Source organism: Ruditapes philippinarum, unplaced genomic scaffold (genome assembly GCF_026571515.1).
Source record: "Ruditapes philippinarum isolate M1 unplaced genomic scaffold, ASM2657151v2 ctg4445_1_1_1_1, whole genome shotgun sequence".
Lineage (NCBI taxonomy): Eukaryota > Metazoa > Mollusca > Bivalvia > Venerida > Veneridae > Ruditapes > Ruditapes philippinarum.
The window spans coordinates 1-68,926 of record NW_026853818.1 but is presented as its reverse complement, the minus strand read 5'-3'; the positions used below and the strand labels follow the sequence as shown (position 1 = coordinate 68,926).

The following is a 68,926-nucleotide window of genomic DNA, read 5'->3' as shown; positions in this document are numbered from 1 at the left end:
TTGTACGACGTTTGATAAAATTGTTCAAGCGCTGTCACTATGTTACAATTTTCTTTGTTTATTTTCAAATTCTCAGAATTATTTTTGCTATAACTTAGCTTTGCCTATATCTTTATAGTTTTATTGTTTTCATTTTTGTTGTTACTCATTTATATTGTTGTTTTTTTTTTGCAGAAAAAAAATCTTCTTTTCCGTTTATAGCCAATACTCGGTACGAGTGCTTTATGGTACCGAGTAAAGCCAATTTAATTTAGATTTAACGAATGGACTAATTAAGAGTTGGTCTCAGTAATACAAATTATGTTTTTGGTTTTTAATTAGACAAATCGAAACTAGTTTTTAAGTCACTAAATCAACAAGCAACAAAGTTGTTTAACTTAATATTGAATTAATGGACATCCACTTATAAATCTATATTATCATTATATTGCATTCATACATATAATTATTTCTATTAAGTGAATTTTAGTTGTTATTAATCAGATTTAGCAGTAGCAAACCTTGTTGTTTGACAGCATCGTAATGGTTGGTGATTCATTAACATCAACAACATTAACAACTATGTCAAAATATGATGTTTGTCTAGGTTCTCCGTCGTCAGTCACTGATATGACAAGATTATAGCTCTCCTGCCGTTCAAAATCAATTTTGTCTGTTTTCGAAGTCTAGAATTGGAAAATAGATACTGCTAAATAAAGGAATGATAAAAATAAAAGATTAAAGCTCTTTCTGATTTTCAATTAAAATGTGTTTTTATTTTATATTGAAAATAAATGGACTGTTTAATAATTCCAACTTATAAAATGATCATACATGTGTAAAATCAGATTTACAAAAAAAAATAGTAATACCTTAAGAATATTTCCTTCAAGCAAAAACATGTCATTTGCTGACTGCACAAGATTAAAAACGTGTTTATCTTGTTCGTCATCATCTACAGCCGAGAGATTACCAACTCGGTATTTCATTTCATTCTCTGGAACATCTATATCCAATTTCTTTAAACCATTGACCAATACATCCTGATTAAAACAATTCATCATTATTATTTTCAGTTATTTGTAATTAATTTGACTTAATCAAAGTAAATGGAATTGACGTTTAGTTGGTGCTATAAAGTGCTTCTTAAACTGACATATGAGTCGAGTTGAAGTTAAACTAATTTTAACTTGACTTCATCTGATAATCAATCTAATATTTGAATTTATTATCATAAAAAAAGTGAATTTAGCTATTCAAACATACATTAATGATATATTTTAATAATTTACTTACTTACAAAGTATAAGGCAACAAAATCAGTCTATTTAAAACATTTCAAGTTTTTGTCATATAGTTCTATTTTTTATTTTGGTTCATTTTTTATCACTTACCGTCGGAGGATCATTCGTGTCTATAACTTCAAGACTGATATTAAGGAACGCTTTCACACCAGCCATGTCAGTGGCAACTAGTGTAACATTTTGATATTTGCTTGTCTCATAATCGAAAGCGGGAAGCATTGAAAGAGTCGCCTTGCAAAACATCTGGTCGTTCTTTAAAGATTTCATAAAAAAGTGTGTTCAAAAAGTATTACTGAAGTATAATTACAGCATGTGACAACTTATGACAATTTAGTGATATTATTATTATTATAATTATCATAAAGAGTAAGGATTGAATTTACTAAATACAATATAAAAATTCATTTTCTTCTTCTTGAAATAAATATATGTTTTCACTTTGGCGTTTCTTTCATTTATCCAATAAGATCTTTTATGAAGCCAAATTGTACAAAATGATATTTCCACTTGCAATTTTGCATTATCTTGTTAAAATACAAAAAGAAATGTTGCGCTCGAGCTTATGACAAATTTCACTGTAATTGTATGCAATATTTACGCTTGTGCAATTCACAATAACAATGCATTGAATGTTCATGAAGTAGAATAGAGATACAATCATGTACATTGTTAATTACCCACTGTCTCTGAAAATTATTTTTCATTAAACAAGTTTGTGATTTGAATCATTCATTGTATCATTTCAATTCCAAAACAGATAGTCGTGTGCACTATAATACACAAAACTGCGTCAACAAACAAAAAATAAGTAGTACTTTTTGAGATTTATTTGAGTAAGTTATAAAAGAATTTCTCACAATATTTATGCAACTTGTGTTTGACAGGATGAGACTACCACTGTCTTTGTTCCCAGTGCTAAATGCTATTTCGATAAAATCGTTAAAATCTTGATCCTTTACAGTAACAGTTCCCAGTACACCTGTAAAAAATTAATACATAATATGAAAAAGCCGTAGTAAAAACTAATTCGGGCCCGTATTTATAATTGTCTTCTTTTTTGCTGCCCTGGATTACATTAAATGGTTCCGTTTTCATCAATTTTGTAAAAACTTATAAATAGGTACACGAGTAATAGTGTCTACTTTACTGAGAGAAAACGTAATGGCAAAAGCATGTGTTTCAAAAGTATGTATTACATCCCAAACAAATCCTTTATTCTATACTTACATCAAATTATTCTTTTAATCATAATATTGGAATATGTGTTTATCACAAAATTAAATTATATAGATTATAATAAGGAAATGATCTCTCAATAAATTCTTTAGCAAATTCATTAAAATCTGACGGAAGTATGTACACTATATGTCATCCGAATATAGAAAGCAATTGATCTTACAACAGGGAGTGCCTGAAAATCATAAGTTGAAATGCAGTTCTCTCTTCATGAAAATAAGAGCAAAATAACGTTTTAAGAGATATGTAAAACAAAGTGAACAAAGATTTCTTTTTGCTAACCTTCAATATTTTCAGGTACACGAGGTGTATTGGTATTAAATGGATAAAAGCCACCAACTGAGGAAACTTGCAGATGGAATGGTGGTTCGTTCACATCTTGAACTTTTAATTTAATGAATGAAATTATCTGAAGAAAAAAAGAAATAAAGGAATATTTGCATGTTAAATTATATCTATAATGCAAGTAAATAAAGCAAGTTCAAATACTTTAAATGACTGATAACTATTAATCAAAAACAGAAACCGAACTTGCAAGTAAGATAATTCATTTAATAGAAACCACAGAATTGAATAATGATGCTATTCTGATGTGGTGTAATATATGTGTTTTGTATATCTATATTGATGCTTCGTCAATGACTCTTCTTAGGGCTTTAGTGCAAATAAAAGGTATTCTATAATGTGTTGGGGCATTTGGAAAAAAAATTCAAAAGGTTCTGTGAAAAACGAATTATTGGATGCCTTGCAAATATTGTTATAACTGGCGGCTTTGTAAGTTACTATGATATTTTATATAGAGTAGTGTGCAATAACCTCGGATTGCCCATGAAAGCCCGAAGGCTTATTTCCAATGGGGTCCTTAACATTTGAAAAAAAGAACGAAAATGAAAAACGCTTTCATTCCTGCACTATAACATAACAAAGAATGGATTTTATTCTTACAGTCAAGGGTGGTGTGGCATCATCTGTTGATTCTACTTCAATTTCAAGCAGTAGATCTGGTTCTTTTTCATAATCGAACATTCTACTGGCTACTAGATAGTCTCCATCGACACTGAACAAGCTACTAGTATCAATCACAATACGGTACGTATAAACCTGACCTACATCCTCGTCCACACTTACAAATTTAACTAACTTCTGTCCTGTCAAAGTGAATGAAATGTTAAAGCAATACTAATAGTATATGTTGAAATGCCAGCAAGATCTATTTAAATCAGGAATGCAGGAATAAAGTGATTGGAAACAAATTGCATTGGCCGACAAAAATCAATGAGAGACTGTAATATAAATGCCATGTCTTAGCACAATAGGCATGCTGTCCAAAGACTGTCATTTAAGGAATAATTAAGCCAACAACATATACCTTAGCGTATATAGATGATATGTTTTATCAAATACCGTTTGCATAAAAAAACATTTTGAACATACATTGTATTTGGAAATTAAACGGTATGCCAGGACAAATGTTAACTTTTTGGGTACATATAAACTTACCTGGTGGAACGTTTTCTGGAAGTTTATCTGGAACAACAACAACTGCTGTCTGTCTATCATTAACATCAGTGAGATAGACAGGTACTTCAAACAAAGCCGACATCGGTGGCGTACCATTATCAGTGGCTCTCACAGTGACCAGGTGCTTGAACTGTTCTTCCATGTTCAGCACGCAATAAGTTCCTCCATCAGTTGCGCAGCGAACGTCTGACTCTTGTATTACCTTAAATAATTATACATGTATTCAGTATTTTAAAGATGCTGTAAAACGTAAGCGTGAAATAACATTGTCTGAAACAAATAAACATATTATATATGCAATATATAAAATATGATGCTGCTGTGTCAAAATCAAACTTGGAGAGGTGTTTTAGTGAGCATTCTACCCTTTACTTCATATAGACGTCTTTTCACGCCTTTTCAACCCCCTCCCCTTTTTGAGGCCTCAGATAGTGAAAAATATTACATTTAGACCCAAAACACTTTTTTTCGTTTGAGAAATGGTGTTAAAAAGTGATCACCTTTTCGGTGGCTTCCCCTATCAATTAGATACATCAAGAGGGTGCCAGAGGGAGAATGTGCCCCCTGCCCCTTTCTGCTTTGGGGTTCGAAGAGGGACAGCATAGCCCCTCATCTCCAAAAACATTTCGGACCTGTGAGAGTCTGAAATGGCCTCAGGTCGACTTTTAGGTAACTTGTAACCAACGCTGAAAGCTTTTGACTCCATCTCAATTCATTGAGAAGTTGAAGCACTTTGAAATCAGTTTTGGAAAAATCAACGTAAAATTGTGATGTTTATCAATTTTGAGATGTCCCCTCGTTGCCATGGTAACAGGAAATTTAAGTATGATATTACAAAGGCTATGGTCCAATCAACATTTTTATAGTTTCATATCAATTCGAACTTGTAACAGGAGGCTTTTCAATGAAAACAGCCATTTTTCACAAAATGCTCATGGGTTTATAGGGCATTAAATATTAATGGAACATTTGCATATCATTATTTTTCATTTTTAACTTATTACTATGTGTTATTAATATACGTTTGTATTGCATCCTGTGATTTTTCAACAATAGTATGACCTATACAGTAATGGTGCGACATAAAACCAAACAAACAAACAGTATTGCGAATTAATTTCAGAAGACTGTCGGAAGTGGCATGTGTGGTCGTGAAATAGTTCTCAAGTACGTAACTGTATGAAATTACCTTTAAGCAGGTTTTTCCATTTTCTTGAAATGATGTGAATTGTGTCCTCAGAGAGTTGATTAATGTAAAGGTCAAGGACTGTCCACTGTCATAGTCGGTGCCTGTTAAACAGCCAACAAAAGTGTCTGCAGGACTGTTCTCCGGTATGGTGTTAGGCTGCAGCTGTAAAACAAGGACTTATTTTTAATTATTTAAAGTTTAAGGCTTGATATAAGATTAAGTTAATATGTAAACGTTCCTGCTTTGATCATCAGCCCTAAATTAGTTCAGCCGAAATGCATGTAGAAACATCGATCTGCCGTCAAAATCACGCGCGAAAATTCTCAGAATCCCTCGCAGGATTTGAAATGAAATAAATGTGAACTTCAAATAATTCTAAACGATAGACTTTTTTCACGCTGTCATAAAGGTCCATATTTAACGTTCAATATTATTTCTGTATTTATATGATTTATATATAATATTTCTAATTTATGAAGAAAAAATGATTGTCTAAAATAAATTGAATTTTTGTACAATTAATTCAAACCTGTACGGATGCAGGCGGGTTGTTGGCATCTAAAATGGCAAAGCTGAAAGTTTGTTCTACATATTTCCCCTCAATGTCAGAACTTCGAAATGTCACATTCCACCTTAAAGACAGACAAACTTAACTTAAAAGTGACAAATATAATTATGCATAATGATCTATTTTACAATGAAAACAGTATAAATCATTTTTAAACTCAATTTATCTTTCGCAAAATTTATTATTAGTTCGAAAACGAAACGTCCAGGAAAAGCATGGTCCCGACAAGAAATACTATCTGGTCTATTCAGTTGCCCTTTCAAGTGAAAGACCTACCATCTACATATCTCAGGAAATCAATTAAAGCTTACATGACACAAAATGTAAGTCAAATATGAGGAATAAAATCCAACAATCATATCCACTATGAAATATGCGCATGTGATAAAGTGATCTAATAGATGTATTATGATTAAATTACAAATTCAATGTGACATATTATAAAACACCACAAAAAAGGATAGCGCATACCAGAAACAAGAAGTTTTTTCAATATTCTTAAAACTTGTTCTGAGGTTGTCGTGTGTGAACGTCTCATATTAGTTACTGTAATATTTACTTTAAAAACAATATCAACTAGAAATGTGTCCATAGGACACGGATGCCCTCACACGCCACTGCTCTGTCAATCTTATGACTCTAGGTCAAATATTTTTTGGACTACATGTGCCACAAGTTGAAAACTAAAAATCAACAAAGGGCCATAATTCTGTTAAATTTGGTCGCAGCGAAAATTCCTTCCTTTACTACCATCTACACATTAAGGTTGTTAATCCCTGGAAGTTTAAGCAAAATCTGCCATCCGGTTTAAGAGGAGTTGCGTTCACAAAATTTCTACATAGTATATAATGAAAAAATAAAAAAAGGGCCATAATTCTGTTAAATTTGGTTGCAGCAAAAATTCCTTTCTTTACTACCATCTACACATTAAGGTTGTTCATCCCTGGAAGTTTAATCAAAATCTGCCATCCGGTTTAAGAGGAGTTGCATTCACAAAATTTCTACATAGGATATAGTGAAAAAATCAACAAAGGGCCATAATTCTGTAAAATTTGGTCGCAGCGAAAATTCCTTCCTTTACTACCATCTACACCTGAAGGTTGTTCATCCCTGTAAGTTAAAGCAAAATCTGCCATCCGGTTTAAGAGGAGTTGCGTTCACAAAATTTCTACATAGTATATAGTGAAAAAATCAACAAAGGGCCATAATTCTGTTAAATTTGGTCGCAGCAAAAATTCCTTCCTTTACTGCCATCTACACATTAAGGTTGTTCATCCCTGTAAGTTTAATCAAAATCTGCCATCCGGTTTAAGAGGAGTTGCGTTCACAAAATTTCTACATAGTATATAGTGAAAAAATCAACAAAGGGCCATAATTCTGTTAAATTTGGTCGCGGCAAAAATTCCTTCCTTTACTACCATCTACACATTAAGGTTGTTCATCCCTGTAAGTTTAAGCAAAATCTGCCATCCGGTTTAAGAGGAGTTGCGTTCACAAGATTTCGGGACGTACGGACGGACGGACTGACGGACGGACTGACGGACGGACTGACAAGTGCAACGCTATATGCTCCCACATTGTGGGGGCATAATAAACAGCAAAGTTTGTGTCCTTGTACATGTACATGTACTAAGAAAAAAGATTTGTATGTTCAAACTCGTTAACATGCTAATACTACCTATCAGGTTTCTCGTTGTAGTCTGCCATTCTGGTTAGGCATACAGTATTCTCATCGATATAAAATCGCCCTGTTTCATCACTTGTTATACTGTAGGTGTGTGGTTCAGCTTTTTCTACGTTAGTAGTCTTTGTTGACAGTATAGCGAAACATGTGTCTCTCGGTGTGTATTTAAATATTTCTGTCGCATCTATAGTTATCTATGGAACAGAAATAAATATGCAAACATAAAAACTAGTAAGACCTGTAAGTAATCACCAATTTTAATAATCGCCTACATTTGTACGAGAGCTGTTCAAAAGGTAAAAGGACTATGAGTCTTGCGTCTTCATATTCCATTAAATTTAGAGTGTTTTCGTATGTAAGGCGATTGTAAAATGTTTTCTACAATTTGAGCATAAGTTTATCAAAGTATTTCCCAAACGCCTGTTCCCTGTCATATTGTTACGGAACGTCTGTGGTTCTACTCAGGTACCCATTCGTGTCTGAAATAATGTACGGAAGGGCACCTGAGGTCTTCCTCCACCAGTAAAGCTGGAACGTCGCGATATGACCTATACTGTGTCGATGTGACGTAAAACCCAAAACAAACAAACAAACAAACTGTCATATTGAATAACCATAATTACACGAATAAGAAATCCGCTGCCTGCATTTCGTATCAATAATGTCATTAAGTTTGCGATATTAACTTTATAGTAACCGAAATTTAAGGAAGTTTTACTGGTACCCCAATCGGAAGTGCATTAGGTCTTGCGCAGAATATAAAAGATTTTGACCAGGAACCATCTTCCATGCATGTAATGCTCGTTGGTGACCCTGTCAATTTCCATTCACTGTCTGAACAATATGCCTCACAAGTTTGGTTCAAGGTATATCCCTGTAAAACGTTATTATGATGAGACCGAAATAATAACAAATGATATTTCATATTTGAAAGCAATTGTATATATCATCCTATAACATACTGACAATGCTGTAACTTGAAACACTTCCGGATAAAACATCAAATATATGTTTACATTTCCTAAAAACATGGTTTTAGACAAATCAAAAATGATTCCTAAATTACGTTAAACGTAATCATTGATTTTTAATTCAATATTTTTTTCCCAAGCTTAAGTTGTGAATCCTATAGTTTAACATACAGAAGAGATAAAAACATGAAAAATTAAAAATTGACCGACTTCTTTTGTCAAAATATTTGTATATCAACATTACCTTAGCACATCTAAACCTTGGATATTTGCAGTCGATGAACAGTCTGTGGGTTTGCGGACAGTATTGCACAATCGGTCTAAAACACGAGATCTCTGAGCACGTGACGTTATCGGCGTTCAGTTGATACCCAAGTTCACAATCACAAGTCTCGTCTTTGCATAACTGTTCGCATGGTTCTTGACAAGTCCGAGATTCCTAATCAATTACAAAACAAGTAAAATGGTTTCCTGCGGGAAACATTTTTAATGATATAAAGATATTTCATTTAACTATTTTCAACATTGTTTGGGGGAAAAATAAATAAACGTTTGTATCAGGAATATAGTTGAAAATAATCGATCAATAGAATGAGGTCTATGGAGACTGGTGACCGTTGAAGACCGGAGGCCGGAGAGAATGTCGAACATAAAACAATTACGGTATTTCTTTTTAAGAAAATGATTAAATACCATTTTATGAATAATTCCGTGCAAAATTTACACAAAGTTACGCAGAAAATATCTCTATTTATTATGGCAGATGCCACTACGAATGTTTTGTAGATTTTCACTATAAACAATCTATTGTTTGTAAAAGTTGAGATAGATATTAAAGAAACATTGATCATTGATAATATTTTTTTTCAAACACATCATGCAAGATTTTCCACCTTAAATGGTAAAATAATTATAGAAAATTGGAAATATCACGTAATGGTTCTATGTTCTTAATCAGATGTAACTCGAGGTAAATCCGTAACGTACCGGCTAACGGTATTTAGCTAGGTTTTCGAAAAGGTCAATTAACCAATCATGTACGGTTAATAGATCACATGCTCCTCCATGTACCGAAAACAGGTCACGTGCTCCTCCATGCATCAAAAATTAAATGCGTACCAATACCCTGCGGGCTCCGGCCCGCAGGGAATGATATGTTGAGAACCACAATGGAAATATATGTATACATTTGCTTTAACTCTGTTTTATTAATTTTTTATTAGTTATTGACTAAAATCTAATCGTGTCTAAGTGGCCGAGTTGTGAAAGTCGTTGACTTAATACAACTTGAACCTCGTTGCTGTGGGTTCGAACTCCGACATGGACTTTTAATCTCCATCAATAAAACTGTCATAATTATGACTTTTGACATAAAACCCAATCAAAACAAATTATAGTGTCAAAAATAACAGTTTTCAAATGTGTAAGTAGCAGGTCTCGTAAATTAATACAACTACTACATTATGTTTCATTGTAGACTCTTGTGATGAATGAATTATTTTGACAATTATTATAGATGTATTTTGTTGGAATAACGCTTAACTTAGTAATCCCTTTTATACCATACTTTGATTTACTGAGATTTTTTATTGTTCAACACCTAAAAATTTGACATTGATTATTTTTCTTATTTTTTAGCTGAGTGTTCTTTTGTCACATTACTTTAATGATTTTTTTTAAATTAAAACAATGTAGATCAGACAACCGTTAAGTTAGGACACGATGCGCCACCACACATGGCATCAACGACAACATTTCGGTTCCTAGTCTCCAAACCACCTGCACAACTACGGGTACATTCGCTCCATATACTCCATTCTGTAACCTTAAAATACAGATTTTACTTTACTTACTTAAAAAAGATAACACAGGCAGACAGAAAATCAAATTTATCAATTGCAGCATAATTGACTTGGTGACGAAACCCTTGCTTCTTGATAAGCTTGACCTATCAATTTTCGCATATCATTAGCTTTCATTTCTATCGTATAAATACTTCTCTTCTTAATAGAGAGTATTAATATGTTAATGTAAGAAGAGAATATTTAAAGACAGTGAAATGAAACTGCCATATGAACACATCTGCGTGCGCTTCTTATTTTTCAAATTCTCACCATTTCTTTATACTAAAAAGATCCGTTCTACACAAGCCGGTGCTAAGGGCTGTGGTCTGTAGCTTGCCTTTACCACTACCTCGAATCAACCCAAGCCTTAATCATTTCCTATTTTGTCGTTTTTGCGTTCTTTAAGGATTCTAAACTATCTATTTCAAATAAGGCCTATGCTATTAGTTATAAAGATTCCTGACAGGTTATATGGTCCTGTATAAACGGTTGTTTGTACATATAACCGGAGCCGCAAGGCGAGGGTTATATTGCAAACAACCGTTTATATTCGGCCATATAAGCCGTACACAATCTTTATAACGAATTTATAATACTGCAAACTTCCTTTTTTAGAGAAAAAATTGAGATGTCTTTCTAAATTGACAGCAGCCGTGTAAATAAAACTTTATAATACTGCACGTTTGTAACTTCATTTTTCATTGGATAATCGTGACGTTTATATTATTAGTTATAAAGATCGTTGACAGGTTATATGGCCCTATATAAACGGCTGTTTGTAAATATAACCCGAGCCGCTAGGCGAGGGTTATATTGCAAACAACCGTTTATATACGGCCATATAACCTGTCAACGATCTTTATAACGAATTTATAATTTATAATACAGCAAGCATCATTTTTAGAGAAAAAAAAGTAAGATTTCTTCATGAATCGACAGCAGCCGTGTATATAAAACTTTATAATAATGCACGTTTGTAACGTCGCTTTTCATTGGATAATCGTGACGTTTATATAAACGTCTCGATTATCCAATGAAAAGTGACGTTACAAACGTGCAGTATTATAATTTTAGTTATAAAGATTCCTGACAGGTTATATGGTCCTATATAAACGGCTGTTTGCATATTTAACCAGAGTCACAAGGCGAGGGTTATATTGCAAGTAATTGTTTACATACGGCCATATAACATGTCCATGATGTCAGGAATCTTTTCTGTGACAACGAATTTATAATACAGCAAACTTCCTCTTTTACAGGAGAAATTATATTCTTTACAAATTAAAAGCAGTCGTGTATATAGAACAATATTAAACGTCACGATTATCCAATGAAAAATGACGTTACAAACGTGCAGTATTATAATGACTGATTTGTACATATTGCTTCTGTAGATATTCATATCTTATAAACTATTTCTTCTTTGAACAATATGAGCTACTTTCAATTATTTTAGATTGTGTCAACAGCGTGTTATTTCTATGTTGTGCATATTAACTATGTTTTACCTCACAATCACGTTTGGCAGAATAAGATTCGCATGGTTTGTCTTCACGTGTTTTATTACTTGGACACTCTCCTCCGCAATATGCTGGAGAGATCAGTTCTCTGCTCCTTGTCGAGACCCCATTACCACAAGAGTTCGAACACGAAGACCAACCACTCCATTCAGTTAGCTTGCAGTCCATGACCTCAGTTACTAAGCAACCACGTGACTGAACAAGGTCAGTCGGACAAAACGTTCCTCTACATGACGGCCAAGATTCTATAGATCGGGTACGATAACTGAAGACAAATTAATTTTAAATAGTTTCAAGCAAGTCAATGGATTATATTTGAGCGTTTTTATTTATTTATTTTTTTTTATTATTATTTATTTATTTATACAATGAAGCCGTCATGGATTGTTAACGTCCCTGACTTCAAACCATTGCCTCTGATTAAAACCTGTCAAAAGATTTTGATTTGTTAATGTGAGGAAACCTTCCAGCTATCTGAAAGCCTACCTAACGAATGGTCAGTGGTTCTACTCAGGTACCTGCTTGTGCCTAAAATAATGCGTGGACATCTCCTGAAAACTAGTTAAGCTTAACAGCCGCAAAATGACCTGAACAGTTACGGTATGACTTTAGACCCAACCAACGAAGTCAATCTACAGTTTATTTTATGTGGCAAACGATATTTGTGAAGCGAAACATAAACATCATTTACGCAAGTAAACATGCTTCATTAACTAAAATGTCTATTTACATGAAAGAATTTTTTTAATTTTTTTTAGAAACATAGGTTGCCCATTTATTTCCCTGTAATTGGTGCAATGGGGTCGGAGAGCTATCCCCTACTGTACCTCACATTAATATTTCATAGCATATATCATCATATGTTTAAAACATTTAAGTGACATTAAGCTCAATTTTTCAATGTCAAGTTGAGCTACATGAAAGAATTTGATTGTTTTGAATTGGTAAAGCCTAATATCAAATGGGTATAATAAGTGAAAACATATACAGTTTGGACTTAAGTATCCATTATTGTAAGTGTCAGTGTTATTATCAGTGTCTTCACTAATGAATGTTTTAATTAAAAAGTAGTCACTAATGGGTAATTGACATTTTCAGGTTAAAAGGTGCATACAATAAGTAAGAAGAAAATAAACAAAATACATGTTTTTGTTATCTCAATTTATTAATAAATCATTAACAATAAGATATGTAAATAACAATTCAAATCTTCTTAGCCTTTCTATCTCTATCCTAAAATGGAAAAAAAAAACGAAATAAAAAAGTGACATTATAACCTTAATACTAGTATTTTACGATAACATTTTCATACTTCATTTTATGTACTACTAATATATACATTATGAAATGTTCACAACAGAGTATCTTTTGAAAATGATTTCATTTTGTTCTTTAGACTAATTTCTGCTAGTGAATATTTCTTCAATGAACTAACCGTTCAATATGATGTGTTACAGTACACACTAAGAATTCCAAATGCTGAACCAAAACCCTCCTCCTCATCCTCTGACTGCTCCTCCTTCTTGTCAGCAACATTACCATCATCAGCAGCATCATCAGCAACATAAGCATCATCAGCAGCATCATCAGAAACATAAGTATCATCAGCAAAATCATCAGCAACATTACCATCATCGGCAACATTACCATCATCGGCAACATAAGCATCATCAGAAACATTAGCATTGTCAGTAACATTAGCATTATCAGCAATATTAGCATCATCTGCAACAGCAGCATCATCTGCACCATAAGCATCATCATCTGCAATATAAACATCATAAGAAACATCATCGGCAACATTAGCATCATCAGCAACATTAGCATCATCAGTAACATTAGCATTATCAGCAACATTAGCATCATCTGCAACAGCAGCAGCATCTGCAACAGCAGCAGCATCCGCACCATAAGCATCATCATCTGCAATATTAGCATCATCAGAAACATCATCAGCAACATTAGCATCATCAGCAACATCATCTGCAACATTAGCATCATCAGAAACATCATTAGCAACATTAGCATCATCAGAAACATCATTAGCAACATTAGCATCATCCGCAACATCATCAGCAACATTAGCATCATCAGAATCATCATCAGCAACATTAGCATCATCTGCAACAGCAACATCATCAGCAACAGCAGCGTCATCAGCAACATCATCAGCGACATCATCAGGAACAAGAGAATCATCAGCAACATCATAATCAACATAAGCATCATCATTAACATTAGCATCATCAGAAACATCATCTGCAACAGCAGAATCATCAGCAACATCATCAGCAACATTAGCATCATCAGCAACATCATCTGCACCAGCAGCATCATCAGCAACATAAGCATCGTCAGCAACATCATCAGCAACATTAGCATCATCAGCAACATTATCTGCAACTGCAGCATCATCAGCAACATTAGCAACATCAAAAGCATCATAATCAACAACATCAGCAGCAACATTATCAGCACTATTAGCATCATCAGCAACATCATCAGCAACAACTAGTTTGCCACTTTTTACTCCTTCAATGCAATCAACTTCGTAATTATCATCACTGTTGCCGTGATTTTTAAACTCGCTACTTGTTTTCTCTTCTTTGATCATTTCGCTACATTTATCTCCTTTCGCATCTTTATTTGACCAGACAACCACTCTTTCCATTCGGTACCGAAGCTTACAGTCGTGCAAGTACAGAAGCTTGGGTTAAGTCTCTTGGTAAGTACCTTCATCTTTGGAGGTGTCGACGAATTTGGCGGCCCTGTAAATACATAGACACGGTTTCTTTAAATATATGATTTATTACAGATTTGTGAACAAACTGTAACTGTTTAAAATACACGTGTTTATTTGTCAAAATATAAATCAAAACAATAAAGGATTTGAATTGAATTAAAACTTTGTTGTTTGTAAAGGACATTTGACCAAATTATAATTTGTCTGAAGAAGGAGGGCGTAAGAAACATCCTAACTTTTATTAATGCAGTTATCAAATGATAAAAAGTTTATCATAAAAAAGACGTTTCAAGACATAGAGGGAAAATATTTAAATGAAGCTTCCTGTAAGACTGACCCCTTAAATGGATATCATCAGATCTTTCCGAATCAAGCTGACCATATGACCTATTAAAAAGCCCCTTGTTACCAAATGTGATCACTCTTTGAGGTTAAGTATAGCTGAATCATTTTAACCGCGTCACGACAAAACCAACATAATGGGTTTGGGACCAGCATGGATCCAGACCAGCCTGCGCATCCGCGCAGTCTGATCAGGATCCATGCGGTTCGCTTACAAACAGTATAGCAAGTGGAGAACTGATAGCGAACAGCATGGATCCTGATCAGAGTGCGCGGATGCGCAGGCTGGTCTGGATCCATGCTGGTCGCAAACCCATTATGTTGGTTTTGTCGTGACGCGGCTTATTTAATAATTACTGAGCGAAAATAATCGAAAGCAAGACGGATCTTTTACTTTGTATGGTTAATAAAGCTGCGAGCTTTGAAAACATAAGATAGCTCCATAAAATCATTCTCCAGGCATTTCTTAGAAAGGAGTTGCCCGGCATATTTTCGGAAGAATTTCAGCGTTGATTATTGTATTAAGGGCAGGAGAGAAGAACAGCTCGACTAAACCAAAATATAAGAACAAATAAAGCGAATCTTACTTTAAAACAAAAAAAAATATTTTGAAATAACATTTTATTCTCTGGTTCGAGCTATATATTTACCATAACATATTTATATCATCATGATAACGTGTTTGAATTAATGCTACAACTATTAACAACTATTCATAGACAGATTTAAACGCTTACAAGTCTTATTATGAATAATGGTATATAAAAAAGACCGTCATGTTATCATTTTTATAAATAATAAGTTTATTGTTTAATGCGCTCTTTACTGGAGCTTGATTATGTTTATAATAAACATTGAGTATACTGACATAATCTAAATGTATACACTTACGGTAATGAATGTTGTAGAGCAGATTGGGTTTGTACGAATTGTCTCGTGGGTCTTCCATACCCTGATCGGCAAAATATTGTCGGAACATTTTACTGTGTAGTTCTGTTTTCGAGTAAAAGATTCGTTGCTACGCCGCTGTGAAAACGTTACGTTATTGTGACGTTTTCACTTTGTTGACGTAACAAAACAAACATCATAATCACGTTATAAACAGAGACATATCAAATGGCGTTGAGTGCAAATAAAAAGTAGTCTTTCATCGTGGCCGTATTCAAATATTATCCATTTATAATCAAATGATGATGATTTCAATCTTGATGAAATAAACATTTAAGTACGCATTATTTAGTATCAGTGTTTACCTTAATCCTTGTCCGCATTTCGAAGAACAGTATCCCCAGTCTGACCACTCGGTTACTTTACAGTCTCTCCTACAACAAGGACCACTGCATGGCCTAGTTTCACTAAAGTTTCCACATTGCTGTCCATGACATGATGGCGGAATTATAACGGAGCGTGTACGGGATTTAGTGCCATCACCACAAAATCCGTTATCTAGGTAACAATCCGACCATGCAGCCCATGGTGATAACTGAAATTTAAGTTTTCTATTGAAAAATTAAAATGATAAGATATTTGTATGCGGAAATTTTACTTTCCGAACAACGCATGCATTGGGTAAAATTTACGAATGTTGGTCTTAAATAAATTGCCGCCGAAGCAAATATTGTACAATATTTCTTTTTAATTCTTATTACACGTGTACCTCTAACTAATTGATATTAGTACGTGTATACATGAATATATGAGCTTTATATTGACATTTATAATGACAAAAAATAATTCAATTAAATTATGCACTTTCATGACGTGTATCAGTATTATATAACAACTTTCACGTGCCTCGCAATCCACATTGAAATAATTCGTGCATGTTCTAGTTTCTTGTTCAACAGGTTCCTCCGTACATGGTTCCCCACCACATACTGGTAGCTGCACGTGTCTGTTAAGAATAGAACATAATTATCTGGTTACCTTGCCATTATGCGATTAGGTACAGTACGAAAAGACATGCCAGATTGCATAAAGAAACGTAATAAAGCGTAACGAATTTTAAGATATTATCTACCTTCGACATTACATTAGATTAGAGCCTATCAATTCTTATAGAAAGTTATTTGAAACAAAATACTAATGTTTTGAAGAAAGACACACACACAACATATATATTTATTTAATCTTCATTACTCTGTTGTGTTATAAAGTTCAACAATTTTGTAAGTTTTACATCTTATGTATTACACAAAGCTGCTTAAGTTAAAGACGCCGACATCAAATCACTTTCCCCTTCAAAATCACCATGTATAGGTTCGGATCCCGTCAGGGACTTTTGAATGGGAAGAAGCTATCCGGCTGGCTTATTGAAGATTCGGAAGTTCTACTCAAGAACCCGCTCGTGCATAAAATAATGCACGCAGGAAAACAGGGATTCCTCCATTCCTTCACGAGTAAAGCTGGCAAGTTGCAATATGACCTTGAGAAAGTCCATGAGTTTCTTAATCCAACAAAACGAAATAAAATAATAAATAAAACGTCATTCGAGCCACAAGATAAAAAATAGAAATAAGAAATAGTAATATAGTAAAAATATATATGAATTGTTAAGAAAATACTAAGTTTACCTTGTTCGGACTTGCAAGGCTTCTCCACACGTGCTTTCACAACTACTCCATTCACTCCAATCCCCGAGCACGCAATGAACAGGACAACATTTGCCCATGCACGTGACAGTCTCCTTCATGTTTTGGCAGGGTTTCCCACCGCAAGCAGCGTCTTGAATAACTCCTCGCGTGCGGTTCTTGGTACCTATTTGCCCACACGGAGCTGAAACAGAACTAGTATGGTTTAACGTTATCAATTACTACATATCAATTATCTTTACTTTCAAATAAAATTTTATTGGATACACTAGCATAGGTAAGATGGAAAATTCAACGAAGAACACCTAACAAGACCATACATTTTGTATTGAAAATGTTGCAGTTTTAGTTTGATTGATCATGAATAGTAGTGATAAATGTTAGCTACTGTCCACTCGCCCCTAACACCTGCTTAAGCAGAAGTCAACAAAACTTATTTATGTTTACCAAATGAATAAGGTTGTGGAGTAACAAAAAATAGAATTTCATTATGTGATCAAGCTCCATAAGCTAATTACCCTTGCCATACATTTGTAAAAATGAAATACAAATCAAAATGGTTCGATTAAAATCTTGCACATTGAGATAACACAGATTTTGAAAGACACTTGTACCATCACATTCGCTCCAATCTGTCCACCAACCGGGAATACAATCACGATAACAACAAAGGTATCCACATTGTATATTTGTCGTCTGCTCGTCACAATAGCCTCCGCATGCAGAGTCTGTAAGCTTTCTGCGCTTTCTGGTACATTTGAACCTTTCCCCTTCACCATCACAGCCATCTTCTGTACACGAGCACGAATCCCAGCTCGACCATTTAGTATAGGTGCAATCAACCGGGCAGCACTTCCGGTTACAATTTTCATTTTCCTCTATATCAAATGGACACGTGCCTCCACATTCAGCCTTTTGAAAAACAACGCGTGTACGAGTTCGGGAACCATACTCTCCACATGAATGTGTACATCCGATCCAATGGTTCCACTCACTTACAACACAATCAATTGGTGGTCCACATTCTTGAACAGTTACAAACAAAATGGAATTTATGAAACAAAGCACTGAGACATATTTTGATACATATGCTGCCATTTTATATTTTAGAAAACTTATTTAAAATCAAGTGGATGAATATCCATACTATTTACCCTGGTTTCGAAAAAGAAAAACAGTTAAATTCATTCTGAATGTTCAGTGATATTTTCCATGAGGATGAGCGTCATGAAAATATATTTTATGTATGTAAATTGATTGTAGATACTTTCCTCAAATGTGAACTTGACAGCATCACCTTGTTTTTCTGAAGTTACACTCTTTCAAAAATAGCACCAGATGTTGCTACAACCAATTAAGTTACACAGGCGGGTTTCAATAACTAACAGTTCACAGTCTGCATTCATGCATTAATACGTTTCTTTTAGTCCCAAATCGATACTTATACGGTCACGCTTGTATAGATGGGACTATTTAACAGTGGCGACATATATATATTTTTTATGGATTTCTATCAATAAGAATGTCACATGTACATGTTTATGTTCAAATGTCAACGAAGGCCTTTTCGCTCATTTATGAATGTTCTAGAGTTATGGCTCTTGTTTTAGCTGTATGCATTTGTTTTGTTGGTCGTTAAAAAGACCAACTATTAGGAACTAGCAAAGTCTATATATAGTTGATATAAGTATACTTGATAGATCGATAGACTTGAACTAAATCATTTTTATGTTTTCTCGTTGTATAGACCTATATCCTTGGCGGGGATGTTTCGTATACTGCTATAGGTTCTGTCTGTTTCTTTTTGTTGGAAAGAGATCCTTAGGCATATTCTCTTACTTTTATCATTATAATAAGAAAAAGTATCATTATAATGCAAAATTTAGTGCAATCACCCGATATATTTATTGAAAAAGAATATCAAATTAACTCATATTTCAAATAACATTATCATAAGAAATATATGAAGATAAGATATCTAGAACATAGTACGATGGTGAAATCGCGATGTCGCGATGGTACGATGGTGAAAACGCGATGATATATTGCGTTTTCACCATCGTACCATCGCGCCATCGCGTTTTCACCATATCGTACCATCGCGTTTTCACCATCGTACCATCGCGCTTTCACCATCGTACCATCGCGTTTTCATCATCGTGCCATCGCATTTTCATCATCGCGCCATCGCGTTTTCACCATATCGTACCATCGCGTTTTCACCTTCGTACCATCGCGTTTTCAACATCGTGCTATTGCGTTTTCACCATCGTACCATCGTGCATCGCGGGTACAGACAAAATAAAAAATCACGTTTGTCCAAACGGAACACCGTAGAAATCAAAGTAAGTACTAGCAAATCTAATGAGAGCGCACACCCTTCGAATCCGCTACCATAGATCAATACAAACAAAAAATCATATAATGAAATAACATTCAGGTATAAAGTTCTGACCTTAAATAAACAGGAAAATGCATAAACTAAGCATCTATATAATTTTGAAAATTACCCACTTGCCTAACACTGGTCAGAGCTCTGCCCTGGACCATTGGGTTAACTCCCAAAGTACAGTTTCAGTACTGTCAATTTTAGTCAAGCCACACTCCTTCGTTTTAAATATTTGCATTGGGTTTACCACTGTCTATATATGAACTAACCAAGCCTTTCCTCCTCTAAAATCCTAGATCCGCTGCTTATAAATAGGACTTCATGATTTAAAAAAAATGTAATTGTAGCCTATTCGGGAATAATTATATTCATTAATGACTTGATTTAATGAATTCTAGTGAATTATGTTAAGCCAGCCTTACATATTTTACATACATCATCTGAATTAAACCAAAGCCTAATTTCTTTTACTCTTCTGGTGTGAAAATACAAACCAATAATTCGATCGGAACGTCCTCGGCTATAATATAATAACCTCGGAGTTAATACGGATTTATCAAAATGCCTCCGTGGCCGAGTGCTTAACATCGCTGACTTGAGATCATGTAGGTCCCTCACCGCTGTAGGGTCGATCCTCACTCGGGTCAAAATCTTTCATGTGAGGAAGACATCCAGCTGGCTTACGGAAGGTCGGTGGTTCTACCCAGGTGCCCGCTCGTGCTGAAATAATGCCCTGAGGGGCACCTGGTCTTCCTCCACCAATAAAGCTGGTAATTAATCGACGAAAAAAATCTCGGCGGGACGCTCTAGGATGGCCCGACTTGAGTATACGGTAGCCCATATGGGCTTTCCGGCGGCGACCTTAATTAAACGCATTAAAAAAACGGATTGAAAGTAGTTCTACCATGAGGTTTCAGATGTAAACAAAAACAGAGAGTGTAATCTTCGATAATGTATTTTTTAACGAATGTATATAAATCTATTTATTTTAGGTGGGCATTTACTTGATATGTTGGAAATAAACTTGTCAACAACTCCCAGCATTAAATAACTATTTGTTTACATGACGTCTAGTTTCTTAGCGTAGGTTAGATCGAAATACCTGTGTATTCAGGTCCTTATCCGAAGACTGACGGAAAGGGCCGAAATGTTGCGATTTTTGAATTCTCATTTGAAATATGGCGGGAAAAATGACAGATATGACGTCATCAACGAAATGACGTTGTCAGTATTTACCATAATACCGGAAGGAATGATGACAACGAGTTTGAGAATGAAAGTAAAATGAAATTGCAGTTTTGGATTCCTGTTTTTATTTTTTTCTGCATTTTAAATCCAGGTATGATATTTGATTTATTTCATTGGAGATGTTTGAATTGACGAAATTGAAGACCTTGCCTAGAAATATACAGGTGTTAGAATCTGTTTGCATTTTTAAGTTTTTGAAAACAACTTACACCACGGGCACGGGGTGGAACCCCATGGATACGGATCACAAAATTGAGCATCGGTAAAAAGTACACTATATGTAAATTTGCACTGATCCATATGTGCACTATAACACCAAATGTGAAGCAGAAAATATACAGGGTAAGTTTTGCTGGTCAAAATTATCGTCAACTCTACATCGTACGTCGGCGCAATCACACTTGAGTCTTGATTATAACGCGACTGGTGGTGCTAGGTCAAGACAAAGAAATATACAAGAAATGATAGAAAGTTAGAAGAGGTTGGATAGGTCAAAAGAAAGAGATATAGACAAAAAGTCTGGCCAGCTACATTTCGCCTCTTCATCCCAAACCTCTCCGGTTACGGTGGCCGCGGCCGGCACAGCCTTGGATATCACTAGTGGGTACTTGTAGCTGGGCCCCTAATGGCGGATTAGAATGTGAGGGATTATAACCCCTGCTTGAAGGATACCAAGTCAGGGGCCTCTGCAACGGGGGCAGGTAGGCTGTTCCAGGTTGTGGCTGTACGAGGGAAGAAGGAGTTCTTGTAGTACGCTGTAGATGTGGATGGTAGATGGAACTTCTTGGAGTGGTCACTTCTAGTGCGGCTCGGGGCAGGGGTGAGATAATCGTTGACTGGTATGTCCACAAGGTCATTGGTGATCTTGAACATCATGGTCAGCTGGGCTTTGGTTCGCCGTGACTCTAATGTCTCCCACCCCAATTGTTGGATCATGGAGGATACGCTGCTTGTGTTGTGGTAACGGTTCGTCACATATCTTGCAGCTCTCCTATGTTGTGAAATAGAAAACGATCTACAAGACAACGATTCATTTTCACATAATAATTGAATAGTCCAATCTTAAGGAAAAATTAAGGTTTCCTAGCTTTTGCTGTTAGTCCATTAGTCCGTGTGTTTGGTAATATTAAATAACACTAGATCAATAGACAAACTATCTTGTGCTAGCAATAGAAATCAAATAAATGCTAAACATACCGAGTATACTGTATAAAAATATTGACACGGAGCGAAATACTATACTCGTATGTTAATTTCCCTCCGAGGACAAGCCAAACTGCATGCAATATATCAAACAGCTGACAAATTATATTGACAAAATCTGTGTAAAGCTATGCTCCTATCATATGATATATTTTTCCATAAATTATTTTAATCCATATAGAAAACGTCACTTCAAGATTCCACAATTTTTTTATCAAGCTAATTTAATAGGTTTTCACTCACAGGCACACGTGTTTTCTTATTGAGTGTCATGGTAAACTTCATTAAAAACTGTCCCCAAAAGAAATATTCTACTCTTGTGTCGACTAAACAAAGCAAAATCAAATATTTATTTAATATTTGAAAGACCATATTAATGAAGAATCATGAACTTATTAATCAAATCTATTTATAATTTTGGCAACAAACTGTTATTGTAACATAATCATAAGAGTTTATAATCAACACATCAACTTACCGATAGGTACTTTTATTTGAAGAAATTGGAGTTATTTATTTTGTCGTGGGGGAGCTGAATAAAAGTAACGTGTTATATTGGTCGGTATTCTATAATATTTCCGTTTTAGTTTGATTTTTGTAAATGATATTCAATAAATATTTTACTATGGCGATACGATCCATGCCAAATACTAATATGGTAATAAGAGGTGGAATATTTTAAAATTATTTAAATGAAACAAGTGACAATAGCGTTTTTCTTCCTCAAACCGTTATTAGCATAAGTGAAAATATATAAGCTCCCTGAGTGTACGTTTGAAATAATCATTGACTTCCAAACATAGCTGTAATCAACGCTTTAAGTAAATCTTTTTTATGGATGATGAATTCAAGCTCGACTTGGGACGATTTGTAATGCTAATGTTTCTTCTTTTAAAGACCCGTTATGCGTTAGAAATGCTTTTATTTTTCTTTCTCAAAATCAAAAGCTTTTTAATTTTGGTATACTTTAATAAAATCCAAATAGTTACACATTGACCAATTATCTGAACCATCATTTTCATCTGTCACTAAGTAGCTCGCACGAGATAATTAAGTCGTGCGCATTACTAAGTCGTGTGCACGAGATAATTAAGTCATGCGCACGAACTATTATGTCGTGCGCACGAGATAGTTAAACGTGCGCACGATTTATTAAGTCTTTCAGTAAAGCTAGAAAGTCGCAATATGACCTTTACTGCATGTGTTGATGCGACGTAAAACCATACCCCCCCCCCCATAAAAATGAGGTAATTTTTTTTCGAGGCTCTCTTGAGGGGCAATGCCAATTATTTATTCACAGTAGCCGCATCAGATATTCATTAAAGTATTGTAAAAATGATGTTAGAATTTATTGACAATTGTAACATATTCATACAAATATCATAAACACTCAATGACTTTTATGGTCTTTACCAACTTTTTCATCCAATGAGAATGACTAAATTTGAAATTTTCGTACTGTCTATTTCGCATAAACTATCCTCATTAGCGTTTAATAAACATCAAGTCTAAGGGTAAACACTACGTGTGTCTACAAAAAGGTCAATGGCTAAGTTAGTTAGACACTTACAAAAAAGGTTTTTAACCTCTTGATTAATTAATAAGCTAATATCGCTCTTACGTCGCTCTTTTCGAGCTGTTTAAATTGTTACCATTACATTATATTTCAGATTATATTAGCACTAAGGAACTTTCCTCTTACATAACAAAGCAGACGCACTCCACCCTGGAAGGATGTGCAAAGTCCTGTCTGAAGCGGGTAGATATCAGCTGTAAATACTTCAAGTATATCAAGGCAACCCATACGTGCTACCTCTCTTCAAAGAACAGTCCTAATTTCAATCTGTCTAAGAAAAAAGTTCAAAAAGGTATGTGACAATGGCACATTTGATTACAATTTGTTTTTGTTATGAATTCATAATTGTAACCTTAAAAGTAGTATTAGGGCCTATTAGATATTTTTTAAAGTAGTAGAACTGTAGAACATTACATCTTCTGCAGAATGATATGAAATTATCAAATGTAATGTCATTATCACGTCTGTAACAAACGTCTTTCATTAAAGTTGACGTTACCAACATTCCAATATTCGGCTGATTTTTTTATTGTACCAAAGACTATACAGTAGTATGTTGCCTCAAATTTCTAACGTAAAATAAAAGAGATTTGTATTTCTGATATCAATATGGTTTTAATACTCAAATGTAATTGAGCGTTGGATTGTGAACCGGGCGACCCGGGTTCGATTTCCGTGCAGGTCACTTTCGTTGTGATTGATCATGAAATCCGTTCTACGATCATTCGCACTATACCTCTGCTCTGACATGTACAGAAGTTATCAGTTCCTTTCGAAAGTGTAGGCAACTTGCACTTCTTGACAGCCTGTCCCTAGATACTTGAACTTCATAAACTACCCCTGTGTCTGAACTCCAGTGTGACTTACTGTCGTGATCCGTATTGTTTGTGAACTAATAATAATTTTTTCATTATAAATGTTTATCTGAAAGTATCAACAACGAAGCAAACTCCCAAACCAACAGTACCAACAACAACCAAAATAACAACCACAACACCATTAAAACCATCGACAGTGACGTCAACAACAAAGCCAACTCTTAAAACAGCGAAACCACCCATCAAAAGTAAACTTTATCGCAAATCAAAGAAGTTCCTGAAAGGCTTTAAACTAATAGAGAACAAAAGGAAACTGAAGGTTTGATATTTTTCGTTTTTAAAATTTTAAAAATGTCTACGACATACAGTATTAACTGTTGTGGCGACTCAGTGATAAGTTGATAACTGTCCTTGTTTTATTCTTCAGACGTTTAATCTGTAATTATGAATTCACAGATAACATGGGATATAGTTGAAAAAAAATATTTTAGCTCTGCTATTTCTATTAAGATAAATAGAGAATATTGAATGAGTGTAGATTTAATACTGAATATATTGAATGAGTTAAATAAAAATATATTATGCGAGCCTCTGGCGAGCATGATAATTGAGCCGCGCCATGACAAAACTAACACAATGGGTTTGCGACCAGCATGGATCTATACAAGCCTGCGCATCCGCGCAGTCTGATCAGGATCCATGCTGTTCGCTTACAAACCCTATAACAAGTAGAGAAACTGATAGCGAAAAGCATTGATCCTGATGCGCAGGATGCTCTGGATTCATGCTGGTCGCAAAACCATTATGTTGGTTTTGTTGTGACGCGGCTCATATTATTTTATTCAACGAGTTCAATGAATTTAGTATTAAACTTACAGGAATCTAATATTCCATTTATTACATACCAAATTCAGTCCTCGACACTAACTTTTTCATCAGGTGGTAAGCAGGACCACTAGATTTGAAATTAAGGTGGTCCTTTCAGAAGTCAAGTGGTCAATTATTATCATATCAAATACTGCAAGTTTAGAAAAAAGTATGCTTAAAATTGATGACAAAGATGTATTATTAACCTTTAAAGAAAACAGACATTTTAGATATATATTTTTATCTTATCATAAATTAAGGAGAGCAAGTTAGTAGGTATTCTGTCGTGAAGTTATTTGTTGTTGTTTTTTCATAGCTCATTCAAAAATACACAACAGGGCTCTTATTTATGTTAACTTTTATATTGAAGTGATTTCTCCCTCAACTCAAGTTAGGGAATAGTGAAACCATTTGTGTCTGTTTTTTTTTCTTACTGTTATTCAAATATTCATTGCTGATACATGGTACGTCTTATAATCATGATAATTACATGTATCTTTTAAAAATTTACATTTTTAATAAAAACTAATAAATTATCTTAAAACAAGGAAATATCTAAAGGATTAAAAATAAAAACAACTTATATATAATTAAGTTTAGCTTATTTTTCTCACAGATTTATTATTATTACATAATTTTTACCGCCCTGTTGCTTGTTGGTTGATATTTATTTTTTACATTGAGTATTTTTAACCTTTTATTTAAAAAAAGTAATTTTAACTCTGGAAGAAACGGATCTCTTATCGTTAAACAGTTAAAATAAAGATAACTAGCAAAGAATTACTAGATGTATTTTTTCCAGTTCCTTTAGTTTGCTGTCATTATTCATGTATATGAAATTTAAAGTTCATACAGTATCCCATACAATATCATAATTACCATTGTCGGATACCAACGTATGATTATCATATAGCACAACATAAATGTTAAAGGTTACACCGTGGTAATCCGACGATGCATCATTACTAGCATCATTTGAATGCAATTTGTACCTAGCTTAATATCACAAATTCTTAACTCTTTTAACTTGCATAGACAAAATTTTAGCAACTCAAAATGAAAGTTATTGATGATTTAAGACCATCTTTAACTAATCAGATTAATCTATTAATGAACAATATACATGTTCATAGGACAAATGGTTTTAAACAAAATGTATATAACATGTTTTTGACCAAATCGCCATTCTCTCAAATGAGCCTTGCACAAACCAGAAAATTCAAGTGGTCCGACGGACCAGTGCATTTTAAAATTAGGTGGTCCTTGCCAAAATTAGGTGGTCTCGGACCAACGGACCACCGCTAATGTCGAGGCCTGCCAAAAATAAAGACCGTTTTAAGTGAAAAAAAAATTTTTGACGCGCTTATAGTGTCGCACTAACATTTAGCGCGTCTTTACGTCACGTAAAAATATATGCAAGGCCGTGCAATACCATTTTTACGGAGTCACAAAATCGGCACGGGTATGTGATAATAATATTATTTATCACTAATGAGATATAATACCCGGTAGAAGGAAAGGGTTACAAATAAAATGTAACCAAAGAGAGATTTATCGTATATTTTTCTTTTTTTCAAGGAGGTGAACAACAAGCTGAAAGACATCTCAAATTTTGTAAAACAAAAGGAGGCTTCAGACGCAAAGCTGAATAAAAGTAAGAAACTAGTTACGTAGCGTCCTAATTAATACGCTGATATTGCATGTACCTGTATGTTACATTGTATTAACACTGAGGAACATTTAGAATAAAAAAAAGCCTGTGAGTTTATTTATTTTAGAGTTCTGCCAATGATATGGTTCATAGTGTTGCCTGCATTGTAACAAAAAAAGAGAGAGAGATAAATAATTTACTGATGATTTTATAGTAAATATAAACTTTCGGTATAAATACATTATTAAATAGAGGATATTTGTTTATTACATGTTTTTCGGTGGTTTATAGAAATATATCAGTGATATAAAACTGGTAATTTCACTGTTTGAAACAGTGAAATTACCACTTTGATAATTTCACTGTTTTGAATTTAAGCCCCTAACGTTGTTTCAGTGAAATACCAGCATGTACAGTACTGGGAACCATCTTAATGACGTGACTTCGTAAATGACGTCACGTTGTATTATTATGTGGCGCGCTTTTTATTCAGTATTAGGTTTAATGTCTTTTTAAAACGTTTCTTTGCATATAATAAAAAGAAAATTTGTTTAGTTTAGTGTGAGATCGAAATATATTTCACCTTGTGAACACCAAAAGTTCATATTTCACTCGTGGCTGCGCCACTCGTGAAATATACCTTTTGGTGCTCACTCGGTGAATTATATTCCGATCTTACACTGAACTAAACAAATATCCTCTATTTGTTTTGCATGTAAGATTGAAATATAATTTCACTGAGTGAACACCAGATGTAATATTTTCACGAGTGGCGTAGCCACGAGTGAAAATATGATAGCTGGTGTTCACGAATGAAATATATAGAGGATATTCAAGTTTTTTCTATAAATACATGATTTATTTTCATCGAGTGGTATGAAAATAAATATTTCATGAGTGGCGGTAGCCACGAGTGAAATATGATAATTTTCATGCCACAAGATGAAAATAAATCATGTATTTATAGTTAAAAACTTGAATTTTCTGTTTATTATATATACATTTTTTCTCTGTCTGGACATTAAAATTTGAAAGACTTTCCCTTAATTTTTGAGTACTGGCACAATTGTAAAGAAACTAGTCCGGCAAGACACCAGTGAAAATACGGAAAATATGTTTCACTGCAGTGAAAAATAAATTTTTACAGTGAAAATACGGAAAATGAATATACGCATTTTATTTCATCAATATTTCTCAATATTTCATTTAAAAGTATAAAATAAATTTCAATCTTATATGTAAAACAAATAAATTTTCTTTTTATTTCATGCTTTTTAAGTCATTTTAAGTATTTTGTTACTGATTTTGCCGCGTAACGTCACGCATTCGCCTTTGTGACGTCATCATATCATGACGTCACATCATCAATTTTGAAATATAGTTCTGTTAAATTTCTCTAATTTTGTTACATTTTTAACATGATGTATGATGACATCGACTTTCTTTTCCTAGAGAAGCAAAATTTACGCATGACAGCATTTATTTCTGCCTGTTATTCCATTTAGTTATGATTTTCTTTTCATCCGCAGTCAGATATAGTCCGGCTACAGTGAAAATTATATTTTATAAATTTCACTAGTGGTTTATCAGAATATAATCATCTGATATATAACAATAAAACACTGGAAAGCATGAAATAAGATTTTATACTCCATTTTATCATTTCGTTAAGTCTTATTAAAAATTTCTTAAAAATATCGTGCGTCTTTAAGAATGCATACGGTAATTTTATCACAAAAAATTACATTGATACATAATTTTGCTCACTATTGCTTTGAAACCTTTTGCAAGAAATTTAATTAATTGATTTATTTATTTATTTTATCATTCATAACAATTTGGTGCCAGATAAATAAGGATAAATGCATCCATTTTTTTTCTTTCAGAATTATCTTCCAAGGTCGGGAAGCAAGCAAAAGAACTGAGCTTGAATAGTAAATTTTTAAGAAAGCTCATCTTACATACTGCTGCCCTCAAAAAACATTATGCTCAACTGCATATTTACCAAAAAAGTCTCCGCGGAAAGATTCATGACGTCATGATGGAAAATAGGAAAATGTCTCAGAAACTGAAGGCACTGCATAAAAGTAACAGCAAATTGGCATATAAAAATGCTAGGTTCCGGAAGGTGTTCCATAAACTATGGTTCAGCAATAACAAAATATTGAAAAGAATTTTGTTGCTTTATAGACTTGTAAAAAGGAACCATGTAAGACCTTAAATACCGTAATACTTTTTTAATTAAATTTTGCAAATAAATTTTTTTCTACTGAAACAAAGATAAACAATTTTTATATTCAAGTGAATAATTTTTTGGCAAGAAATGACATACAAACACATTAAAAAGTAATCTTTTTATAAAGGGACTAGAGGTTATTTTGTATTGATAATATATTTCCTGTGTTGCATTTGAACTCAATATTTCATGAAAATTAGTGTCACTTCATTTGGTGCTATTTCATTACAGTAGCATATGAATCAACTTCATCATCCTGAGGAGGCAGTTTTATTCTTAAATGCGCTGAAATAACGTCATTTTAAATGCACGCGATCCATGCAGATGAAATGGCATGGAAACACCAGTCTGATATGCAAAAGAAAAAATCATAATCATCAACCATTTACATTTTCTATGCATACTGGTATACACAAGATTGGAAGTGTAATAGCTTTACTATATTGTGTTTCAAGGTCCATTTATATTTTGATGATGATTTAGAAAATATTTTGATGATAATTTAGAAAATAAATTTAATATCTTTATTTCAAATGTTCAGAAAATGATTCCAAAACATCTGAAGAAATACCTGGCAGCGCTTGCTGTTTCAGCAATGAAGTATGGAACCATGAACAACCAGATCAAGAAGATTGTACGAGGCCTTCTTACATTGAAAATCACTGGGAACACCAATACGAAAGCTGAACTTCATATAATCAAACATATTGGTAAAATGTCGAAGTCAATGCAGGTGCTGAAGTTGGCATTAACACGTTTAGCATCCACCGTGGTAAACAATTTTTTCGACTTTACAAGATTTTTCTTTCTTTGTTTTAAGTGAAATATCTTATTTTATTTCATGATTTTCAGTGGTTTATAGAAATTTATTACATGCTTTTCGATGGTTTATAGAAATATATCAGTGAATTAAAACTGCTAATTTCACTGTTTTTCTTCTTTCTTTTTTTTCATGCTTTCTAAGTGATTTTATGTATTTTTTACTGATTTTGCCGCGTAACGTCGCGCATTATGCTTTGTGACGTCATCACATCATGACGTCACATCATCAATTTTGAAATATAGTTCTGTTAAATTTCTCTAATTTTGTTACATTTTTTACATGATGTATGGTGACATCGACTTTCTTTTCCTAAAGAAGCAAAATTTACGCATGACAGTTATTATTTCTGCCTGTTATTCCATTTTGTTATGATTCTCTTTTCATCCGCATTCAGATATAGTCCGGCTACAGTGAAAATTATATCTTATAAATTTCACTAGTGGTTTATCAGAATTTATTTCATGCTTTCCAGTGTTCTATTGTAATATATCAGATGATTATATTCTGATAAACCATAGTGAAATTTATAAAATATAATTTTCACTGTAGCCGGACTATATCTGAATGCGGATGAAAAGAAAATTATAACTAAATGGAATAATAGGCAGAATTAAATGCCGTCGTGCGTAAATTTTGCTTCTTTAGGAAAAGAAAGTCGATGTAATCATACATCATGTTAAAAATGTAACAAAATAAGAGAAATTTAACAGACCTATATTTCAAAATTGATTATATGACGTCTTGATGTGATGACGTCACAAAGGAGAATGCGTGACGTTACGCGGCAAAATCAGTACAAAAGTACTTAAAATCACTTAAAAAGCATGAAATAAAAAGAAAATTTATTTGTTTTACATATGAGATTGAAATATATTTCATTCGTGAACACCAGCTATTATATTTTCACTCGTGGCTACGCCACTCGTGAAAATATTGCATCTGGTGTTCACTCAGTGAAATTATATTTCAATCTTACATGCAAAACAAACAAATATCCTCTATATAATCATCTGATATATTACAATAAAACACTGGAAAGCATGAACTAAAAACGTACACAGAACTGGAAACCAACTTAATAAAGTGACGTCGTAAATGACATCATGTTGTATAATTATTTGGCGCGCTATTCATTTAATATTTGGTAAAAATGTCCTTTTTAACGTTTGTTTGCATATAATAAAAAGAAAATTTGTTTAGTTTAGTGTAAGATCGAAATATATTTCACCGAGTGAGCACCAAAAGGTATATTTCACGAGTGGCGCAGTTTCAAACAATGAAATTATCAATTTGATAATTTCCAATGAAATTATCAATTTGATAATTTCATTTTTTTAATTTAAGCGGCTTAATTTTACGGCTTAATGGCGTGACGTCATAAATGACGCCACGTTTTATTATTATTTGGCGCGCTTTTCATTTAGTATTAGGTTAAAATGTCTTTTTAAACATTTCTCTGCATATAATAAAAAGAAAATTTGTTTCGTTTAGTGTAAGATTGGAATTTATTTCATGCTTTCCAGTGTTTTATTGTAATATATCAGATGATTATATTCTGATAAACCACTAGTGAAATTTATAAAATATAATTTTCACTGTAGCCGGACTTTATCTGAATGCGGATGAAAAGAAAATCAAAACTGAATGGAATAACAGGCAAAAATAAATGCCGTCATGCGTAAATTTTGCTTCTTTCGGAAAAGAAAGTCGATGTCACCAGATATTATGTTAAAAATGTAACAAAATTAGAGAAATTTAACAGAACTATATTTCAAACTTGTTGATGTGACGTCATGATGTGATGACGTCACAAAGGAGAATGCGCGACGTTACGCGGCAAAATCAGTAAAAATTACTTAAATTACTGAAAACGCATGGAATAAAAAGAAAATTTATTTGTTTTACATATAAGATTGAAATATATTTCATTCGTGAACACCAGCTATTATATTTTCACTCGTGGCTACGCCACTCGTGAAAATATTGCATCTGGTGTTCACTCAGTGAAATTATATTTCAATCTTACATGCAAAACAAACAAATATCCTCTATATATTTCACCTCGTGAACACCAAAAGTTCATATTTCACTAGTGACTGCGCCACTCGTAAAATATACCTTTTGGTGCTCACTCCGATCTTACACTGAACTGAACAAATATCCTCTATCTAATACGACCTCGTCTCATCATCATCTGTTTTACAAGTATTCTCTGTATTTTTGTGTGTCTAGGTGACTCAGATCAAGTTACAGAAGATCTCGGCAAAAAAAGCATATGTAATACCAGTGTTGCTTAAAATCCAGAAACGAATTGCGCTGCAGTTACGAAAGATGAGGCGAAAAAATCAGATATTCTATCGACTTTTTTCGAAAACGATGACACAAATCCGAAAGGTAAATCCTTGCATATCACACTGATGTTTTTGATATATATTTTACATATGCTGGAATGACGGACATTTTATCCTTAGGAAATGGGGACTTTATTCTTGGGGAGGGTGTGTCGGGTGTTCCAGACCTGGGCGCATTTTTGTGAATAAGATGCGTGCTTAAGATAAAGGTGTAAATTCCTATGCTACTATAAAAAATGTAATGGATAAAAAAATATAAGTTTCGTCGAAAATTGTAAAGAAAAAAGAAACATGTTTGCGGTTCCAGTCAGCAATACCGTCACTTTCCCTTGGTAACTGATCAGTGGCAGTAACTCGACAAGCCTCGTTACCGACCAATGGACAAGCGCCTTCGGGCCGGATATTCCGATTCGAACTGCAATAATTACAACATATTATCAATCATTCGAGATCAACTAAGTAATTGAAATACTCCATAACAATTAGAGAAACTGATAGCGAACAGCATGGATGCGCAGGCTGGTCTGGATCCATGCTGGTCGCAAACACATAATGTTGGTTTTGTCATGGCGCGGCTCAATTTATTACACAATATGACACTTTTTACAGGATGAAGCAGCGAAACATGACCAGCTGACAAGAAAGATACACACCAAATTTTCTCAGTTAGATCAGACTGTTCCAAAGTTACAGAAACAAGTCCGACACTTACAGATGCTTATGGTAATTATCAGTGCATTTAAATTTCATTTTTCATACGTATTAGGTTTTAGTTCTCGGTCGGTCACATCGTGTTCAAATTCGCTATAAAAATACATTTCCTTCAAACATAAGAGACATTGGCATTGCCTTGGTATTGCATTTACACCTGAACTTGACTATTTAGTGCATAATCAAGGGAGAGCACCGGATTTGGTAAGACGAAATTGATCTCTGACATTTAGACTAATGGTCATTTGTCTTGTTATTTCATTTGGAGTCGGTCAATTGCGGAGAAATTAGAAATTGCTAGATAGTTATCCAAGAAAAGCTGGTCATGTCAATTAAAATTTGAGATGAAATACGTATGAATTCAACACATAATCAATAATTTAACAGGGTTGATTTATCAAAACTTTAACACTTGTCCTCTTGGAACTAAGTGATTAGCCTATGTCGCCAGTATAGTCAGGCCAGCCTGTACATCCATGTACATCCGTGCTGTATGACTGGGCTCTATATTGTTGGTATAAATTATTTTTATTATTATTACTTTCAGATGAATCAGTTGAAGTTACAGGACACTACCGCGAAGATTGCTACTAAAACATTCAAACTGGCAGCTAAGCAGAAGAAAATGTCTATGAAGCTGAATAAGTTAAAACAGAAAAATAAAAGCATTCGAACTCTTTATAAGAAAGTGAAGAACAAAATAAAGATGGTAGGTCTGACATATGCATAATTTATATTTATTTTAATATGTCTGTATTTCTAAAGAATATTTTGGTGCCGAAGTTTGGTTTTGTCAGAAGTTTTCTTCCTTTCAAAAAGAAATGATAAATTAAAGTGTCCTTTATTAATTTATGTTAATATCACGTAAAGTAAGTCATGTCCTTTGAAAATTTGAAAGAAACTTCTATTTTTTTTCTCTTAACAAGAAAAGTATTACACGTGTCATTACGTTTCTTTCTATAATTCTTGATTGCTGAAAATTTGCAGTTTGTTTCTTATGATCTTATTTAGTTTTGTTTATAGAGTTCAATTTTGTGTGTTCTTATTTTTTCCATTTCTTATCTTAATTCAGAGCCATGTAAAGCAAAAGGGAGCAATTAAAAAGCTCGGCAAAAATGTACGCAAAGTGAAAAAGCGGGTTAACAGGAAGCCTACTATATTAGTTGGAAAAATCCGAGATAGACCTGGAGGCAAACGTTATGACATAGTGCATCTAAATAACATAAGAAAAAAATGACAAAAAGAAAACCATACAATATTTGAATATATAAATATTGTTATAAACCATTTTAAATCAATATAGATACTGTTATTAAATTATCTTATATCAACATAGACGAGTATTCTGTCTTCTTTTTCAATGTATGTATATACATTTCATCATCTACCAAATCTATTTTTTTACTTTTAAGACCGAAAATGCTGTTATTATATTCCATTGTACAGTGATATATTTAAGCGAATAACATGTAACTGAGTTTCCTATTCCAAATGTTTTACACTTTCTAAGTATTTTTTCCAAGAGATTTTGCAGAAATCTAAAACGTACCACGATGTAATGGAAGCTTGAAATATTTTGAAAGTAATCTTAGATACGAAAGATATATGAAAAACAAATCTACTACATCATTAATTCAGTTGTACATGTTTTTTCAAGTCAACATCTATAGTTACACGGGATTCAAGAACCATATCTTGCGAGGAATAAACTTATCTGTATATGTTCAAGATAATTACGATTCCTTTCAATAATAATGCCACGTGTTACCAAAGCTAATTTAAGGCTTGCCTTTTCATTACACTTTAGATATCGATTTTTTTCACAAATGCCTATACATTACATAGAGGATATTTGTTTAGTTCAGTGTAAGATCGGAATATATTTCACCGAGTGGGCACCAAAAGGTATATTTCACGAGTGGCGCAGCCACGAGTGAAATATAAACTTTTGGTGTTCACAAGGTGAAATATATTTCGATCTTAAACTAAACTAAGCAAATTTTCTTTTTATTACATGCAAAGAAACGTTTTAAAAAGACATTAAACCTAATACTGAATGAAAAGCGCGCCAAATAATAATACAACGTGACGTCATTTACGACGTCACGTCATTAAGTTGGTACCCAGTACTGTTCACTGAAACAACGTAAGGGGCTTAAATTCAAAACAGTGAAATTATCAAAGTGGTAATTTCACTGTTTCAAACAGTGAAATTACCAATTTTATATCACTGATATATTTCTATAAACCACCGAAAAGCATGTAATAAAACACTATATGACTATTTTAAGTCATGTTTTTTACGAGTTATCCAATAATAAAATTCTTTCTGCAAGGGGAACTATGCTTAGACCACAGCTGTTTTCTCTCGGCCAATCAGAGTAGTTGAAAAGTGTTTGATATATCCCACACATCACAATAAAGTGTTTGATATAACTATCATGTTTGTATTCAACTGAAAGAAAAACCCTGTTATGTGCATGCTTTATGCGGGGAAAATTTCTATGTATATAGTAAAGTTAATAGTTAATTCCCTTCTTAAAAATTAACAGATAGCAATAGTCCTTTGACAAATTTATTTCGTCAGTTCATCATTTTACAAGAATAGTTACTGTATTCGAAAATAAGAAAAAACAAGCAATAATGAAATAAAGTGCGTTTATCAATCTATTTAAATCTATATACATGTATGTACCTACATTTTACGACCGCTTTTGTGCTAATTTTCAGGCCTTGTGCATCGTGCCCGGCTCACTCTTAATAGCAGTCACTGTAGATGTAAATTCATTTTCGATTTGGGAAGAGGGGATTCCACTGGTGGGCAAGGGGTGGAGTTTCCGAACGGTGACTGGGCTGCGGTTGCAACGCTAAGGCAATGCTATGCTTTAAGCCTCAGAGGGACGTTTAAAATATTTTTTCAGTTCATGATTGAGGTAAAAAAAGACAATGCAGGATGTATATGAAGCATACAATAAAAAACGAATATATACGTCAAGTACAATATTTTCAACTTCAGCCGGACAACCAATAAATATCCTGAACCCTAGGGTTGTTTAAGCATTAAGGAAAACGTTTAATGAAAGTTACCTGCCCATTTCTCCAAAAGCCCACTCTTGAGAAGCAGCCATCGCCCATGATTTCTGTCTAAGAGTATTTTTCGGTAAGCAGTTTTGCTTCTTGACTTCTTATTCAAGCGCTGTGTACGGTGTTATGTCACTGAATCATTTAAATGAGGAATCAACAGGAATAACAACAAAGTCTCTCAACTTGCGAAATTATAATAATATCACATTCAGAAATGTTAAATTCGAACTTTTGTGATGGAATGTGAAATCTATCATTCATGTGTATTCAGTAACTTATGAAAGAACATGAATAATGCCATTTTCTTGTGCTTTTTTTGCCTACAATAAGGCCAAATAGATTGAATAAGAACTATTTGGATGTCCCTATGTAATTGTCGGAGAAAAAATCGCTTACGCGTGTTAAATCTTCACCTTAAACAGAGAAAACTACCTGTGGTCTAAGTCAGATAGATAAATCTCACATCCAACTGGTACTCATAATCTATCCTATACTAAATTGTCCTTTGAATTCATGGAGGTAGATGGTTCTGGATAAATCCGTGATATCTCGCGAGTATATAGATATAAGCCAGCCTACTTTCTGAATCCAACATTTAAATTGACATATTCCATATTTAAAATTGGTGATTGGTTGCTTTAATAGGAGTGGTAGCCTAGTGTAGTTTTCTACCTCTCGACACAATATACAATTGGCTGCAGGAATGGCGGGTAGCCTTACTGGGGTCATGGGTGACACCAGTACTGGTTAGTTCCAGAAAGCAGACTCGAAAGAAGTTTAAATAAGCAAAGAAGTTTAAATAAGCGTCAAGCTTTCATCAAAACTCGAGATAAAATTATTTCTGTTTAAAGCTAACCTAATGGCACTTCTACAAAGACGGTGAATTTCCACATATTTAGGATCAATTAGAATACAGAGTGTGACACATACAAACAGTTCGACAAACTTTTGTATTTGGTCAAAATTAAAAAGTTGGTTGGTATGTGACAAAGGTTTCATAGAAATAACAAGACACAAACAGCATATTTATAAATTGTATGTAGTATTTTATTTTTTTTCACGTGTTATAAAGCATGATTAAAAAGCTATGTTTAAAAACAAGGTAAGGAATTATTACTGAGTACAAGCAACAGAGAATAATAAGTAATGTTAAAAAATACAGTTGTAACTTAAGAAATTACATCCTGATTATAGTTAACTTATATTTTGTCTTTGACACTTAAGACATTCTGAAAAACCAAACTACTCCATTCTGTATTCTTTTACAATAGTATCAAAGACGGTAAAAGGAAAGCTAAAGTGCTCTCAAGGCAAGAGGATAAAAAGGGATAAAACAAATAATAAAATGTAAACAAAGTCAAGTAAGAAAATCTGAGTGTAAATGCCAGCATATTAAGAAATTAAATATAAAACACTCTTCTCTCTTAAAAAAAATCTTGTATAGTATCATTATTTTTGCAAGATTTTTACATGATTATGAAATCTTTGTATTTAGTCAACTTGTGAAATAGATCAAGAAAAAACCTCTATTTGCTGTATAGTTTTGTTATTTAAACAAAATCAATTTTTCCATAAACAATTTTGTAAGTTATACAAAAACATTTAAATTTGATTTTTCTTCATTTACTTCACACTAACTAGTGACAAAATAAGATCTCAAAAAGAATACAAACCAACTTCTGGTAGTATTTTTTTCCCAATTATTTGATCTTCCAGAAATATGCTTAAATACAGAATATAATGTAATGTGCACTTTTTTAATATAAACAAGGGTGCCATAGTCACAAAATACGCCCGTTTACGAAAAAGCTTTAGATGGAGATGGGGGCATTATGGATAAGTGTTATCTAGCAAGCAAGTTTTTATTCTTGGCACTGTGTTGTTAAATGAACCTTAAAACAAATCAATAGGGAAGATATGCACAGAATGTGTGACCTTGACCTTGGTCGCAGGGACCTGAATTTTATGCACGGCACTCAGCCTCACAATGATGAACATTTGTGCCAAATTATATTGAAATCCCTCTATGCATGTAGAAGTTTTGCTCCAGACAAGTGTTTTTCTATGAGCTCTAACTGTGACCTTCACCTTTGACCTAGAGACTTGGTTTATGTGCAGGGCACTACATCTCATGGTGGTGAACAATTCTATAAAAGTAACATTAAAAATTCCTCCATGCATGTAGAAAATATGCTCCGGACAACATCTGGATATTTAATCATCTCCAGTGACCTTGACCTTGCAAATATTAACCTAAATTAAATGTGTAACACCTGTAGTCATGATAGTTACCATTTGTGCTACAATCCATCAATAAATGATGACTAAATGGTCCCTATAACCATCTTCAAATTTTTATCTGAACTTTGACCTCTATGTGTAACCTTGACTTTGGTCGCAGGGATCTGAATTTTGCATGCGACACTCAGCCTCACAATGGTGAACATTTGTGCCAAGTTATATTGAAAACCCCCATGAATGTAGAAGTTTTTGCTCCGGACAAGCGTTTTTCAATGAGCTCTAAGTGTGACCTTGACCTTTGACCTGGAGACCTGGATCATGCATGGAGCAATACATATCATGGTGGTGAGCATTTCCATAAAGTATTATAAAAATTCTTCCATACATGTAGGATATATGCTCCAGACAAAATCTGGATATTTCACCATCTTTAGTGACCTTGACCTTGCATATATTGACCTAAAGTACATGTGTCACAGCCGTAGTCATTGTAATGACCATTTGTGTTACAATCCCTCAATAAATGATGATTAAATCGTCCCTATACACATCTTCATATTTTTATCTTTTTTTAAACGGGCGTATAAAAAGTACATGTAATTTAATAACTAAAAAATTCTGATTTAAGATTTTATTCTAGGGAAATACATTTCATTACAATTCTTAATCTTTGAATGAGCTGAACTGATATTTACTTGAAAAATTAAAATATAATTAAATTTCTATGAGAAAGTATTTACATTTGATAAGGTAATTACTGTATGATCTTTATGAACAAATACCAAGTCTACAGAACACCATAGTTATCAGAGTTAAGTATCTTGACCAATGAATGAAACATGTGTAAATAAATGTTACATTCTTTACAACATACTCAAGTCCAAGAAAGAGGATTATTTCATGCCCTTTGATTAAATTCTATTTTTAGAAAATAGATCAAGGGGAGTAATTGTGTAAGTCATTTATGAACAAAGTAATAACTTTGTTGTCTCCCTTTGATTAAATTCTATTTACAAAATCTGGATATTTCATCATCTTTAGTGACCTTGACCTTGTATATATTGACCTAAATTATATGTATCACAGCCATAGTCTTGATAATGACCATTTGTGTTACAATCCCTCAATAAATGATGACTAAATGGTCCATATACACATCTTCATATTTTTATCTGAACTTTGACCTCTATGTGTGACCTTGACCTTGGCCGCAAGGACCTGAATCTGCACGCGACACTCCGCCTCACAATGGTGAACATTTGTGCCAAGTAATATTGAAATCCCTCTATACATGTGGAAGTTTTGCTCCGGACAAGCATTTTTCAATGAGCTCTAAGTGTGACCTTGACCTTTGACCTAGAGACCTGGTTCATGTGCGCGACACTGCTCCTCATAGTGGTGAACATTTATATGAAGTTTCATTAAAATCCCTCCATACATGTAGGAGATATGCTCCGGACAAAAATTGGACGCCGCCGCGCCCGCCCGCCCGCCCGCCCGACCGCCCGCCCGCCAGGGGCGTTCCCATAATACGTCCCGTTTTTCAAACGGGCGTATAAAAAGGAGAGGGTGACGTCTTTCTTTACCTTTGCAATGTAAAAGTGAACTTGAATATATGAAGAAAAAAATATCAGAAAGCCAATACAAATAAACAATTTCTTAAAGCAGATATACAGTATGGGACACAGGCACATACAATGTTTACCCCAGCCATGGCAAGTTCTATTCACTCCAAATATCTACAAACCAATAACAGGAAAAATGCAACTTGAAAGCACCATGTAAATGAAGGAGAATTATGACATTAGCTCTATTATTTTAATATGAACGGCATTACTATTAGCTTCCACAGGTACTTGGAACATTTAAATGAAAGCATTCCCATGAACTTTGACATTAAAGTCAGCTGATTTTTGAGATGAAAAATGAGATTACTGTCAGAATATAGTTGTTATATGACCTATAACAATATAGCTTACTTTTACATATACATAATTATTGTCAGCCTTTATGAGTATAATACTTTGCATTTATTTCTGGCAACCACATATAGGGGAAAAAAAAGAAACAAAAATAAAATGCCAAATTTTTACGGTCACCTAATGAAATGAATAACAAAGCAAAAGAAAAGAACATTGTTTTGATAAGCTATAAAACATGAACAAATCTTTAGCATGAAATATATTTTCTTTTGAAGCCCTGTGGTCATTTCCTATGACAATGTAAGAAACAAATATTGCTTTTGAATTAAAGGGTAAAGCACTATATATGATGATAACTTTTAAAACCTCTTCCCTCGCATAAGCCATTTATGTAATAGGAGTGTATAATGGTAAACATAAGTGGCTTTCCATAATTACTAATACTTTTTGTACCATGTAAACAATTGTGGTCTTCCATGGAAACTGTTAAAAGAATATAAGCAGTAAGGGAGGTAACTAGAATAATTGAAAAGAAATTAAGGAGATTGTCATTACAGGTAAACTATCATTATAATTTACCCCCATTTGCATAACCTTGACCTAGATTGGAAAGCTTCTAACATTTGGGAAGGGAGCAGGGGGGGAGGGGGTGCACAAAAGATATGGGGTCAGAGAAGATAAGTTGGTTAGTAACTTTATATGTATATACAATATATTACATTTAACTGATATGTACACTAATAAAAAATGAACCATTGGCAAAAGCTATCGTGATCTTAAAAAATGAATATGAAAAAAAAAAAAACAAGCTATCACAAATAATAATGAAATAATGTATCACAACACAAGTTTATCATCATTTTAAAAGTTACAGAATCTCTGTTCATCACATAATTAAGCCCCTTTGTGTAAACATTAAACATAATGAATAAAATCCGGGTTCGGACATTCAATACAGTCAGTTATACCTCCAGTATATAGCACATAATGTCCGATGTTAATTCCGAATTATTTTCATAGATATCGAATATCATAACATATCAAAATCTTACTATAAAATACTGTGAAATTCTGAAAAATATCAGTTTTCTAAAGTGGTAAAAAATAAAACAATTCATGCAAAGTTTTACATTTGAAGTAGTAAGTCACAAAACCTGTATGACATTTCATAAAAACTGTGATGAATGACTTGATTTTTTTTATGTTTTCAGCATGTTTCATATTCTCATAAATCAAAAATATACAGTTAAATATTGCTGTCCAAATAGTCATTTCTGTCTTTGAGCTGTAAGAAAAAAGTGTTAAGGTTAGACATAACTTTACTTACTTTTTTAAAAATGTATCATTGACATATAAAAGAACAATGTATTGTTTTCATAAAAAAAAAATCCAAAACATAACCTATTACTCCAGGCATATACTTTTAGGTAGGGAACTTAATGTTTAAAAAGTTGTAAAATCTTATATTTAATCAGTGTATAGTTCAGATTTAAAGTAAATTAAAATCAGTCACAATGACTTTTTTTTATTATAAAATTCCCAATAAAGAACTGTGACCTCTACCATGTGTTAAAGCATAAAATTGTAATAATATGCAAACAAATCCCATTTAAGAGCAAAGTTGGATTTGTCACAAAAAGTGCACCAAAAATACCTAAAAAAAGCCGTTACCATTAATGGTAGTTTGTACATGTGTATGCAATACACATTCTTTTCTGCCACAATGCCATACAGCATTGCCACTCAAACGTAACTTTATTGGCCTGGATTATTCTAAGTAAACAAACATAACAAAACAAATTTCTATATCAAACAACCCTGTATGTTATTTAAGCAGTCATGTGCTGGTAAAGATATAAAATAACATTTGTTCAGCTTGAATGTTGCAATTCCTTCATTTAAATGTCACAAATTGTTTCACTTAAATGTTGTATATTGTTCCACTTAAATGTCTCAAATTGTTTCTCTTAAATGTCACAAATTGTTTCACTTAAATGTTGTATATTGTTCCACTTAAATGTCTCAAATTGTTTCACTTAAATGTTGTATATTGTTCCACTTAAATGTCACAAATTGTTTCACTTAAATGTTGTATATTGTTCCACTTAAATGTCTCAAATTGTTTCACTTAAATGTCAAATTGTTTCACTTAAATGTTGTATTTTGTTCCACTTAAATGTCACAAATTGTTTCACTTAAATGTCACAAATTTGTTGCAATTAATCATTACAAATTGTAACACATTAATGTCACAAATAATTCAAACTTTTGTGTTGCAAATTGTTACAATTAAATGTCACAAATTGTTTTACTAATTTGTCCAAATATGCTTCACTCAAGTGTTGCAACTGATTCTGTAAAATAGAAATCAAAGACCTCATAGTACAACATGAATCAAGATGAAATATTCTTAAAAAAATGAAAAAAAAAGGGGTGAAATGAAAAACCTTTTCCCTTATCCGGGCTAAAACAACAATTAGGGCATTAAAAAGGAAGAATACAAAACCAAATTAAGCCCCAATTTTGCTGATTTCTGTATTACTAATAAAACCCCCTAAGGAAATATTAAAACCCAGATCAATCTAAAATTATCTAATTCATCATACTGTGTAAACAGCAAAAAAAAAAATCATTTTCTCAGGAATCTATAACAAAAAATTCTGTTTAAAATATTCAGGAATGATCAAATTTCTGTTTGCAAAAATGTAGGCCATTTTGGTTTTACCCGAAAATAAATGATCAAAACTGCCTTATTTCCCCAGCATTTGGCCCAAGTTATCTCCCTTTTACAAAATACTTCCAAGATATTTTCTTATATTGATTCTGTTGATAAATTTTTTCTTTACATAAATTACCACAAAAATTCTGATGAAGCATTTTGGTAAAAGGCTTTTTTTCATTACACTGAACTGTAAAAAAATAAAGATTTAAAATATGTAGATATATATCAAATCATTAGACTTTTTATTTACATATTTCAAATCAGAATTGTATTTGCAGCTCAATAAATATTAACAAAAACCTTTAACAAAAATGTTTTGTTTAGAGATATGACACTTAGTTTAGCATAAGCAAACAGTCCTAAAATATCTTAAGTTCCTCATAGAAAAATAATCTTCATTTTGAAGTGGAAAATTCTTACTTGTACAATTAAGTTCACAAATGTTACCAAAATGTTTCATACAATTTTTCATTTTTTTTTTTTTTACCATTTCATAAATATTATAAAAATTGGCTTATTTCTATAATTAAAACAAACATCAATATACACATTTCATATAGATCTATTTGTTATTGACCAATTTCTAAATCCATTAATCACTTACTGAAAATCTTATTTCAGAAATCTATTACTGATCTAATATTTTGCATCCCTTATTTATCTTTTGACCCTCCTTTAATGCAATAAATTGGGTATTTGATCAAATCTCTTTTTCATTAATCAGTTTTTGGCCAACTTCTAGTGCAATATATCAGATATTGACCAGTCACCTGTACCAGTTTTAAGACACAGATATAAAACTTAAAGCATTCTATGCATACAGCAATGATATATCAACAATATACTCAACTTGTATGGGCAATAACCATGCATATCTTACTTAAAATCATCTAATACAGTCTAGTGGTCCCAACCTTAACTTCTGAAATATACAATCAGTCTCTTTTCTCCCTTTTTTTCAAAATAAAAAGAGATCTGAAAGTCTGTTTCCCAGATATGTGCATACGAAAATGAGGCATATATGGTATTTGGGCAAAAAATCATAAAAGAAACGAAAATATAAGAAATAAAATTTGTTATGAAGTACTCTTCTAAAACATGATTTTTAAAAATATGCTTATAAAAAAATGAGTCTGACTTAAACTGTTCCATAAAAATACTACAATGTATAATGAATTTATGAAACTCCATAATCTATCCCAGTACTGATCCTGTATCAAGATGCACAATGCATCATTAATTTATGCTAAATAAATACTTAATTTCTATCTAAGCTATACCTGTACATACAAGTCGAAAATAAAGCCATCCAGCTTATGCTTTTATCCGAAAACTGGAAAACAACACAAACTTTCTTACATTTTAATTATAAACGCATAAAGTCTCTTTTTTTTCCTCCTCTTTTTTTTATATAACATTATATCCCTTCCTTTATATATTAAGAAATTGAATCACAACTCCACTTTGTATGTTGTCACTGTCTTCGTTGTGAAGGGATTACTACTGGCACTGTTTTTGGTCTGAGCTATCTGCTCTTGGCCTGAATTTTTTGCCGCCCAAGCGACATCAAACGGGTCAAAAGTGTCCTCACTTTTCGCAGTGGTTTTAGATTGGTTCTGTGTTGATGAATTACTGGTAGCAGTCTGTTGATACTTAGACGCCCAGTCAGAGTCAGTTGGCCATATATTTTCTCCAGTAGTGGCATTACCGTTTAACTGAAAACTTTGGTGATGTGCCATTTCAAGCAAAGTATGCTTTTTTGTATTTTGTTGTTGTTGTTGCTGCCAAATGGCAACGTTACTAGAGTCCATGGAATGACTTCTGTTGTGTTCGTGCAACAATGGTCGTGTCGTCGTTATAGTAGATCCAGATGTTACGCTGCTAGCCGGTGACGAACTTGCCGTGTTTACAAACGGATTAGTTGAAGGTGATGCCCGGCCAGGGATCATCTCTATATTAGCTGCAGTGGTTCCTGTATGACTTGGAGACCCCCATGGATTGGTCTGGTGCAATGGAGGCGCAGGATGATTGATAACTGGGGTTTAAATTAAAAATTTATCTAAATAAACTATTATATATAAAAATTATACATTTTTTTATAATGTTGAAAAAAAATTGTATTATATTTTACTGAAAAAATTTTATTAATTCAAAAATTTTTCTATAATTTTGCAAAAATTAAAAATTTTTTGAAAAATAATTTAATTTTAATTACAAATTAATGTTTTTTTCCTCTTTCAATGAGTACAAACTGTAAAGATCAATTCCCATTTTGAAAAAAAAAAAAAATTTAGTCTTCCTTTTATTCTTCCAACTTGATAAATTTTTAAGAAAAATTCTAGCATTTCTTACAACATACTTCAAAATATATGCCTTGGACTAAAGATACAATACCTATTAACATATTCACCAGTCAAATGCAACTTAAACAAGAAGCATAAATATTTAAAGTTACGGTAATATAATCAGAATTTTTATTGGTGAGAATTTGAATACTGTTATGGTCATATAGCAGGCTTCAATCTATGCTGGCAGTAGATATATCAAACATCTCAACACAAATGTTTCTGAGTAGAACCATCAACCTTATATAAACTACCAGGAAAATGTCACACATTTTCCTGCGTATAAGGCAGGATTTTCACCAAGGCTGGGAAATGTCATCTTATACCAATCCTCCCCGCCACCAAAAAAACCCAGGAGGAGCAAGCTGTGTGTTTTAAAATGATATCAGCTTACCAACTTCAGAAATAAGTAGCTTGAAGTTGTATATTCTTAATTTATTCATAACCCAAGTGCTATAATTAAAACTTTTTCTTAGTCATCACTTGAGATTTAATTGAAATTTAATATGTAAGAAAAAGGAGCCAACACTAGTTCTTGTCACAGGTGGGAATATCACTATCAGGTATTTCAGCAGGAACATGGTAGAGTCTTGCAACTGCCTTAAATGATAAACTTTGAGCCAGATATTCTGTTTTGTGCCTACAGTCATGATAAGATCACTACATCATTTTATATCATTACTTAAAACAGATCTTTACTTCACACTACTAATAAACATAATACAGTGATTATACAGTGATTATACCTGGTTGAGTTGTATGGAATGTTGCTGGCATTGAATGTTGTTTCACTAGGTAAGCATTTTGTGCGCCCTGAACTGGGGCTGAGGCAAAAGGGTCTTCCGTAAGGGCTGATAAGCCCTGGGTAAGTTGCTGACACATCTGTGAGATAGAATCTTCATTCTCAGGTGAAGGCACCTCATGAATCACTCCATTATTGTTCAGACCTGTAAATAATACATTATATATCAACAACGCTGATGGTCAAATTTTTGCAGTTTTAACAATATTTCCACGGTTTTTATTTTTTGTTGGGTTTAATGTTATATGGCAATTTTCCAGCTTTAATGGTGAAGGAAAACCTCGGGTGTCCCTGTGTGCATTATTTCAGACTCAAACTGGCTTCTGAGTAGAAACACTGGTATTCCTTAAGCTAGCTGGATAGGCTTCAATATTCCTAGCAAGACTCAAGCCTACAGGAATGAGGGGCAATTGGTTTTAAGTCAACAACTATAACCCGTTGTGTCTATTTCTAGGGTCAACTACAACAATATGGCAATCTGCCTCTCAATATATAATATAATAAATTTTCTCCTAGAAATTAAACTAAATATCTTTATTTGTATCATATGATATGGAGAGAATTACATTCATTTCTGTTTCCATCTATTTATTGTATCTAAGACACCTGAGCCAAATATAATTTTGTGTCTAGTGTTAAGCTACAGTTTATAACTGCTTTACAGTCAAATATTAGGATAGGTAACCTACAAATTGGCCTGGATTTGATACCAATTCTTTCTTATTTTCTACAAGTGTACATTTTTAACTTCCAAATATAAATCTTGTAAATAAGTTATACAGGGAAATACAATACAAATACAATACAAAACATGATTTATAGAGCTTATAGTATAAAACTATATATGAAATTGCCTTTGTATAATGCAGAATGTAATTGTAACTAAAATAACCAGGACCTTTAGTGAAATTACACTAAGTTTTTGATTATCACTTACATTATCACGTGCACTGATCAAACATCTTTATTATCTAATTCAAACCCACACAAAATATAACTTTCTCACTTTTTATAGTAATCAAGCACATGTATCAAAAGATAATATAAACAAGGTCAAAGTGAAGTAGCTTACATGCAAGACAAGCTTAAAAATCCACAGGCAATTCTATAATTTCACTTACATTCAGTTATTAATTATTAACCAACGTGGACTAAAAGTGATTAGCCTTTGCCCAGGCTCTTATAATGTTAGTGGCTCATTACTTCCGTATTTTGATACTGATAATTATTCCTTAACGGCCCATTATGCCCTAGAAATGCTTTTATTTTCTATTTCTCAAAAGCTTTTAATTTTCGGAGTACTTTAATGGTTTCCAAACAGTTAACACATTGACTAATTATTTAAACCATCTTTTTTTATGTTGCATTTTGGCCACTAAAATGTGGCGACTAATTATTCTGAATGGAAGTCAAAATAATACTTTGTTTACATTTTGCTACTTTTATGACAAATTATTTCACTTTTTCACATTAAGTGTTACTTACTTCAGGTAACAAGCATCTAGCATGCTCTAAAGCCAATATTTAATTAAATGTTATAAAAATACATGTTTCCCCTTTCTAAAGAAGTAAAATTTATTTGTTTCCGAGGCATAATGTGCCTCTAAACTTTGAAAAGACTGTTCCTTATTTAAAGCTGGGCAAAACCATTACACTAATTCAGAAGAATATGATTAAAGAAAAAAGAAAATCACTATACTTGATTAAGGCTACAAACCTGCTGATTTAGGAGGAGATATTTCCATTGCATTTTGTCTCTGTAATGTGGAAGGCAGCTCATTTAACCTCAGTGACAAGGTTCTTTTGAATGGAGAGGACGCTTCCTGCAGCTTTGAGAAGCCACGGAACGAGCCTTGTCTTACCAACAGATTCTGGCTAGCATGTGGACGCTGCACCGCAAACGGATTGTCTACCTTCTTCACTGGTACTGGTTCTGAAGATATAAAAAATTTCAGGAAATGCAAACTTTTCGTGCAACAACTATATACACTTTTCTACAAAAGAGTAGACGCACTATAAAAAATATTATCTGTGTATATAACCAATAAACTTATATAATAGTCTCTACAGAAAAGGTACATTATTATGTATGTCGCAGCTGCAAGATCAGACCAGATTTAATGAATTCAAATCTATAGTCATATTTTCCTGTAGAAAATTGTTTTCACCTACATGTACCTGAAAGAGTATGTTCTTTGTAAAGAACATAATTGATTTGACTACTTTTGACAACTATAAAACTGAATAATTGCATGTTACATAAAACTGACATTACACATTAAAGCATAAATACTTTTATTGTTAGCATAATCAGTTGATTTATGAAAAATACATAGATACAGTCTGAAGATTATATGCTTACCTGAAAGTACTGAACATAAATTATATAACACAAAATGAAACTACAATCTACACTGCATTTCACCAATTTCAAACAAAATACAGTAATAATAGACACATCAAATCACAAACAAAACAAGTTCATTATATAAAATAGAAACAGAAGGGTCAACTTCTATGACGCAATACTTATTTCATCACTTTATTACGTACCCGCCAATATTGCACTTTGTGGGTCGGTGAGACGTTCAGTCATTGATGTCTGTCTAAATGACCCCATTCTCTCAAATGTTGATCGGTCCTGGCTGTACGTCACCGTCACACTTGTCGTGGACTCTTTGTCACGTTTCTGCTTCCGTTCCAAACATATCGCAAACGCACAACCAACTGCATGGCTTAACCTTTCACCCTGTAGATAAATACACACCTATTGTAAAACATATGTCCAAATATTTTGTAATTAATTCTCAGGTAATATTAATGACTAAAATAACCACGGGGACCGACAAAACAAAAATCAAAAGATGTTAACTTAAAAGCTAAACTCATATACTATTACAGGTTGGTTTATATATGTTGAAGGGAAATTATAAAACAATTAACTCAACCTCGTTATATAAAACCAAAGATATTTTACTAGGAAAGCAAATTTACACATAAAGCAGAGAGGGGTGGGGGTTTTCCTTTACCATTTGAATGGCATGCATAATATTGTACCAATCACCTTTATAAATTTATTACTGAATTAAAATATTATTTAAAGAAAGAATAACATAATAAAAAGAAAACAACATATCAATTTGATATTTTACAAAAGATAAACTACCTATCAAATAAATGAAATTACTTCTATATCAAATTGTAGAAGCTTCTAAATATATACATGTTATGATAAAAATTTCTCCTACTGTTGCCTCAATCAATTTTCTGTTACAGTTTAAAAGTTTACAACATTATAAGTCAAGCTGTACAAGTTACAAATGTATCACACTAATATATAGATTTATTTCTATGGAATTTTAACAACTAGCAACATAAAATTATTTTTTTCTAAAACAAACAAAAAAAAACAACATTTAATCTAATCATTCAATTTTTTTTCATTAAGATGACCTGTATTATCTGATATTATAAGATACCCTTTTTACTAGTATCTGATATTGTGCATGTACTTAAATACAAAATTTAACATCCCATATTATTTCACAATTTTCATTAATTAAGAAGCCATTTAAATAATATTACATTTTTTTTACCAAGATGCCATTTATTTCTAAATCAAGGGACTATTTTAAGATCACATAAGAAAATTACAAGAAAAGCTTAGTAACTTATATAATTAATATGCTATTAACAAATTCACAAAATAACAGTATCTGCTGACCATTATCCTGATGGCTATAACTGAATCTACTGACCAGTGCTGACCACGATCAACCGCCACATTCTTGCCACCTTATATGATGTATCACATGATCTGCACTGTCTGCTTTTCAGTCAATAATTATTTTGAAATTGTCCCTTAATATTATCATGAATGGATTTGCCCAGATTTAAAGATGGACAAGTCCATTTAAGATATTTAGTATGGAAAGGATTATAAGACCTGGCACCCCCTATCCCCAACAAACAAACATGCTTTAAGGGGTATGGTACTGTTAAATAATAATACAGCAAACCAAACAAAAGTGCTGAGAAACTTAAAATGCCATACTTTAAGCAAAGGGTAAACAAATGAAACGTTTTCTTGAAAATAAGTCAGTACATACATTATCTAAAACCCTTTTATGCTAGATGTGCAATTAATTTAGCCTTTGCCAGCTGTGCAGTCTGACCAGGCTCTATACTGTTGGCTTCAACTTCAAATTTTCATCTTGATATCCCCAAAATTTATAATGGACCGTTCCAAAACAGAAGCTAGACAAGTTCATTTATTACATTAGGGTTAAGTGTGATATCTGGTTATAGTCCATGCTGTAAGAATGTTAGCTCATGCTAAAAACAGCCTAATGTGCCTAGTAACATAACAAACACTCGATTATAATTTTGTGACTACACTATTATCTACAATGTCGGATGCTGTAAATATAAAGAAAACACATTTAAAGCTTGCAGTTAGTGACAACAAAGAGCTCAAATACCGTCTGGACACCCAGCAGCAAAAGAAGAAACGAGAATCATGATAAAAAACATTTTTGATGATGAAATGTTTCTCTACAGTGTAACAGTATATATCTTATAATTATACATATAACAAACACGGAGGGGGGACATTTGTCGATAACCATTTATTGGTTGACAATTTCTCATGCATTATAGAGAAGGCTAAACCAATAACCGATTACATCAACACATTTCTCTTTTTCCTGAGAGAGAAGGCTATTCTGTGAACTTTAATAGCTAGCTATATTAGAGTTCATATAAGAGTAAATAGATGTACAATTGGAATATATCTGCTTTATAATGTTATATTAAGTAAATTATTAAAACTATATTATTATATACTTTGTTATTAAGCCTCAATGTGTCCTTGTCAGAATTTACATGTTGGTAATTTTTGGAAATACTTCAATATATTGCAGCTATGTTTAAATAAGATACATACTGGACAAATATTATCCCCTATCAAACTGCATGATTTATTCAAAGTATTTTCTTTTAGTTATGGCGGGGCTTTTGATCTGAACTTTTAGCCTGCTCACAGCAAATGAATCTACCCTGGCAACTAGTGCAGACCAAGATCAGCTGGCACATTAAAACTGCCTGATCATGATCTGTACTTTGCTTTTTAGTCAGTACTTATTTTTGAAAATTTTCTCAAAAATAATGATTTAGTTCACAATGAAAGATGGACGAGTCCCTTTAAGATACTTATCATGGTAATGAAAGATTACTTTTAAGATGAGAACTCTATTTCGTCACCTGTTAACTCCTTATATACCTTAATAGGAGTTAATCTATTACTGCACTAAGGTGACAATATGTTTTAGCACTTAAAGGAAATGAGGCAGGAAGCCTAAAACATTCATGCAGTTTAACTTTATTCTTTGGCAGTCAACACATTAACTTTGGCAATTCATAATCAGTACTTTGACCTTGAAATCACTTTGAAAGCAAAAGTGGACAGCTCAAATTTCAAGCTGGACAAGGCCATTATCAAAATGAAATTTCAACTATTGGCATGAAAATAATTGAACATTATTAGTAACTGACTACACTAACTTTTAATATTTTCTCTTCTATAAATTTTGTAGAAACAACCAAAAGGATGTATAATAATGTATTTAGTTTCTATGTTATAATAACTTTAATGTTTTCAACCTTACATTTCCAACAACATTATATAATGTTGATAATGATAAAAGCGATGAAACTGTTCCCAAAAGAATGTCGCACTTGCATTATGTTTACAGTCATGTAAATAGCCTCCAAGTTATATAACAAAATAGTTATATAAAATGTCTAAAGGTCACAGGGGAGTTTAATACAAGATCAAGTCAACATGGAATAATAACATCATTAATGAGGTTCTCTCAATGATAGCACTATAGCTCAAAAAACTAATTATCTCCTAGGAAAAGAGCTAATAGTCTGTTGTATATATCTCAAAAAGGTAACATAATACTCTCTAATACTAGCACTACCATAAATAATCTTGTAAATGAACACTATTAATTAAAAGGCTAGAGGAATTTTGGTATACTCAAGTTCCATAGGAAATAGACATAGATATTTCATCTGCAAACAGTGTGTAGGCTCACATGATAGAAAAGCCATAAATTACTTTTTTTCTTCGGATTTTCTGTTACACAATGGTATTATGAGAATAATGTGTCCATGATATTTCATAATCACTGTCATTTAGTGGCTTCTAACTTTACACTACATCAAACAATCTAACAATAAGGATTTCTATTTTTAGGCACTAACCAAGAAGATAAGTGCGAGGCATGGTAGGAAAATTGTCTGTTATCATTTTATGAAGATTTATTAATACATTACATAAGACACGGTAGTTCATATAGCTGGATGGATTCAAAACAGAAAATGAGCCGCGTCACGACAAAACCAACATAATGCTTTTGCGACCAGCATGGATCTAGACCAGCCTGCGCATCCGTGCAGTCTGATCAGGATCCATGCTGTTCGCTACCAGTTTCTCTACTTGTTATAGGGTTTGTAAGCCTAATAAGACTGCGCGGATGTGCACGCTGGTCTGGATCCATGCTGGTCACAAACGCATCATGTTGGTTTTGTTGTGACGCGGCTCAAATGTGTATAGACAATTCTGAACAATAATAACAGGTAATAAATTTGCATGTATGGGTGGTAATGAGGGTTTATTGTCCAGTATTTCCCACTGCCATAAAGAATTGACTAGCACACAATGAACTAGAGGGTTTAGATAAAAGCTCACATTACACACATACAATCAAAGCATGTTTTTAATATGTCTGAATTTTATCTAAGTTAATTCTGAGCTTCAAATATTTTATACGAAAAAATTTTAATTTTGAGAAACTTTTTTTTTATTCTTATTTCTTAGGGTCTGTACTCTTAGAGAAAATCAATACTCAATCGAGCTTAAGCCTGTTTCTTGTTTTTAAACAATTCTCTTACAACCCCCTTCCACAAAATTTGGACATTTTGTGTAAACACTGGGCTATATAAAATGGTGCTATTGCAGACCTATGCCACTGGTACAAAGCCAGACTAGCTGGCAAGTCTATACAATCTCACCAGACACAATGTTGTCTGCTTTATATAAAAAACTAACATTTTGAACCCTTGCCAAATATGTCCAAATTAAATGTTTTTTAGGAATAAGACAATAGTTTACCCCCCACCTCCCCCCCCCCACTTTTACTTTAAAAAATTAATCAGACAATCATTTTTGTTCTGGCTCTATCTTATGTATGTCAGATTCATGACCTATTCTCCCTGTATTATTTCTGAGATAGAGAAGAGTACAACCTGTTATCTCTATCAGGGCCATTTCAATTCTATAATATTTTATCAACTTATGTATCAGAGTATCAGAATTAATTAATACTTAGCCCACAATTATAACCCTTAAGCTATTGGAACTAAGACTTAAAAATGGATAGCTTCTGTCACCAGTATGACAATTTTTTTTTTTTTTATTTCTTTATTTTTTTTTTGATACTGAAATCTCTTAAACTGATGTCCAAAATTCAAATCAGGGCCAATTCATTACACAAAAATTGAAATGTCTGCAGGTTGAGAGTTAACATTAGACACAGATATCCTGATTGTAGTAGCTTGGCAAAGACCTCTTTAATAGATCAATACACCAATATCTCTCCTCATCTCTTTATTTTTGTCCGATCAATCTGATACGCGGCCAGTCTGTGATATTATATAAGCCAGAGTGAAGTCTATACTGATACTCTTCTTATGCAAATAGCTGAATATATATTTTCTGTAATGACATATCAAAAACTCAATTACAGCCCTCGCTATTGCCGAAATGAGAAATGCTATCATCTGATCTCAACTTTAACATCAAATGAACAATCATGGATATTGCCCGAATAAAAATCACATCTATGTCACAGGACCGGACGACCTAATTTCTAATATACACGAATCAGGTCATGCTAAACAAGATCTACATCTGTATTATTTACACATGAATATATATGATATATATGGTTATAAATGCATAAATGTATGTACTAATTGATGAAATATTACATATTAAGAAGTTAAGAATTATGTATAAATATAGTAATACATGCTTTGATGTTAATTCAATGCAATTAGCGTTTACCTTAATCTTTTGCTTTCTCCATAATCTCTACAGAAAATAAATGCAACTAAGTGTTAATTAAAACAGTTTTTGTTTTTGTTCTCAGCGTTGTGTTACAATGGTCTTCCAAGTACTCCCGGCAGAAATGGAGAAAATTTAGTATAACCAATAACAGGAATTAACCCGTCAAATAGTTCAACATTATAAGCATTAACAATAGCTGGAAGAATTTCAATAAAAACAAACACATGCCAAATTCTTACTAGACACAAAGAAAAAAGTGAGGACAATAATTCACAAATATTTGAAAAAGTCATGAAAATCAAAATTTGAAATGCTTTCTTCCAAACTGAGGAAATCTTAAAGGGACTCCACTGATTTTTTTTGACAGGCCGATTCTTGAAATAATTTTTTCGAAATTAATTTTCCATTTGATGTAGATTAAGACCAATAACTTGGGTGCAAAACTTCTGCTATTGTAATTTTGAAAATGACCTAAAATTGAAAACCATTGCAATTGTATTTGGCTAAGAATAACACAAAAATACAATTTTCAATTTATTTCTGCGTACATTTCTTTATTATCTTCTGCTGATCTTTCTGTTTGAGTACCCAGGTTGATTTATGCAAGAAATTCAAATTCTATGTTTTTAGGCTTTTTTTTTTATCTCAGTGGAGTCCCTTTAACTACTGTATATACATGTATTCATTAAGGCTGCAATTTAACAGCAGTTGACCACTTTGTTTGACACAATCATATTCAACATTCACCTGTGCTAAAGCATTTGCTTTCTGCTGCAATTTCACAAGAATTCCACAGCAAATTTAGACATTTAACAGCAGTTTAACTCTATGTTTCTCAAGCATTTAACTACTTTGTTGCACACAAGTTTCAGAGGCATTTGACAGCTGTTAAGCATATAAATTTAACAGGTCAAGGAAAAAATGCTAAACTATCCTTCCATTACTAAAAGTTATAAACATGTCTGTAAAAACTTTTAATTCTATTCAAAACAAAATGAACTGTAAAAAAAAAGTGTAAAATAATCCCAGCAAATGTATGAAATATAAAAATAATTTCAACATAAGGCATCAACCTATCAATGTAAAATATATTCAAATAAATGTAACCTTAAATCTCGTAACATTAACTTTGGACACAGGTGTCTTCAAAGACAAGCTGCATCATCTAATCTTAACTATATCAAAGTTCCACCTGAATTTCCATTCTTGACCTTTATTTTCTCCATATCTGCCAACAAAGTGTACTTACTTCAGACTTTTGCTTAAAATAAGCTTTAACACTCTGTCATGCTTTAAACAAACTTAACATACACAGACTTTTAACCTTTAACCTGCTGGTTTCTGAACAGATAAGCCTACTCTACCAGTATATAGCCAGGCCGGCCTGCATTTCCCTGCAGTCTGACCAACCTTTACACTGTAGTTAGCTCAATTTTTGTATTTTGATACTGACACCCCTTAAAATTCAAATCGACTAATCCAAATCTATAGCAGGGCAAGTCCATTACAAAAATTCAGCAGGTTAAGGGTCAATTATCAACTACTGTTTATTGTTTTATCAGTAGTAAAGCATTTTACCATTAACATGAAAATCATAAACATAGGATCGGTATGCTACATAACAAATGAACTGAAAAACACATGCACTAATACTGGATGTATATTTCATATTTTTGTTCCTTTGAAATGCCATCAATCATAAAGTTGCTAGTTAACATTAAATTTATCCAAGGCTAATTGATTAATTAACTATATCTGTCCTAAATAATTTAGATTTTTTTGGTCAGAAATAGGGTTTTGTAAGATTGAAGTTGGTACACAAATTTATGGTGCCAAAACGACTTCTACAAAAGGACATTCAAAGGAATAAAACTCTTTTTAACATCACTTAAAACTAGGTATAATCAATTCAATGTTTTATTTGTTTATGGAATTCATTATCATCTAATGTCAAATATCAAAATTTCTACAATCTAAACCAAATTCCAAATCTAAAGTGTGTTTTCCACCACCCTCTCCCTCAGTAGATAAAATCTAAATACAAATAATTATATAAATGTATGGTTGAAAAATGGTATAATACTTAACAAATGAGCAAAGAAAACAAAGTGACATCTTTAAGAGTTAGATTAATAGAAAACAAATAGGACAAAGTTTCAATTTCATTATTTACATTCTTATATAATACTGAAATCTTTAACTAATTAGCATACACCCCATATAAAGATGGCATTTCAACAAGCATAATTTAACAAAATGGCTCATTTATATTCTAACAACAACAAAAACAACAGTAGCAATTAATAATTAATAACTTAATAAGGTAATCAAAAATCAATAATTATATATACATTAATAATACATGTTGAATTAAGTTTTATTTAATGTTCAGCCATGCTTGACACCAGAATCTGCTTTAATTTATCTGTTTTAGATATGACAAAATGTGTGTAGAACGTCTACAAGCACCTAGCTAGCATGATTTTAAGTAATAGATGATTCTATGTTTGTAAAGAAAATGCGACAGAGAGAAAATTTAGAAAGAGTGTTTGGTGTTCAAACTTTCAAGAACATAAAATACAATGAGTGTTTTAAATTATGCATGAACCAAATTGACTACAATCTTAGGTTCTCAAGTGTGTATTTACTTTGAAGACATCTTAGAAGTTTTAGCAACATCTACTGGCTTTGAAATAGTAATCTGTCAAAGGAAATCTATGACATTGGCAACTATACTTTGTTTGACGGCGAAAAATCATATGCCTGCAGTTACCTGCCTCTTTTGAAATAGCCTCAGATTGGAAGATAAGGCAGGTATACGCAAATGCATTTCTGTCTTGCTTGTCAAAAAAGAAATTAACAGCGCCCCCCTCCCCTCACCAAAAAAAATCACAAAGCAGGAGAAAGGGTTTTATGGTGTTTTTTGTTTGTTTTTGTTTTTTTATAATAAAAATCAAACATTCATGTATAAGATGTGATGATGAAGTTTATCAATGATTCCAAGAAAATTTCCCTCTAAAGACAATGTATTGTTCTCACCATGGAAAAATAAGACAAAGTACCCAAAAGGGAGTAAAATATAATGTGGGTGGGGTGTATTAGTACACTAAACAGCTCTAGATAGCAGCAAAGTAAGATAAGAACTTGGAGGATGGGGGGTACAGTGACAGTCACTGGAAGCACTGACAGAAACAAAAGCTTTAAAGAAAACTGTACAAAATGATGGGTGAATAACAACAGCTTGACAACATATTATCATTAAAACCCTGTCATGTGTGTGTGTGTACATAAAACAAAGAATGGTTTCATAAGAAATATGTGTGACTCAAACATAAATCAAAACATCTTACCTTCATCTTTTGGAATTTTCAGAATAATAAATATCAATTTATTTGAACATTTTACACAAATAACAGATATTTTACTAATATCTTGCAGACAAACTTAAAATATTTTTTTCAAATTATTAATTTTATATTAATTTATGTAAGATTTATATAAAAATCATCACATATTTCATGAAACAACCAATGTTGGACCGTGTTTTTTATGACATGAAAAATAATTCTTGTCAATACATAGAAGAAACAGAAATTATGTTATCAACTTGATATACCGATTCTTTGACTGCAAGAAAGCCGTGGCACATCCACCGTCTTGTTGTACCGTCCCTACATATATAAGCAAACCCTTTCTCATGATTTCTGTCCGGGGCACAAAAAGAGACCTTCTCTATGGTCTGATCAACTATCATACTCTGAAACATTAAAATAAAATTCTTATTATCACTTAGTTGTTTTTTAATTAATTTTTTTTCAAATAAAAAAAATCTTTATTTTCTACTACAAACTCAAACTGTTTTTATCACATGCTGACTTTTAAGTTTTTTCCATTGAAAAGAACCCAAATAGTAGCCAAAGCAATATAGCATAATTTTAATGGTTTTTTTCTTGTTGTTATTGTTCCAAGGTACGAACAAGTAGAACTAACAATCTTCAGTGTGCTAGCAGGAAAACTCCCTCATCTAACAGTATTCAACTTTCATACATTAGATTTGTACTTGATCAACAAGCCCAGTGCCCCTCTTGAAATAATGTCACTTATACCCAGGCTTGTATTAAAATCTACCCGGGTTTGTATCAAAATCTACCCAGATTTGTCTTTTTATAAGATGAAAAATTAACTTACAAGAGTAAAGCATGCAATACTATTAACTTGAAACAACAAAGACAACTTTGTGAATATCCATAAACATAATTGTAAGTTTAAATGGCTTGGAAACATATTGATAATGTTTCCAAAAGGTATCAGTTTATCATAGCAGGCATCAGCATTCTTAATCAAGCTTTGAATGGCAGCTTTAGGCCCCACAAATAATAGCTTTGTTTCTGGTGTCCGCCCCATAAAATTACCGCACCAACTTAAGGCAGGATTTTCTCCTTTTATGTACATTGTATATTTATTTTTTTCAGTTTATTAATATTGTTGATTTGAGGCCAAAAACACCTAGGTTCAGTAGTTTACGTAGGTAGGAAGATCTGAAACAGAACTTTTTTTTTCCTCTTGGCCTTGGAATTTTTAATTAAGCATTAAATTGCAGCTTTAAAAGACATAGAAGCAATTAACTTGGCTTTCTCTTTAATGATCGAGCAATTAAAATGTTTAATAGTCATTTCTATCAGATTGCTTTCGTAGAAACTATATTTCCCTTTAAGTTTATAGCAGAGTAATTTTACAGGCTTAATTCAGCATTCTAAGATTACGTTATCAATGTTCAAGGACTTTTCATTGTTTACTTTCCAATTGTCTGAATTTTCGCACATGACCAGAGATCAAAAATTCCACTCGTCGGATTGTAATTACGAGCAGAATTTAAGAGAACTCGATGCAGGACGAGTAGAAAAATGTTGCTTGCACATTGGATTAAGTAGCTTCTTGTCCTGTAGGACGAGCGACTCTGAAAATAACTCTTGATGCCTTACATAATTCTGACATATATAATTATGATATGTAATATATTACCAGTAATTTATATCATTTGACTTTCATCAAATTTTTTACTTTCAGCACATTACATCTATTTTCCCCGCAAATTTCAAAAATGAAATATTTTCCCAACAGCTGTCCAAAAAACCCCCATCTGTTTCAACTATTGTTTTGACTGTTGTTTTTTTTAAGTGGTAGATGACCATTGATCAAAGCAGAACCACCCAAACTACAAATCAGGCTTGATAGCTTTCTCAAATGCACGAAATCAGCGTCTCTTTATTCCAACACGATTAATTTGAACCCACAGCCTTCAGAGTTGACATAAATATATTATCATATTACGATAACATTAACAAACCTTGCTGATTTCATCAACAACCCTCAGAGCGTCACCAGATACATAGAGAATTGCTCGCTGGTACTTTCCTTTACATTTCTGAAGTTACAAAACATTATTGATTATACCGTTATTCACTGTTAACAATGAAATATGCTCATAAAATGACAAATTTATCTAAAAGATTGAAAACTAGACCTAAAACATAGGAAATTAGACTTCACTGTAATACGTTTTCTCAGACAGCAATTAGGTTACATAAAATGATAAGAATGGTGAACTATTGTTTTATCATTCGAACAGAACTAATCCTGACATACACCTTAATTCTTTTTCTTTCTATATTTAATTATCATCATGCATCATCATATTTCAAACACCAAACTTTGTTTGTTTCTCTGTTGTTGTTTTTTTAAAACTAATTTTAAAACAAATTTAGGAATATCTCGCCAGTCGATCCACCTTACTGGCTTTCCTGGACAATTAACAAGTAATTACCAGTTTCTCCACAAGTGACTGACAACTTCTCCACACAATTTCTGAATCAATTTCTTGAAACCAGTAAAACAAGTTGCACAGTTAATAAATGAAATCCTTGCCTTAAAGCTCATCTTACCACACTGAGTTTGTGTAATGAACTTGCTTTCGTCAAAATTAAACAGTCAACAGGAAGATTTACTAAAGAATTTCAGTATCAAAGTATCATAATCAGGCAGCCTAAAATATAGAGGCACACCTGAGTCAAGACTGTACAGACCTTTAAGCTGGCCTGACTTAATACTGGTGGTTTAAATAAGTCAGTATCCATGTCCATAGAATTAAATATTATTGTGTTGGTTCAAACCCAGCCAGGGCCGGGCAAACCCTTGTTTCCTTGCAAAAAAAACTTTAAGCACATTGCTTTGTACTTGCTGGTTCTAGGAATCAACTCAAAAGCATATCTTTATAAAGTTTATAGCTTCCTACACAATAAAACTAAATATAAATTCTGCATAAACTTTTTATTGATGTGTGTCAATTATGATGCTAAAGCAATATTCAACAAGTGAAACTTGACTACATGTTATCACCTATACAAACAGATAAATGTATATAATTATACAAATGGTTATGTATGAATGTATCAAATAACATTTAGTTATGTACATCATATGTACAACTATTGAACTCAGATGAATTACTTTCTTAATACTTAGAGTGGAAATTATTTATTTTAACTTTCCACTTTAAAGCAGCATGCCTCCAGATTCATGCTTATTTTTGTGAAAAATTTGAAAATGTATGTATTTAAAAGTAAAATATTGTGAGGTGAACAAAGAAAATAATTTACACATTGCAATCAGCTCTTACAATCCAAATGAATCCATGCAAATTTCTAAAAAGAGGTCAAAATATGCAAAAATAGCCCTTACTGTGTTAGTCAGGTATGCATTAGTAATGCAGTATAAATATGGTGATAAATACTTCAAAATCAGTCTTTAGTAGCGTGTAACATGTAAACTTGAATATTTTTACCTTTTTGAAAGTCTTAGTAAATTTTTTCAAGTGTGATTTTCTTGAACTATTTTGGTATATTTGGAGGCATGCAGCTTAATATCAATGTTAATGACCTGTCAGCAGTTTAGTCTGGTCACACACAATCGGCTCTTACAATCCATGCAAATAACTAAAAGTAGGTCAAAATATGCAAAAAAGGTGTAACATGTACCGCGACTCAAAACTTGCATTATAAAATATTGTATCAAGATCTATAACCGACTCCTGCAAAACTTACATCTTTGAGTGTTTTCACCGCTTCTTCACACACCTGCATACCACGAGACTCAAACACTTCAACACAACCCAAATACTGAAAATATATACATGTACACTATTTTATTATATATCTAACAATAATAATGTTCAATCAAAATAATAAGACTCTAAACTTAAAGAGATGGTTTCATTTACAAATGTATCCAATTTTTATACATTGTATAGCAAATCTAATACAAGTAAAGACAACATTTTTTGAGATTATGGGTTAAGTAAAGCGCATCTTTAAAATAATTATTACAGGTAATGCCAAAGACAAGTATTTTAGAATGTTTCAAAGTGTATGTAGTATATCCCTATTAGAAAACATATTCATGAACAACTTAAAAAAAAAACACATGCAAAACATCATAATCATTTTTAATTTGCTCAATATATCAACTGACCTTAAGGGTTAAAAATCTACTTGATAATGTCCTTCTTTGAAGGGGGTGGGGGTAGGGTCAATGGTTAATGATATTTATAAAACATATATCCTCGCTATTTACTCAATAATCAAATATAGCAGAATGATAAACCTTATATAACTTCCCTAATTTCAGCCAGAATAATTAACATTTTTATCTCACTATATGTTACAAATAAAATAACGAAACCATTCAGGAAGTAAATGACAGCCTTTCTATTGTTTCCAAATTCATCAGATAAAAATGGAATAGAAGTAAAGAATACAATAATTTATCACATGATTTCCCTTTTTTTATATCAAGTTTTATTACCATTGTTCATTTCCTTATGATTCTCTATATGACAAACATGTAACAAAAGACCCATCAATTCTGAATAGAATACATATACAAGTATTGGTAAATTTTCACAAAAAGACTCAAATTCGCTCAATCAGAAAAAATGTTTTTCCATTAAACCATTCTATGAAATCACTACACAATGCAGATGGTATCTGATGAATAAAAGCAACGATAATGAATTGCCTGCACAACTTGTATACATTGACCATGGCATGCCTCCTGATCTACACAGCCAGTACACCCAGGGACAAAATATTGTACATCTCCATCAAAAAAGCATTAAGCCTTTGCTTCAATACCATCAAACCAGTATAACCCAGTGCCTGATCACACCCTAGAAATTGAGATAATCATCTTAGTAAATACTTCTTGCATATTATATTGCATTATTTAACAATTCCCAAAGTGGTCTCAGCCATTTTATTACAGAAGAGCTATTATGACAGTTAACGCTGAAGAAAATTTAGATCGGGTTTTACCATTACCTTTGTTTCTTTATGACACAATATGACATTTTGTCTGTATTTCAAATGTACTTTTTTGACTGTATACTATCTTATCATTTACAGTACTATCCTAACAGACAACAGTTTCTCTAAAATCAGATAATTATATTTTGTTATTGTTGTCGAGTATAACAAAATACAAACAAAATGTTCTATCTTATCAAAATTAATGTTTAAAATCTAAGAATTATTTTTCTATGGTCGTTTAAATGTTTAACACGGTTATTAAGTAGTTGTTACATGGATAACATGACACCCCCTACTGTAAATACATGTACTAACTGGGTGGTGAATACACCTATATTGATGACGCAATTTTTGATATTATGGCAGCTAGCAACACTCCAGTATCAAGTAAACATGTACATTTTTGTATCTTTACATTTACTGTAGTGACCCAGTTGACCTTATACTCAGCATGCCCATTCACGCACTACAGTGCGTAATTCACGCACAAAATTCTAGATGCACGCATAAAAATTGTAAGCAGGGGGTACATGCACGCAAAGTAAAATCGTCAGAATGAATGTTTGGGATAGCCTATGTACGCTTAATTTTGCCTGGGGACGCATCATACGACCACAAATACGTCAGCGCGTGTCAGTTTATAGGTAGGCAGTCCTATGCACATCGACCCGTGAAGCGATTAGCCAATCAGCGATAACACTTTCAATCATTATCACGCAATAGAGATCAGACTAATGTATACACGCGCTGTACATGTAATTACCAGATATAACACGAGGTGATAATTTAACATCTTTGATCAACAGTTGATTGGAAATTAGCAAATTATACCGACAAAAGGATAAGAATAAATAAGCAAATTTTACCGACAAAAGGATAAGAATATCGACTATTTACGCCGCAAGTTTAAAGACTGTTTTCTCAAATTACAAATGAGTGTAATTTTGAATTATTCTCGAAATTTTCGGCACTTTCTAAGCAAAATTTTGCTTTCGTTTCATTCTTGCAAAAACGTTCTATAAGAGTTTAAATGATTTAACATATTGTGCCGAAATGCCAGGACAACTAACCAAAATACACGTACGCTTTTCTTTGATCCGAAAATTGATCCCGAACATCGGCGATTTCACGTTCGCCGGTAGCTTAAGGTCTTCAGCGTACCCGTTTATATATATGACATGACGTTAATGCCGCATCTGATGAAAAACAAAAATGTTAAAAAGCGGCTTATAAAGTTTTGGAAGCCAGAACTAGTTCGCCGGAATTTCAGAAACCCTAAAATTTTGCAAAAATTCTCAGTTTCCAAGCCAAACATGAAAATGAATTGTTCCTTTATTATTAAATCAGCATTAAATCTTTAAATATCGATCTTCAATTTGCCACCATTTTGAAGATATTTGCTAAAATAATTGTCGATCGGATGAATCTCTAACACACTGTGTGAAGCTGTACACGATTTTCCTATTCATTCCGCTAAACCCTGCCTATATACATTAAGGTTTTTTTTTTTACAAATATAAACTTTTTTTCTGTCTATAGAGTGGACTTATTTAACCAGAATAAAATTTGATTTTGTATAAAAGTGAAAAAAAAAAAAAAAAAACGATTCATGTGTTGATGCATTAAAATGAAATAATTCATGAAAAATATTAACAAAACAAACAATAATTATACTATATTTATACTACATTTATATAAAATGTTCTTACAAACAAAAACATGTTTAAACTTATGTGTACCCCCAGATTTTGAAATGTACCCCCACTTTTCAATGACAGGGGGTACATGTACCCCTACATTTAAAATTGAGTGGGCATGCTGATACTATGCCTGATTGAGCCAAACTGTCAGTCTTGATTAATGTAATACTGATAAATGACCAGTGTCATTAATTATAAAACTTGAAATATGAGACCCAAGCCTTGATAAATCAAATAATTGTAGGGTTGGACCTGAAATAAAAGAACTTTGATCACACAAAGATCTAGGGTGAAATTTTATCTCTCTCCATCTCTCTCAAAAGTAATATGGTAATATAACTGGTGCTGTGTAAGGGAATAAAAGTTGTATATAACCTTTGACCTGATTATGTAACAGCATTTTTCAAACTAAAACTACTAAATAGTCACTTTTGAAGTAAAAGTGAAAATAATTACATTGTATTTATGTACTTTTGCTTGACTGAGAACCAAGCTCTTGAAACTTTTATTTTATACTTTAGACCATGCATTATTTTAAGAAACTACATGTAAGTAATACCCAGGTATTATATGAAGAAACCTGGTGGTGACCAAAGCTGCACAATCATTAAATTTATATTGTATTTGTTTCCTTGCTTCTGTTTTTTCCCTGTGATCAAACTGACACATACAGCACATACAATCAATGATGTGTTTGACCTTTTCAGTATAATTATACATGATTACATCATTATTTTCTTTCACAAACAAGTTTAAAGAATGATTTGTTCCTTTGCTCTTTCTTGCTTAAAGTTTTTGAATTTTGGACTTACAGTCAAACCTGTCTTAAGCAGTCCACATTATAAATATCATTAACTTGTACATGTGTGTAAATTTTTATAATATATCAAATTTTCAAATATAAGTTTGTAATTAAAAGTAATTTAAGATAGTCTTAAGTGTAAACGAGGATTATAAATTAATTAAACTTTTTGTGACCTTAAGTTTTTGAAAAATAATCTCTTGGGTTTTAAAATTTTCCCTTTTAAAAAAAATTCACACTGCCCTATCCATTTTCCCCTCTCTCCCAGCCACTGTTTAACAAACCGGTTTAAAATTTTTAAAAATTTTTTCCAAATACTTTTTTAGGTGAAAAGCACCCTAAACCAAAATGACCAGAATTTGTAAAATAGATTTTTTTTTGTTGGGGGTAAAACAAACTGGTGGCCAGGCCATTTGACGATTTTTCAAATAATTAGGGGTTTTGACGGGTTTATTCTTTTTCTTACTGTTCTGCAGAAAAAAGGGAAAAACATTTTTTTTTTTTTTATTAAAAAAATTTTATACTACAATTTTATTTTTTTTTAATTTAAATATTCAAAAATTTAAAATATCCCAGAAACTTAAAATTTTCCCCCCAAAACCCCCAGCTTTCAAATATATGTTAATTAGTTTGGAACCATACTTTCTTTCCTTGTGGTTTTTTAAAAGAACTTCGGGTACAATAATAATTAGAGAGTGTTTGAAATTGGGAATCCTAGTGTTTAAATTTTTTAATGAAGCTGTCGGGGGTGAGCAAAAAAAATTTTAATATTGATAAAAATAGATAACCTACAGGGGAAAACTTTTCCACTGAAATAAATGGGTACAGGATAAAGGGCAAGTCCCCAGCCCCTAAAAGTATGTGTCTTTATCCATTTCAAAAACACCTGTCATTTTCATTTTAAATATAAAATTAAAATAGATTTTCCCCCGGGGAATTTAAAATATTTTGGGTTTTTTTCCCCAAACAAACTTAGAAAGAAAAGAAACAACGGGTTGTGGAGGGTTGAACAGAAAAAGGGTTTTTTTTCCCAACAAGTTGGGGTACAAGTTTAAAAAAAATTTTTCCACATTTGCCAATTTGCCTTTAAACCCAAAAACTTTTGGGACAAAATTTGTACATTTCTGCATTTTTCAAAAATTCTTTATAATCTCCATTTTTTTAAAATTTTTAAGAAAACACAAAAAAAAATTTAAAAAATCCTTTTACTTTTAAAGAAGCTAATTTTTACTTAAAAGCTTAATAGATTGAATTAAAAAGGGTCAAAAAATAAGCCTGGAACAATTAAGGACAAGTGTTCCAAAAACACACTAAAAGCTGGAATTCAGCAATAACAAACTATAAAAATTTGTTAGGTCTAATATAGATTAATATGATCATTTTTTTTTTTTTTTTTGAAATCAATCTTTTTAGTTGAACAATCTTTAAAAAACTATTTTAAGAAAGCTGGCGGTGAAAACTGAAATCTTTTGGGGCAGTTTTTTAACTTGTGCATCATTATTAAAATCAGACATAAAAACAGTATCTTACATAATTTCATTTTTTTAAAGTTCTAAAACAAATGAATCTTAACCAAAAAAATTGAGTTATTGTTTGAATTAAATTAAATTTTTTGGACCTATTTTTTTTTAGTTGTAAAAAGAGTTTTTATACAAATTTTTTAGAAGAGTGCCAGAAGTTTTGAATCTGAAAGGGCACAAAAAAAACAGGTTTGCTGGTCAAAAATCCAAAATTTTTTCAACACCCAAAGCTGAAAAAAATTAACCCACCCCTTTTTTAATATTTTTTTGTAAAAAAAAAAAAATCAAAAAAATTCCAAAAAAAAAAAAATCTCCTTTTTAGGAAATTATTTAAAATTTAAAAACATTATCCCTTATTATTTTTATTGTAAAAAACAAGGCAGAGCAAAACCCTCTTTATACCTCATATAATCTTAAAATTGATATAACTGAAGCAAAAATTTACTGGGTGCGTTAATAAATATATAAAAAACAAAAAAATATAGTTTCAACAAACTGTAAATTTATTAAATCAGCTGTGTACTATTACAAGTAAAAAAATAAGTTCATAACAATTTCGAAAACCCCAAAAGTCAAAAAACTTTAAAGTATGTCAAAACAAAACCCTGTAATATGTAATTTAAATAAAAAAGCAAAATTTAAAGCAGTGATATTTCCGACTCCCATTTATGATAATATGCAATAATTAGCATAATTTTATTTAAGAATAAAAAGTTTTAAAAGGGCACTAAAAAGGGTATTTTAAACTAGTTCAATAAAGTTTACAAAAAAATCATAACATATTTTGTTTTACAAATAAATTTTAAAGTAAGTAAGTTAGTCTCTGAGAACGAAACCATGCAACCCGAAACAAAAGAATAACCTTTTATTTTTTAAAAAAATATTTTCCTTAATTTAATTTGAACAGAAAAAAAAATGTAGTGAAAGCCACGGTCCTTTAAAAAAAAAGGTTTGGGAGTCATTTACTCCTGATTTTTGGCTCGTACTTTGTATTGGGTTTTTCCTTCTTTACCTAATAAATGGCCCTTCCCAAATTTTAAACAATTCCCAAATTTTTTAAACCTAATGGAAGCCCTGTTTATAAAAAAATTTTCAAAAAAATTTTTTATACCCCGTAGGTCAATTAGGGTGTTTTTTTTTTTTGATTTAGACCTAGATAACAGATTTTAAAAATTTTCCAATTGATTTTCCTTTTCTTTAAGAGAGTTAGTCAAAGTAAAAATCATTGTGAAAAGCCAAAGCCTTTTAAGATTAAATTACCGTCAAATGAAAAACCCTTTTTTGGACCGTAAGGGCCCCTTTAAGTCTTATTGCCAAGGGTTTAACTTAAAAAAAAGGGGCACTGAGCAAAGAACAACTGTTACATACAAAACCCGGTCCCAAATGACTTATCTTTACACTGATGGCGTCCCGGGGGAAGTCACTATTTTAAAACATTAAAGAAATTTAAAATTTTAGTTAGAAAACATTTACGATTCTATTTTCCCTAAAATTGGAAGTAATTTCCCTCTTCACTTTTTTCTACTTTTTGCCACTGATGGGTTTAGAAACTCGGCATTTATCTTTTTTTTTCTTGCAAAGTAAGACTCTTTAGTCCTTCCCTAGGATTTTTAAAAGCTCTTGGAAAAAACAACCAAATTTTCTGCAAAAAAAAGGTTTTCTATGAAATGTTTTAATGGGGATAGCCATACTTTTTAATCATCAGTTATCATCAACTGTCCCCAACAGGGAGCTTTGAATTTTCACAAAATAATAGTAAGCCCCAAACCGAAAGCAGAAGTTTAACTTGCTCACCAGGCAAGAATATACAAAACATAAAAAAGAATGCAAATAATTTTAAATAGTATTAAAATTTTAGATATGTCACTAAAAATTAAATAATTTCACAAATTTTTTCCCAATATTCAACTTAATTAAATTTTT

General features: G+C 32.4%; 3 protein-coding genes across 3 annotated transcripts; 1 reads left to right on the top strand and 2 right to left on the bottom strand.

Moving 5' to 3' along the window:
• Nucleotides 1-14,426: 14,426 nt before the first annotated feature.
• Nucleotides 14,427-18,856, bottom strand: LOC132738020 (spondin-1-like). Its single transcript, XM_060725434.1, has 4 exons — nucleotides 18,107-18,856; nucleotides 17,475-17,676; nucleotides 16,686-16,795; nucleotides 14,427-14,584 (listed from the first exon to the last, which is right to left on the bottom strand). Exons 1-4 carry the CDS (start codon nucleotides 18,588-18,590, stop codon nucleotides 14,427-14,429), a joined length of 954 nt encoding a protein of 317 aa, XP_060581417.1. The 5' UTR covers nucleotides 18,591-18,856.
• Nucleotides 18,857-21,084: 2,228 nt separating this feature from the next.
• Nucleotides 21,085-34,700, top strand: LOC132738021 (uncharacterized). Its single transcript, XM_060725435.1, has 10 exons — nucleotides 21,085-21,220; nucleotides 24,003-24,200; nucleotides 24,840-25,045; nucleotides 27,172-27,247; nucleotides 29,131-29,453; nucleotides 30,022-30,252; nucleotides 32,536-32,697; nucleotides 33,264-33,377; nucleotides 33,913-34,074; nucleotides 34,438-34,700. The coding sequence occupies exons 1-10, from the start codon at nucleotides 21,166-21,168 to the stop codon at nucleotides 34,600-34,602; spliced, it is 1,692 nt and encodes a 563-aa protein (XP_060581418.1). The 5' UTR covers nucleotides 21,085-21,165; the 3' UTR covers nucleotides 34,603-34,700.
• A 9,694-nt stretch (nucleotides 34,701-44,394) lies between these two features.
• On the bottom strand, nucleotides 44,395-61,793 carry LOC132738022 (protein numb-like; the record flags this gene model as incomplete). Its single annotated transcript, XM_060725436.1, has 8 exons — nucleotides 44,395-45,369; nucleotides 46,426-46,626; nucleotides 48,199-48,414; nucleotides 49,035-49,230; nucleotides 54,616-54,642; nucleotides 58,235-58,375; nucleotides 59,966-60,043; nucleotides 61,719-61,793. Coding segments are annotated over 8 exons (1,518 nt in total), but the record flags the coding sequence as incomplete, so codon positions are not given.
• Nucleotides 61,794-68,926: the final 7,133 nt, after the last annotated feature.

Excerpts from the sequence above, each read along its gene's own strand:
- LOC132738020 (XM_060725434.1), bottom strand. The coding sequence starts at position 18,590 with ATGGCAGCATATGTATCAAAATATGTCTCAGTGCTTTGTTTCATAAAT. Across the intron at positions 16,796-17,474 it reads GCCTTGCAAGTCCGAACAAG|ACACGTGCAGCTACCAGTAT; the intron begins GTAAACTTAGTA and ends TATTCTTAACAG. Across the intron at positions 14,585-16,685 it reads GGATTGCGAGGCACGTGAAA|GGCCGCCAAATTCGTCGACA; the intron begins GTTGTTATATAA and ends ATGTATTTACAG.
- LOC132738021 (XM_060725435.1), top strand. The coding sequence starts at position 21,166 with ATGAAATTGCAGTTTTGGATTCCTGTTTTTATTTTTTTCTGCATTTTA. Across the intron at positions 24,201-24,839 it reads TAAGAAAAAAGTTCAAAAAG|TATCAACAACGAAGCAAACT; the intron begins GTATGTGACAAT and ends TTTATCTGAAAG. Across the intron at positions 33,378-33,912 it reads GACACTTACAGATGCTTATG|ATGAATCAGTTGAAGTTACA; the intron begins GTAATTATCAGT and ends TATTACTTTCAG.